This window comes from Botryllus schlosseri, chromosome 1 (assembly GCF_051294905.1).
Source record: "Botryllus schlosseri isolate E-star chromosome 1, Bs_hap1, whole genome shotgun sequence".
Lineage (NCBI taxonomy): Eukaryota > Metazoa > Chordata > Ascidiacea > Stolidobranchia > Styelidae > Botryllus > Botryllus schlosseri.
In genome coordinates this window covers 17,716,068-17,787,926 of record NC_137236.1, presented here as the reverse complement: position 1 = coordinate 17,787,926, position 71,859 = coordinate 17,716,068, and the positions used below count along the sequence as shown (strand labels likewise).

Sequence of the window (71,859 nt, the reverse complement as noted above, 5' to 3'; positions counted from 1 at the left end):
GACATTAAGGAATTAGGATTGGGAAATGGGATGACTATACACGTTCAAAAAGCGGTAAGGTTAAAATTGGGGGTTAGCTAGACTTATGCTTATCTGTAGTGACAAGATTATCATTAGCCTATATCCTACGGCTACAGATCTGGGATACATTTCGAGATTGTGATCACAAAACCATGCATTCATACGGTCGTTAGCACCGTCGTGTACTTTACTTTTCAGCTCACTTCACTTGAATATATCTTCATTCCTTCCATTTAACATCTCCTGGTTGACATAAATCATTAGCATAGGTTACCTGACACGTTATAATCTGACCTTACACGGTGTGAGTATTTGCATAACTTGCTATGATTTATAACTAGTTTCACTTCGACTTAACAGTTTCAAGGCAAAACCACAGAACTTTTGCTCTTTGGATTTTGTGAACCAAGTTTGCGTAGCCTTCATAAGTGAATTATTTGACCAACTGGTCAAAACAGTTGCTATGCCAAAACAACTGAATTCATTTTCGAAAATTGCGCCCATTCATCATTTTGCATCAGTCGCGCAGATGATTTTAGTCACGTGTGGTCAATTGCTAAAAGTATATACCACCCCTCGACTAAATATAATTGTTAAAAACCACTTACTCGGTAGTTTCAACTAGTCTAGGAAACCGTTGTTCCTATACTTTTATACTATGGAGTAGAAATTTTAGACGTTACCTCTACCTCAACTCAAATACCAACGACGACAACTTTCCACGTGATAAATAGCTCGCTGAACCGACGCTATTTTGATTACTGAAGACTCACGCCATCAAGTAGCAGGGAGATCTGTATTGCGTCAAATCCACAAGATCAATTTGCAACGAACCGGTTAAAAAAAGTTATCATGCATCATCACGCATCAGTTTATCAAGTGTTCGAACATATCACGCAGCATTACCGAGTCGGGCTCAAATCAGAATTCATCATTCATATCATTTCCCGGACTGTGTCGTACAACTTGTGGCAAGTCAGCAGACGCGATATCATGATCACAGTGCAAGCTGTTATCATCTCCGGTCCGTTTTAGTCATTATTCTAACCTCCCTATTCATCATCTTCAAGTACCATGCCGACTTCATACATCCTACACACAGACATTGACCAATCGCTCGACTTTTCTATTGTGGCAATGTTGCGGTCGCAGTCGTCCAACGCGAGAGCGCCGACTTCTTGCTCTGCAGAGATAGAACCCAACTGCTTGTAATTCGACGCGTCGAACGTGCTGATTGCTGACATCAAACCCGGCCGCTCTTCGGTGTCAATCTTCATGGCGTACATAACATTCCGGCTACGATTGAACACTAATTGGAATTGATCGAGTGTGGGTATAGTCCGAATCAGTTCATAGTTTCTCATATCCCAAACTTCAGTGTTGATGATCACTTCAAGACCGTTCGGGTGGAACACTCCGCTAATCGTATCGCTGAACTGATCATATCTGTGGACGGGCAAAGTCTGTGATTTTCGGACATCCCACAAGCACCCGTTGCTTAGAACTAATCGGTCGTCGTACGAAAACGTGGCACGATTCCTTTCGTAGTAACACCCCAGCTTGTCTTCTGAATAGAAGTAATCATCGGCATCTTTTCCATAGGTGTTGATAGCTGTGCCCGTATTGACATCGTAGATAATTGCTTGGGCAACCCTCGAAGCGACAATTTTGTCTTGCACGGACTTGGAAAACTCGACAAAATCGATGCCTTCAAAAGTTAACTTCTTATCGAGCGTATCATCCATGGCAAATAAAGCGCAATTGTGATGCCACCAGCAGTTCGACGACAGGAGAAGCATCACGTCTCCCGCGTATGATGGTTCGATGTAAGTAATGGTGGATTCAAAAACCCCCATCTTGAAACGATCTTCAAACTTCGAGGCCTTGTGAAAGTGAAGATTTCCAGCGCTGTCTCCAAGAATCAACCCGCAGTCGGCGTTGTGATCGAACGCCACAGCCGTGAAATGCGACCCACGATCATTGGTGGGCCTGATCACCCCGGCATTTCTGAAACGACTGTAAATCATTCGCAGGTAGTGCCCCATACCGCCAATACCGCCCCATTTGGGATAAACTCCCTGCTGGTGACAGTGTCGCTTTTGGATGTTGACCGATGCTTCGATTTTGTTCCTGGGCTTGGGGCAATGATGGTGAGTGAATAGAGGAAACGGTGGTACAGCGACAACTGTATTTCCACGTTTGGAGTGTTGGTTCTTGATAAGATGTTCATCGGTGATAGAATTGAGAGTAACTTGATGCGCGGAATAATTGCTTTCACTAAATTTCGAATTTTCTGTCACAAAACCTTTTCCGGTTTCATATTTCCTCACTGAGTTGGACGTGGCGAACAGGTTATTGTCATCATCTGAAAAAATCTCAGATCCCTGCGCCAATCGCCGAGTATTGTCGTCAAATCCCAACGAAACCAGATAGATATAAATCATCAACAGGACATCCTCATTATCATACCGGGCACGAGTCTCTGGGACAACGTCAGTTCTTAGCGCAGTCTTCAAGTCATCCTCGAGTGTAAGGACTTTCACCTTTACAATTCTTTCCAAGAGTAGCGTCAAATTCTTGTAAAACTTGACATTTAGCTCTTTCTTGTCTTTGAGAACGGGCTCTTGGATAACGGGAAGTAATTGGCTGGTTAAGGCGTTAAGCTTTGCTAAGATCTGCCGCACTGGTTGGTGGTATTCGACAAGCCCTAGTAGAGCCTTGCAAGCGAAGTAACGTGTTTCATCTGCGGTCTGTACCGGTTTGGTAACCCATAAGAAAAATATCAGCGTTTTCATTCCGTCTGCCTGTCGAATGAGCTTGCACAATGTTTCTACATCACGTTTCATCTTATTATTCCTTAGCGGATCATGTGCTTTGAAGGATTCATTGTCATGCCAGCTTTTGGGGCAAGTACCTCCAGTGCAATTCGCGATAACGGCGATGGCCGAATTTAGACAAACCCCATCCGTGCAAGTGACTTCAGTAAAGTGGATATGACCTTCAATATAGTTCAAAATAAGATGGATTCCAATGACATGCACTCCCAAATTTGGGTAAGTTTTCGTGAGCGTCATTTGACAAGACCGCGACAATGTGACGGCGCATAAAACATCCAACGCCGCCTGACAGACTTTCACCTGCGCCGGAATGGTGACTGCTAACTCGCCGGTGTCGGTAATGATCTTTAGAAGCAACGGAACTCCGTCCAGTCTTTGAAATAGAGCTATAGGCATCCAGCTTTCCAGACTGAAATTCTCGCATTCATCGGACAACACTCTAAGAATTTCAAAGTATTCATAGTGCAGGTCTCTCGTGTGCGTCGCAAACTCGTATATCGTGACAAACTCAATCGAAGGGTATTTGCGCTTCAGAGAAGGGCAAAATTTCACGAGCTGTCCGACTTTGAATACAACGTGTGCTTCGAAGTACATGCTGAGAGCTACGCACGCAGGCTTGATGATATGCGTGGTCGTGTGAGGCATATCCGGATCTTCCCGCGGATCGTATTCATCATCAGCGGCGCGGATTATGTAGTTGGTCCTGGAAATCATATTTACAAGATATCTCAGACCGTTCATGTCGTCAAATAACGAAAGTACGTTCTGACACGAAAATGCCACAGAAAAAAACTGCGCGATATAGGATTTGCCAGAATCGTGCGAACAGTCTAGAAGCCATAGGCCAAACTTCACGAGTTCTCTCAAAATACAAGCCTGAGAGTGAAAGATCTTCTCCATAGCCTCCTTGTGGCCCGCCAGGTTGTATAAACATAAAGCGACTGCGGCGGAGCACATCGATGGTTTTTGAATATCAATTAATTTTTGAATGCCGTCCGAGTCAATGAAGTTGATGGCGGCATTTGCATGGCGGATAAGCGTGCTTAGAAATTCCAAAACCATGTAAACCACACGATCTTCCGATTCCGTTTTAAGATATCTACAGATCAAAGACAGTGCGTTACATTCATTAAATGTCGATAGAAACTCTTCTGACTCTCCAAAGCATTTTAGCGAGTGAAATGTGTAACACTTGCTTAGGCCGGCGTTAAGGGAGTTTTCCAGTGAACAGCTGACGTCTAGCATCCACGGCATTTGCTCCAGACAGCTGCTATTGTACAAGTTATTCACACAAGATTTTCCCGTTGTATCAACATCTCGAACTACAAATTTGCAGTCTATTTGCGAGATAAAATTCGAAGATTGCTTTCGTTTTCTTGGATTCGATTTATTCCGGTTCTCATCGAAAACAATACGCTCCGCTTCCTTGTAAGTGTCGGGCTCGAGATAATGCCACAGTCGTCTCAGTAAGGTAGTAATAAGTTCGATGCTTTTGTCCTTACCAAATTTTTTCACAACACAATGACCGTTGATAAGACCAGTCGCATATGTTCGTAAAGGCTCGTTTGCATCGATAATCCAGCTTATCAAGACGTTTACGCATTCTTCAGTATCCAATCCAGTTATGCGATACCCTTTCCCGGTCAAGAGAGATAGTTTCGCCGAAGCTATCACTACACGTCCGACATTCTTCGGGCTATCCTTAGTTTTTAGGTACGTAGAAGTCATCGTATCATTGAATTCTTTGCAATTTTCGAGCAGTGTCAATACTTTGCCCAATCTACATTCCGGGATGACAAGTTTCGGGTGGCGCTGGTCGAGTGGGTCTGGATTTCGTAAATGGAAGTCGACTAACGCAGACTCCAAGATCTCACTACATCGTGTCAGGAACGATAGGAGATCATACCCTTCATTCTGGTGGTCGACCTTCCACTTATCCATTAGACGGACGAAGTCAGTTACAGGTTCAATTTCTGAGCTCATGACGAGACCAGTCGGAGAAGAAAGGAATCTAACAAAAATTAGGATAGGCTGAATAATTTGAAATAGAAAGGTATCGATTAAAGCAGTGGTTTTTTAACCTTGGCTCTCAATACCGCCTCGAGTGGACTACTATCAATTCAATTACAAAATAGAGTGGGCCCCATTAACACGCAACAGAAGCACGCCTACATAAATAGATCATAGTTACCAGCGGCGTTTTATCTCTATAACGAGGTATTTGAAAGTCAAAATGGCGATTTACGGACAGTATATAGCCTTTGTGCCATTAATTTTGTACAGCTAAACAAGTTGGTAAATTTGAGTTCTTGAGCGTGTGTCTCATAGGTACCATGGTCATGTGACTTTGAACCCACCGGGTGGGGACCCATGATATGTTCGAGCAACGAATTCTGAATGATTATAAATATATTTTGAAGGAGGCGGATATTTATGTAAATATCCGCCGTAGGTAGAGCTTGGATCAAAGTGTTAAGCCAGCAAAAGACCTGCTATTCTCGACTGAAGATTAAGGGCCAGAGATCATTTTGCAATTTCTGATCCATCGGTACCACATCTCCCCTACTTGAAGGTAGAGAAGTCATTGGAATTTTCGGGGCAGCGACCACAATGGTAGCACATACAACTATAAGATCGGCAGTTAGTCGAGCGCGATTGCGCGCGAAATGTTTCGAATAGTCAAGTCCTAACCCGAAAAGACCGACCGGAATGCGACCTCTATCCCGTCGTCTTTAGTGCGATTCATAAAATACGAGCGGACGCCAGACCATCATGTAAATTTCTGAGAGGAGCGATGGAGGAAACAAGGTTTAGAACCACTGGTATAAACTATTTTCGCCCCAATTACATCATATAAGAGGGTTTGTTAAGGTAATCATTGGGGAAGCTTTTGTTGCACGACAATCGCGAGAAAGTTGCACTTATTTTAACAAAAGTTGAAATAGAAAGTAGCATTCATGCACAATTGTACGAGATACTCGGAAGGTTGCGTCGTATAATCCAACAGCGCACCTGAAACCTGACTGGCACATTTTACGGGTCGAGATTCAAAGTTCGAAATACTGATTGCAGTGAAAATGACTAGCGGGGCCACACTAAATTCTCAGGCGGGCCGCAGGTCGGCCATCCCCGCCTTCCACTGTTATTTCAACAGACATCAAGGTTATCGCTTCTTACTTGCAAAACAACGGATGCACTTTTATAAACACAAAGTTCGACTATAACTAAGCTATCTCAACAAAACTTTGCCTCGAATGACGAAACACGATCTATTTTCGTTTGTGAGGGCTTGGCTAAAAGTCATGTCATACTTTCACTTTTAATTTTACTTCGGACACTGTCGTGCTTGGGTCGGGTTGTTGAAATTCTAGCTTTCAAGCCAACTGTTGCGTAAGAGTTAACATTAAGTTGCAGCTAATTCATCACGTAGCACTTCGCGCAAATCAAAGAGACTAGAGCCATACTATAAATAGTTTCATAGTACGTTTTTTTAGTAACTCCTTTAAATTTGCGCAAATAGACAGAAGTTGGATAGTAAAATTCCTACAACAGATTTAAACATCATATCGCATCAATTATGAGTATTTAGGAAGGTGCCAGAAGCTGTAAAAAAAGTTGCAATAGTTGCAAGAACTTGTACTTGTGATCACTGAGCATTGTGAACATATGCAAAAAGAAGAGATACGTTGCTATTAGATTACTGTACAACTAGTTAAAGACAACGTAAGCTGTAAGCGTAAGCGTAAGCGTAAGCGTAAGCGTAAGCTGTAAGCCCAAATTTATCTCTACCTTCATTGGTGCCTCATCTGTGTCAGTTGTATTACAAAAGCAAATTCATTATGGTTTTATGTGCTGATGCGAAACAGCGTTTCAATCATGAACTTTATAGAGAATCATCAGTGATACTTTCAGCACTGCCTTCGACTCGGTCTCACCACTTTAGAACCAAATCAGAAAAACTAGCATTCAATACAAAATCTCAATACTCTGACTATATAGGCATAGCTGCGACTAACAGAACAGTAAATACATTTCGCTTATTTCTTTTGGCAATACCACTTTATAAGATTTTGTAAATGGTTATCGAGTATTACATTTCTATGATGCCAATTTATTTGATGAGGGTTTTTTGATGATTCTAATGAAATTTGAAGTTTTTGTAACAGGACCTTTTGAAAATAATAGAGCATGCCTGGAACTGAAAACTGAGAAAAACACGCATACCTTGTCTGTCGACATTCTCATTCCAAAGTACCACCGTTACCTTTACACAGTCAAATAGCAGCAAAACAGGATGGTGCTAACCGTTTGTCTTCCGTGGATGTGGGTCTAATCAGCCCTAATAATTACGCACGCGTGTATTGGCTTGACAGCACCGTCGCCGATTGGTTCACGGCAATGGAGGGGTAAAATACACATTTAGTAGTAGTAACGATTTACGATGCTTAAAGCAGGCCCCTAACCCTACAATCCTGTATACATTTGAATTAAAATGCTGTACTCGATTTATACCGCGGTATAGCTTTAAATTAGCTTCTGTTTTCGCGTGTCCTGAGTGTATATTCACACCCGCATATATCAGGGAACGTACATGACTGGAAATAAAGAGTGTGTAATTCAACCCATTTACCATTTTCACCAAGAGTTTACGCCGCTCGGACATCAAGTTTGGGGTATGTCCGCCACTCAGATAACCGTGCGTCACGTGATGCGCATCTATCCATAGGTTAGTAATCTATAACACACGGCATCAATTTTTTTCCTCTTAAAATCATGATATGTGATATCGATTTAGGGGTATATCAGAGGCGCTGAGTCTGGAAATGGCATTACTTTTGCCGAATTGGCCTTTTTTTTAAGATATTGTCTCTCCTTCCATCTGCCAGGAAAGTATAGCATGTTTATGAGTAATATAGGTCAAGTCGCGCTTGAGGAGGTAAATATGGGTTTAGATTAGTTTCTATCATCTCCCATCTAGTACTAACATGTGCGTTGTAGTGCACTGAGAAAGAAATAGTTAGTTTTATCCTGACAATTATCATTTAAAGATTATTTTCTGACAGATTAGGTCAATTACCCCCCCCCCCCCCTCATTTAAGCTACAGAAAGAGTCAAATGACGTTTATATCATCACCGATGATTAGTGAGCTCAAATTTAACACGCTTTCCGGCGTTTTTTATTATTAGAAACTGTTTCTTGTTATCATTTTCAGAAATTTCAATTCATGGGTGTTTTATTAAGTACGTTAAAAATTGAGTGATAGCTAGACAGAGAAAGCGTCGTAATGACTGTTTTGCTATATATGTTACGAGAACACGTTGAACATGTACCGATTCAATATGTGAAATGTCACCAAGTGCACTTACTTTGGTGTGACGTTGATGGATCAAGATAAACGCCGTGCACCGCAGACGGCCTCCTGCATTAGGCTGAAACTTCGCGCTTATGGAATCACGGTAAAGTCTAAATGATGCAATTTGTAATCCCAGTAGTTTTGTGTGAGCCGAAGGGCCACCATGATGATTAATATTTTTACATGAATGAGATGTAGGTTGGAACAAAAATCACAGCACTACCTCAACATTGACTCTGTTTGACAGCCAATTACCCACTCCCCTGAAATTCCAGATGCAGCTTGACGTCCCAGCCACATCTGATTTCGAATGATGCTACGATATAGGATGTAGTGGAAGGTGTAGATGGCAATATTATATGCTGTAGAAAATCCATTAACACCGACTCCTCAACATTATTACGAATACAGAGTGAACCAACGCCTTTTACTCGAGATCAGCTAAACAATGAAGGTCTTGACTTGTGTTGAGACGACAAAAAAAGAAACTATGGGGATAACGAGAAGGTTTTGTTAATGAATGTTCTTAGATCAAGGATAAGCATGAGCATAAAAGTTCAGTATCATCGCTTCCTCAAAAACCCGGGAAATATGAGTTAGGAGCGAGGCGAAAGTTTTTTTCCATAAATCAAATAAATGGAAGAGAAATATCTAGATAATTGGGATGCTTATTGCTTACATTATTACTGATTACTGCCAGCAGCCTATTTCAAATATGTCCCAATCAAAATCGTACAAGAGGACTTTCCTGCAGATGTCGTAAGCTAATTTGAGTTAATACCAGGAGTTTCATCGAAATATTTCACTAATGCACATCCCGATATTAATTTATTTATACGAGAAGATTTGAATACTAATTAGCAAACAAAAATATTGCAAGGTTGTTTATTTCGTCCGTGTTTGCAAATTGTCGTCTTTTTGTTGGTTCAGGCGTATAGGCCTACTTGGTTTGTTATGACCGAATTACTGCTATTTGTTGTTGATTTCAAACACGTTGATCGGTATAGGATGCTTATTATCATAAATTACAATATATTAAGAGAATCCTATGAAAATACGAATGAATAAGGTATCTTTGTGTTCTGTATGCGGAAAAGAATAGATTTATGCAGCACAGTTTCGTTCCGCCGATCTAACTGTGTTTTACACATCTCACATTCTCGTGGTTTCATTACAGACATTTAATATAGACATTTAATAATAAGACATTTAATATAGGCTATTAGGATAAATGTAACCTAGTTTGAATAAACAAAAAAAATTAATAAAAATGTCCAAATTAGGCGATATCTTGAAAAATAGAGTCAATCTGCGGATACCAATGCCATTTTCGAGCTCAGCGCCCCCGATTTTCCCGAAAATCGTTCTCACCTACCATGATGAAATTTTTCTGTTGTCCAGTGTAATAATCGAACCGACTTGCGTAATACAGCTGGGGTGACCCCATTTTAATAGATCAGTGCTTCCCAACCTTTTTTGGGTTCACCACCCACTTCCAATACAAATTTTGTTGTTTGATCCAGAATGAGATATGGGCCAAACGAATGAAAAAACTATGCGGCAGTTACGTTCCCACCTCGAAATGAACGATTCTCACGGACTTGAACTTGCTCGTTGCACAGTTGCACACCCCTAGTTCATCCCAACGGTCTTCGACCATGTTTTCCAGAAATATCAGTCGGACAAATCTTATCATGAATTCAAACCAAAGGTCGGCACATTCTCATGATCAAGTCATATTTTCTGCGTATCTCGCTTATTAGCTATAGTGCCCAACATAGCAGTAACATTGGATATGCAAAAATGATCGCAGTATCAATTTACAATAAATTCAACAAATATTACATAGAGATCAAAAGATCGTTCTTGCACCGTGTCGATCCAAAATTATATCCTTTGCCACCCATATACTTTAATAACTCATAAACGGATAAATATTTGCGTTATAGTAACTTGCAAATGTGAGTCTGTAATGATTGTATATAGGCCTACTACTATCCTCATGACTCGCGCTGCTCGAACTGTTACAACGGAAATATGTTGATTTTTCAGCGAAAGAAAGCAGAAATTCAATTTGACGTCATTTCTTCAGCCTGTCGCCGGGTCAGACGGGCTGATACATTGTATGTCTGCCACTACACCCACTTTCGAACCAGGCTTTTGGTAGCGTAATAGGTATAGTGCGCAAATATTAATTCACTACAGCCTGTGAGAGACAAAGTTATGGTCAAAGGTACGATTAGTGGTACTTCGTAAGTCTAAAAAGTATTTACAATCACGTCACAACTACAAAAGTTAGCAAGACACTGCACTTGAATTTTCTATTAGTTTTTTTTAAATTATTCCCCGTCAGAAAAATAAGCAATTAGTTACGATTTTCATCCGCACTCATCCGGATTTTTATCCGCACAGTTCGCATCACCTCCGTCATCCGTAACGCAAATATTTTCATTCGCACAAGTGTGTATACCATCCCACAGGTTGAAAAGCACTGGTCAATGGTATATTTATTGAGTGTCAGACAAAATTTAGGTATGGATCCGCAGCATTAATAATTTGTCTGAAGGGGTCCGTGACAACGAAAAAGTTGAGAATCACTAAATGAAACTAAAGAAATATGAAACCTGGTCAGTATTCGTGAGCAAATTAGAGCCTGTTTTCAATATCAATAAAATAAGTTGGCTGCGGCCTAACCTTGAATTCCGTTTGGGAACAACAATATCTGTGCCATTTACACAAAACTACATAAACATAGCCAAGATTATTTTAAAAGTTGCGCTTTTGACGACAAAGTATTTTTGACAATACGCCTTGACAATTGGAATATACCATTGGGTTCAAAGCGCTGTTGATCGGTAGCAATCCAGTAGCGGACACCACGTACGCAGTATTTGAAACATCGTACCTGAACAAATGCATAAAGCCAAGGATACATACAGGAACCCAACATACAAAGTCAGTGGCAACCAAGATAAAAATACGAAATTGCATTTTTTGTGTTTCCGAATTTCTTCTGGAAGATGCGTTGCGAGTAGCCTCATTGGAGCTTTGGCATTTCGATTCGGGCATTCGAGAATGTGAGCCAGGTAATATCTTACCTATTTCAGTTAGTATTCTGTTGTCAGTAACACAAGGTTCAGAAGAATTACAGGTAATAACGGTACTTTTCGTCGACAGTCGATATATCACGAGGTAAACACAAAGGATATAAATAAAAGCAGTCAGATTTAGAGATAAAACTGCCACGGTGTGCTACCATGCTGTATCCCCTAAAGAAACAAAGAGTTTCGGAATGCAAACACTGTGTGCGCTATAGAACCCGAAAAATCTCCATTCCGAGTACACAGGAAATAAGTCCAATGGTAACGTTACCAACTCATTCCAAGATAATTCGTGTCCAGAATGAACCAGCACAGTAGCATTTTTGGAAAATGCAATCGACCTGGACCAAATTTTGTTCGCTGCAGTTTGATTAACCACTGACGGACGAAGATGGGGAAACGGCACCCATGCTGCCATGGTGTAGAAATGCTTTGTGATGGGTAAAATCGGTAAAATTGCTATTAGGAATGAGACGACCCAAATGGCGATGCATATCGCTGAGAGAATCTTCACTCTCTTCAAAATCTGCAGTCCGAACGGCTTGATAACGGTACCAAGACGGAGTGTGGTCAAGCCTACCAAGGTTAGCACTGAAGCTTGACTCGATAAAACCACAATAACACCAAGCGATTGGCACAAAAAACCCGTTCTCCAACTTCTGTCATCAAATAGATTGATGTATTAGTCGTGGACACGCCTCCCAGAACCACCAGGTAAATCCCCTTTAGAAAGTAAGCTATCGCCAGATTGAGGATAAACACATTATTCCAAACGCGAACGCCTTTTTTCCCTCCTGTTGGAGGTACTCTCATTTGAGATTTATGCGAGAGATATTTTTTCTTATCGCTTTTTGTATTCTGAGCCCAATGACTCTTTATCGAAGATATCGAAGATAATACACGGACGCGGAATTTGCGCGCAGGATATATGTTGCATAGATTTAGTAGTGAGCGAAGCGATTTAAAGATGACGAGTCCATTTCCTAATATTGCTAATATCCCAACGGTCCACATGATCGCAACAACATACCAATCTTTTACCATTCTATCCTTAGAGGTAAAAGACCACTTCTGCTTTTTCTGCTAGAACCATTCGTCACTTCCGTCGCAACAATCGTCGATACCGTTCCTCATAAGAGACGTATCCACGTAAAGAGGAGTGCCTGATTGACAGTAGAACCGATTCGAACAAACTATTTAATCAACACCGCCTGGACAATCGATACTACCGTCTAGGGTTCTGGTTAATATCAGGCTAATTTAAACCAGTGTGATATAAACCAGGTTTTTTCCTTTGATTTTTGATTTTAATTTCATCGTTCTGATTTAATTGATTTTTTGGTTTTTATTTTTATCCTGAAAATAGGCGTGAATATAGTATCTTTTTGGACAACCAGTGTATCTTGTACACAAACCGGACATATTTTTTCGCCACCGGTACCGTTATAGCTCAGCGAATCGGGGTCAAGGCGGGAAAAGTGCGCTCGCAGTAGGAGGTGATCTTATCACTGATCACGATCAGCCAATTCCTGTGCTTTGCTCATTGCTGCGGATTCGCTGTGTTCGTGGTGCTGTTGTTTAGTGTTTATAAGGCGACGGTGGGAGGACGAAAACGAAACTCAATCTGGAGTCTATATCGGGAGATTCCCGCATCTCTGATGCCAAAGAGACGCAAAAAAGCCGTTTGCATTTATTGCAGTGTTGATATGATGGGTCAAGTAGCTAGAATGAAAAAAGCATACGCAGGTAAGATACCATGTTTATGAGTGAAACCAATTCATGTAATTGGTTGAATACTGCATGGTAATACGTTGACATGGTATGGGCAGATTACATATTTGCATATCTAAAAACCCGAGTGTGATATGATACCGGTAATAATATGCAGCACGTCAACCGAAAGAGACATACTTTCTTATCCACAAAACATGACTATGAACAATTAGTGTTCCCCGCGCGAACATATCAAAGCTTATGGCGTTGATAATTAGTTAGGGTATCATCATGCAATTGGGGTTGGGGCTAGCTAGGGTAAAAGGTTTGGTCATATTGATCTTGTAGGAGAGGTTAATAACTGCTCTTACTATACCGCAGCCATGAATCAATGATAGCATGGGGAACCCGGGTTTGTGATGGTCATGTTGTGGATAAGAAAGTATACGATATAGTCCTTATCTGGGTTCCCTTGACCTCATTTCGTCATGGTGTCTGATTGACTAAGTAGTGACTATGGTATTATACTAGCAAACTATAGATTGCTTGACCAAAACCGATCCTAAAGAGCCGACAGATATTTAATTGTATGCAAAATGTTATGTTAATTTTATCGTTGAAATCAATGATAATAAATCGGTATTCAGAATGAAATGATAGGTGGGTATGTGCAAAATGCGGTGGAATTCTACACATGTATATCCTATAGTCATGTTGTGATATGGTGGAGTCACATCGACACCTGAGTATCATGTGATAGCTGAAGATCGTTGCCTAAAATATAGATGTCATCAGTATCAAGATACTTCTATTTAAATGTGGTACTCGAGTTGATTTGATTTACTTGTTCCACTTATAGAATTAGTTATGCTTGTATTGTCTACCACTTCAACGATCCATTGCTGGGTAATTTCCTGCGAAATGAGCAAATTTATTTTCAGATGAGCACCAAGGTTAATAGATGGCTGTAAAATTTGACACATTGATTCTTCTGTCATTATCATGAAAAAAATCAAAAAAAAATTGTGGTTACCTAGCGAGACAAGATGGTATTCCTTCTCCAAAACATTGAAGCATGTCATAAATGTTCAAACAGCTATTCAAGTAAGTAATTCAAGTAATTCATACATTTCTGTGACATTTGCACGAAGTCGTCTTTTTTGCTGAAAGGTTGTGTTTGTTCAAGAAGCGTCGAAACCGCACTTGAATATGGCGAGTGCATGTACTGTCCGAACAATCATCAGTGACAAGCAATTTTGGGAAGATACTAAAGCGATATATGGTCTACTCAAGCCGTATTATGTCATTACGGGTTAGTTCTTTAAAATATTTATATTTCGACAATTGAAAGAAAATGTAATGTGGCAACTGTTCGACACTACATTCATAACTTCATTCTTACTATATTGCCAATAATTTGCATTCCTTGATGATATGATACCACCCAAAACTATAATACATGATCAATTAGAAGTAGATATTGGTTCTCAACAACAAGGAGTGTAGTTCTTTTAATTCCACAACGTTTAACTCAGAGTTACTGAATTGTAAATCTTGCATTTTTGCAGCCATATCAGAATTGGACAATACTTCCGCTGGGCTAATCCTATCAGGCTGGATGTGGCTCAAGCTTGAGTTAAAAAGACGACCGCTCTTAATGCTGATGAGACGATTCTGGTCCTATCAAAGATGCAGCGAGGAACAGAAAACTATGTCGAGGACCATCATCTACTTGCCTGGGTTTTAGATCCCCGAGTTAGAGGCTGTGGCCTGAACAAGACTGGCAAAAGGCTTGTTCGTGATCTGGCCAAGAAGTTATTTTCAAAGATAGAACCAAACTGCACTGATGGGTCTGCTTTCAACCTCATTAAACACTGGTTCGACCATGATTATGAAGAGGGTGAGTCTACCTGCGTACACCTGACACTGCACGTCTCTGATATTAGCCTGATTGTATTTAGGAATTTCTGATGCAGAATCCAGTATCTGGGTGCCATATCTTACATCAAGACCGGCATTATTCTGGATGGATTTAGCTGATGATTCTCCAGAACTTTCAAAACTCGCCAGGACTGTTCTTTCGTACGTTCCACATGCTGCGTCCTGTGAGAGACTTTGGTCATGAGCGGCAGCAACTGCAACCAAGAGTCGTTACCGCCTAACACAAACAAATCTTGAAGTTATGCTTCGAGTGAAAGATCACTTCATGGATATTGACTTTGGTACTGGCAAAGCAGATAAGGCGATGAGAAAGATCAACGCCTTGCTGGCAGAGACCACTCAAGACACCATCAGCTATGCTCATGATGAAGATGCTGATGTTACGGATGCTTCTGATTTGACGCAACATGTCGGCTTGGTATTAGAACAGATATCGGACGATTCTAGCCACCAACATTTCTCTGCTGGGCTGAACATTTTTCAGCACGTGGATGAAGATTCAGAGCCTCGAATTATTCAGTTGATGAGATTTGCGGCTGTACCTTGATTTACATGATTTTCAATGGGCTAGGGCTCATTGTTGTTGTTGTTTCAGTTGTTATAACTTATAAGTAAAATAAAATAATAAAAACCAAAAAAAAACCATGGTTTTTATTATCGAATCGAATTAATCGATCCGAATCAGAGGCAAATTGATATTTACCGGAACCCTACTACCGTCGCATACCCAGAGTAAAACCAGCGGATTGTCGCTGGACCTTTCGCGTAAATACTGAACCGACTTCGACGAAATCAGAGTCGGGGAAACTCCGTGAAATTGAAGGGGTAGTCGTTTGTCTCGGGATTTCTGTGATTCGAAATCGCGCACAAAGGAGCGTTTGCCGGTTGCGGTCTTGTAGTATCGCGTTCGGAACATTGCAACTGCAATGACGGCGTTTACACCAACTCTTAACGATTCACACGTCAGTGGTACTGCCTTTTCTTTGACTATCTGCGCGCCAAGTTTACGTAGTGTTCGCCATTTCGTCCATATATTGCAATACCTCTCATCTTCTCCATCGCGGCATTGCTGAACGTGATCGCAGATCTGCGCTGGTCTAACGCACATTCCGTACTTGGTGGATGCATTTTCCGATTCCTTCCTCAAATATGGGATTGAAGCAGAGCATATAGTATCTCATTCGCTCTACATATATCACAAGGGAGTATTTGCCCACCGTCAATTAAGGCGACTTAGTCATTTAATTTAGGCAGGCAGGCTCTTCTTATTAAATCAAATGCATCCTCTGGTCTGTTAGAAAATTGCAGGATCAAACGCACGTTCTCTGCTGTTTCAGATCTTATTTTGGTTGGTGATCTCGTCAGCCCGCGTAATAATGTAAACACGTTTCGTTCGTCTTCTGGCTTCTTTCTATGTGATTCGTGATAAGTGAACGCGCAGAGATATTCGTCCTAGAGGTCTCTGCAGTTGACCTCGGCGTTACACACGAGTGTATTGGGTAGTCGAGTCGAGCTGGAAACGCAGTATGCGGGATCTTCTTCTTCAACTTCTAACATTTAACCATCTGGACAAGCTTCTCCGTGCTTGGCGCTGTTAGCTGGTTTAGTACGAATTTCTGTCGATACTGATTCTGCGCAAAGAAAGATTTATGCACCATTTGACCTGGCAGAAATAATGTTAGCTACTTACCAACGGTATTCTGATCCAAATTAAGGATACACCCAGTAAGTATAATCTTGAGAAGTGACAATAGGTTGAGCATCATTCCTCGAGATCGGAGTATTATCAATTTAGCTGTCGGGAAGAGAATGACAATGATACACAGTGATTACTGAATTGGAAGTTTCCCGTCGCCTAATTTTCACTGCAGTTGCGATTTGAAAACGAAGGCTTCTATTGTTTTACTGAAGTTTCAGCTTTTGCGATTGTCCGACCGAAATAAGGGGTCAGTGAATTTGATATCGAAAGTAGAATCAAAACTCATCTCAAACGCCAATAGCATGTGATATAGTTGATTAACATGCGGGATGCAATGGGCTTTGTTTTCCTTACCAAACATAGCAACCAACTAGCACTGTGTTTGCGTGAAAAACCACAAGTTTACAGATTTTATCAGGCATAAGCAGATTGGATGTCTGTTTTTTTTCCTGCGCAGTCAGTATGTCGTTCTGAAAGTGTTGTACTACGAGCCCTGTCGGGCAAGCGAGTGGCGCAGTTGCGCCAGCGTCATGGCACCAATAGCAGTGGTTCGAATCCCGGTTCGGATCAACTTCTATGTGTGACGCTTAGAGTGAACGTTAGTCGGCAGCAATGGCTCGAGATAGAGACGCACGAAAACGATGGTAACCGATGGTGGGAGAGTGCGAGCGTGGAAGTCGTCCGGTAATGAAATTACCGTGCTGGGAGCAAATGAAATTATCGGCGATAAGCGCCAATGTTGTGAATAAAACAAACGAGCCCTGGGACATAAACGAACTAGCTATATTTTCCTGCCAACCATGTTGAGTCGATTAACCGCGGATAAATGAGCAGTGGATTGTGAGCATGTGCTCTTCATGGTGGAACTTCGCATTGTTACCCATTTAAACATTGCGAATTGTCGAAATTCATTGCAGAATATTTTAACGCTGCTTCTGCGCAAGACATATTCCTGAGAGAATTTTGTTTCACACACAAGTCTCCCATCTCGTTGCTATTATTAGCCATAGATAAATACGGGATACGAAATTCGTGGCTATTTAAGTCGCTGTAAATCACCCAACTTTGAAATCAAACAAGTGCCCGGAATCAGCACACGTCGACATTTACAACGTCACGAAAGAGCCAAAGATAAGCACATTGGACAAGATTAAACGTTTAGCTGACACTTGTTGTTAAAACCGTATCTTTCAGACGAACGCGATTGTCTCGGAAAAGGTTAAAAGTCATTCGATATCCACTTAATTTTCCTTCCACGACAGAAATCAAAATAGATTGTTATATCTTAAATTATCCACAGGATTTGGCATGACATCGCACTCATCAGATTTAAGAAGGGATTTAGAGCGGTAATCTCAAGATGTTATTGTGGCGGCCCACGCTCTGTTTTGAAAATGTTCTGTCGCCCAAATCTTAGTCCTGCTCGAAGCATAGAGGCAATTATTTCTCTGGTGTAATCGACTTTGAATATTGCCAGTGAACTGTAATTAGAATAGATCGGAGCCGTTGATTTTCATCTCGATAAAGTAAAGTTGTTGGGTTGGGTCTACCGGCACCTACGATATCCAATTTCAATGTTTTCAAATTCATTTTGAATAACCAAGGCCCCGGATCTGCCATAGTGAGCATAACTGTGACAGCTAAACGATCACCAGTATCTAGACATTCCCAAATACCAAACCCTACTGCGTCATGTTTCAAAGAATTTCTGGAAATGACAGCAGCCATCCATTATGGCAATACCCTAAATCGTTAGAATATATACTGCATCAGACTATCTAGGATACACCATTTACCTGTGACTCCGATAATTCAGGTCAAATCCACGCTGCACAGTGATGCGTAAATGAATTGTGTGCATTTTTATGATAATTCATTAATGTCAAAATTCAATTACCTAATTCAGGGGTTATCAGATACCTTTCGTCGCAACCCTGTTAAATTTAATGGTTAGTCACTACGTGCCCTGATTCGACACTAGCCTACCCCTACGTTAACATATTGCGGGTTGGCCAAATCTCATATTTATCCATTATGGTGATATGTATGCTATACGTTGATAGAATATGAGGCACCAAACACGACGACCGATTCTACACCACATTCGCTGTTTAGGACCTGTTTCTTTGCCTGATGATAGCCTACAATTTAGAACTCCATTGACCGATTCATCCATAATTGCTCGTTTTGACATCATATTCGAGTCGATAGGCTCGATATTACTTAAAAATTTAGCAAGTTCTTCATTGTACTGGTGCGACTCTCATATTCACGATACATCAATCATGTTTCGCTACAATCGTAAGATAGAATTGCGTTGTCTTGAAATAGCGCTCAAACCACTTCATCGAATGCCGTATATGTCTTCCTGAGTTCACAACACTACGTGACAAAATATTTATGTTATGACGGTGCACATGTTGTGGCGTTATTTATAAATTGAAATCCCCATCCAATTTCTGCGAATTGAGATCATTTTGAATTTTGGAATCTCAATTTAAAGTGCTTAAGGCAGTTGAAACCTCAATTTCATTGGTATCGAATTAATGTAGGCAATCAGATTGCTCGTCACGTGATCACTGTAAATAGGCCCATCAAATTATTCAAAACATTTTTCCCAGCCGTTGTTGATGACACCGATATTTTTCGATTTTCGTATATAGTCATATCGTGATATTAAATTCCAATTATCGCGATCTGCCTGTGATAGTACCCGCGAATTTAATATGATGTTGACATTCCTAATTATATGATATCTCGAGATATTCGTATTAGCACTTATTCCGTGTGTAATACAGTGGTTCAGAGACGTCACTTAGGAATAAATACACACGAACAGATATTAGACTGGTAGCAATTGTGTCGCCGGTATTGTGGCAAATTTCCGGAAACCGCATATTAATACGGAGAATGTTGCGCATATATTTAATCTGACCTTTTTCTGCAACAGCGTCGACGTTCTTACAGCGTCTTTACGAATTTTCCCAACTTGAACACTGTCATATCGGGCATTCGGCGCGGGGGGTGATAGACCGCATTGGTCATTTCGACACCCGCAAATCTGTACCCTATATCGATTTGTGTCTTGTGTATCGCACTGTTGTGAGCGAGAAAATAATTTGAAAATCGTTGCTTATCGAGATACAAAAACTATAATACCGGGAAGGGCGTTTTAAAAATATTGGGTCTTCAATTTAACCAATCGTCGTTGTCGTTGGTTATCAATATGATTTTGTGGACAGTGCAACAGCAGCACTCCAAAATCGCACTGTTTTACGTCTTTTCATATAATTGCAGAGCTGCGAAACTGCCTAATCTGTCCAATAATGTATTGAGGTCGTGTTGCACTCATTTCCGGTACCCCTTGGCGAGTTTTATGCTGCAACGCTCAGGCGCCAGTATTGTTCGTGACTTGTCCATCACGAATCCCAACTTCATGGGATTTTAAATGCATGAAGTTTGCATCTATAATGAGTTCGAGCTAAACAAAAATAATCGGCTGTTGTTATTTCGCTGTACCCTTGAAAAATCCAAATGACAATCCGTATGACAGCAATAATTTACAGACCCTAACGTTATTAGGGTCAAAATTACGGAGTTTGATTAGTTAAGCAGAGTTTATAAAATGTAAGGCCTAAAAAACATGAAAAACATTGGAAAAAGGTAGACATAGGTGAATGTATCAAATATTGCCAATAACATCCAACGTTAGCGTGGCTCTGGCTAATATTTCGTGCTGCTCAGTAATTCGTATGCTCCGCCTTCTTCGACTCGAAATGTAAATATTCTCCTACTATACGAGATTTATCGGAAATATTTCTCAAAAAATCTACTGGGATAATATATTTGGATACTGTCGATTAAGTTTTAGGACTAATCTGTGTCTGAACAGGTTTAGTTGAACTGCTGCCACGGAAGTCTGGATATTATATGGCGGCGTGCCGACATGCAACAATTAGAAAATATACGGCGTCGAACGACAAACTTAATAATCCGACTTATGAAGTATGATGAAAAGTAAAGCAGAAGGCATGAGGTGGCATGTGGCGGACGGCGAGATTGATATGTTAGGTCGTGGTCCGGTAATCTTGTATAGGCTGACTATAGTATTCATTTAGAAGAAATTGCTGGTATTTCGACTTGAAGAATGCAGCCATGCTTGACGACTGTCGGATAGCCGACGAGCTAAACTGATACTGATAGCCGGCGAGATGCTGTTCCACAATTGGGGTCCGGCATAGGCCTACTTGATAAAGCAATGCGTTTTCTTGTATTCCGCCCTGGCTCGAAGAGTCCGCATTGAGATACAAAGGTCGTGGCATTAGAAATAAATAATTATTATTTTTAAAATGGTCGAACAATGGCCAGTCGCCACACAATTTTTAGTCGTCCATCGCGCATATCGGAGATCAGTATGTTGTTTATGACCATGAGATAGCGTAATGGTGAAGCGTCCAGCATCTTGATCGGTAGGTCGTTGGTTCGATCCCCGGACGGGTCAGACCAAAGACCCGATTAGTAACACTGCATATGGTATCCATGACTTCCATGCTTGGCGTTCATGCATTACTGGGATAGTATGGAGGAGTGGTGCAAGACTAAGAAAGCCGTAAAAAGGCTATAGCCTATCTGCACCTTCCTTGTCCCGTGGCACATGCACATCATGCAGTCATGATATGCATGTGCGCATATCGTGTGTATGTATATCATGAGTCGGTGTATATGCCGCAAAAAACACCAAGGACAAAAATAAACTACGTTCTTTTACTTATCTTTATCCTTATCCTTATGATCACGATCACCAGCGTCGCCAGGTAGAGCGAAAGGACCTTTGTCTCCAAATAAATTTTGAACATAAATATCATAACGCAACTTGTGTTAACTATAAAGCGCAAGTCATCCGTTATTTCATGTATAGTAGCTGTTGAAAATCATTTTATCCCATTCCAATCCCACGGTTCTTTTTATTTTTGCCCCGAAGTTGTCGTCTTGTGTTACCAAGTCTATGATCCAAGTCGGAGATGGTTGGAAAGGTCCATTAGCCAGCTGTGGCTTACCGTGGAATTAATATGTACTGTGACAGATTTTAACGCGTCAATACCCAATGCTTTACCTTTTTATGGTTTTGTGGGTGACAGTAGCCGATGCGAAATCAACATAGGCCGGCAAATTACGAGACCTGTGCTCTATAACCTCTTAGTTATAGCGATGCCCCAAATCAATTTACCATTATTCTCACAGAATCAGTCCCTATTTGTTAAATTGAATTCATCAAGCTGTCAAGAATTTCCCTATCTCATATAGGTGTGAAATCTTGGAACAGCGTACCATCTATTTACCGTACTCTTCGTCATCATAAGTTTAGAGCTCGCTATTGCAAATTTATCTTATCCAAGTACTAGAAAGAACATATCTCATGACCACAGTGATGTTGTTTTGTTTCATTTTATATGCAACAATAATATTACCACTGTGTACAACTGCACATTAGGGCTGTTCAAAAATAACTTTTTTCTCCCGATTCAAGCCGGTCACCTCTTAAATCGTCAGGTTGCAGTAGAAAACCCTGCTCACCAAATTTCACTCGATTCCAACCAGTAAAGGCCTCCGCAGATCCAATTAAAATTTTTAATTTATTATGGAAAATTTTAAAAAAAAATTTCCAAAATTTTCTGCCAACCCCATGAAATTGTTGAGCTGTCTTCAAAGACGTTGCAAAACAAATTGGAGTCAATTCCGACCGGTAGAAGCGGAGTTATGTGAGTTTTTCGATGATATTTCTCGGATTATCCCTGATTGGTGGATAATCCGCGATTTATCAACGAAAAACTCACATAACTCCGCTTCTACTGGTCGGAATTGACTCAAATTTGTTTTGCAACGTCTTTGAAGACAGCTCAACAATTTCATGGGGTTGGCAGAAAAATTTGGAATTTTTTTTTTTAAATTTTCCATAATAAATTAAAAATTTTAATTGGATCTGCGGAGGCCTTTACTGGTTGGAATCGAGTGAAATTTGGTGAGCAAGGTTTTCTACTGCAACCTGACGATTTAAGAGGTGACCGGCTTGAATCGGGAGAAAAAAGTTATTTTTGAACAGCCCTACTGCACATGGGTGAAATTGTTATTTTCTGATCACACTGTTAACAATGATAACCGTCCTTCACTAGTGTTGACACTGTCTTATATTTACTTTTGTTTATTTCGTTACTCTTTGCTGTGCTACTCGACTGAGAGAATAGAAATTGATTCATATTATTATTATTAATACTGACAATATGCTTGGGTGACTCCCGGCCTAGAAGACTTCGGTCGTATCTGGTCTCCCAGTCTATTGAGTGTAAAATATAGTTTAGGAAAATATTTTTAAAAAAAGTATACTATTGGACGTGAATGTCTGTGGACATTGCCTATACTATATTTCATGGTTGACGAATAAAAGAATTCTCTCTTTCTCTCTGCCAGCAACATAGGCCTGTGCAGGCGACATTTTCTCATCTTCTTCATTTAAAATTTAGTGTTGTGCGAAGCAAAGCATGGTAGTTCAAGGGGGTGGAAAAGACACCACCGAACCACCGTCCTCAATTAATATAATGGATTTCTACCTAGGGGTCCGTGAACCCTTGAGTGTAGCCTACGAAACAACAAAGCAATGGTATGTTATTAAAGCCCATATGGAGGATGGAGGCCAAAATACCGGGGTTTGGTGGCGGCCAGACAATGGACGGAATGGTACGAAAAATATAATGAAACGTCAAGTGATATGAACTCGAAATAGGTCAAGAAAGACATCAACAACGTTTACTCATTTATCAACATTCGACCCTCAAGCTGGGGGATTGTTCTTATAACCACAACTTGTCATTTCCTTTTTATGCCCCGCTTGTAAATGGGTATAGCCTATTTGTTTTCGTTCACGGTTCAACGAGGAATTCGACAATATACATACAGTGCTGTTTCATACATTGACGGCGAGTGTTATTTTCCATTTGAGGCAGACACTAATAATAATAATAATCAATAATGGTCAGATTATATTTTCATCTGAACAAGACACTCACAATGCATAATGCGATAAGACACAATGCGATTTAATGAACAGATATGAGGATGCCGAACGAGCAGTTGCAGTTGCAGTTGCGGTCTCTTAAAACTGGCACCCACCTCGGCCTAATGCCCGATGTCACAGAAGTTTCTTTTTCGATGTTAGTCTCTATTCCGCGTCTCTTTCTTGCTCCTTCCATTATTTGTGGGTGCGCTCTTTGATTGTGTCTTTTCTGGGCTTTTTATTCGCCGTAAGAACAAGGACGCGGGGAAAAGGAGCCCAGAATAACCTCGGACGCGGAATCGAACCCGGGCCTCCTCGGGGATAGGCGCTTATATCGCTCATGCCATGTATTCAGCATATTTTCACAAAGCATATAGAATAATACATTCGCTTTATTTCTAACTCACATGCAAGTAATCGAATAATATAATCTTCATCATACGATAAATGGACATATTGAATGGTTATTGTCTACGTGGCGAGATAGCATAGTGGTTAGGGTTAGCCTACCATACGATTTAGAGCTAAGATGATGGACAGATTCGAGTGAAAATGAGCATAAATGACACTAAAGAGGACGTGTGTGGCTCGAACGTAATCGTCAAACAATGGAAAATATAAAGGAAAACTAGATTTCGGGAGTCGAGCGGGAAATTGACCTTTTTTTATTCAACTAACCACAATATCATGGTAAATTTACCATTTTCCGGATTTTACTCCAGCACTGCAAGTTTGAAAATTTTGAAAAAGTGTCCTTCTTTTCCTATTGCAAAATATGGTAACCCTAGTTGTGGAACGCTCCACAGTGCGACACCAATGGGTTGCGGGTTCGAGTCCGACCGAGGTCCACTCATAGGCTCCTCCTCGCCGGCACGTGATCCGGGTATAAGCGACTGTCTTAAAAAAGCCTAGAAGTGGGCCGTGCTACAAGTCGGTAGATACGGAAACAAAGTAAAGAGTATCGGCCTTGTGTAAAATGGCCAAAGTAGTCGAAAGGCCATGAATATGAAACAACAACAACCAGATTGTAAATTTTGTGCAGGTTGACTGTCTCGGATCGAGTTGCATTGACTTGTACAAGTTGGCCTAAATATCACATAGGGCTACATTCTGTGAATATACACCTCTTCTTCGCTTAGCCGAACATAATATTATTATGCGTCATTTCAGTGACTGATTGACAGAAAAATATTAAAGGTTTGCTTCTATTCACCAAGTCTGCGATCGGTGCAACTTGATCTGTGATGATGTGCCTATTATGTTGAGAAGTGCGCGTGTGTTATTTTTGTGCTCTCAGTTTCGCTATGAAACAAGCCTAGTTTCAGGCTGTAGCTGACTTGATGATTTCCCCATCCCTTCGCTAATGCCTGGCTGTACATTGAATCATATTTCGCTTTATATCAACATCGAAAAGAACTGTGACATCGGGCACACTAGGCCGAGATGGATGTTAGAATAAAGGATCGCTACTGGTGCGTGTCGTTCGACATCCTCCTATCTGTTCGTTACATCGCATTGTGTCTTATCGCATTGTACATTGTGTGTAACTTGTTCAAATGAAAATCATAACCCAACGATTATTGATATATTGTATTCATATATTTTGAACCGAATAAATTCTTTCATTCTCTCTCTCTCTCTCTCTTTCACCATAACGCTGATTCGCTTGATTGCTGCTAAGATGTTGACTAACTAGAAACTATATTGTTGATGCGGTATAGAAGCTTCAGAGATACAGGGAGGGATACATATATACCGCAAATTGCAATAGTCCAGTCAAGTGTCAAGAAGTACCATTCGAACCATTGCGGTTAAGGGTATGTCACTTCATGGAGGCAACACGTCAACGACTTCTCGCGACAAAGACTCGAATGTTTCGGAGGCTTCCGCGGACACAGTTCACTTCAAAGTGGCTCGCTTCATATTCGTAAGCTGCACCAAATTGAAGCTGAATTCCACAACTCTCGCCAGCGCTTGCGTCCTCTACCACCGTTTCTACCAGGAATGCAGCATTCAAGATTACCATCCGCACACGATAGCGGCAACTGCAATTTTTCTCGCCACCAAAGTGGAAGAGCAGCACACAAGGCTGAGAGACGTTGTAAATGTCTGCCACAGGACACTGAATCCTGACAAGCGTCTGGAAATCGGTCGAGAACTCTACGATCTGAAAGACACAATATCATGCTGTGAACTACTGCTCTTACGTATGCTGCGATTTCGTGTCACCTGCGATCACCCGCACAAGTATCTGGCTCATTATTTGCATTCGTTATCGCAACTATTCAATTCGAAAGAATGGGGTAGATACACCATTGCGCAGACGGCCTGGTCTATACTCCGTGATACATATCACGGCACTGTATGCCTTGATCACAGGCCTCCTCTGGTAGCGGTTAGCTGTATTGCGTTAGCTTTGAAAATGTGTCAGGCTACTGTGCCGATGTCGCAAGCCTGTAAGACGCCTTGGTGGAAGGTTTTTCATGCGTCGATCGCGGCTAAGGAGATAACGAAAGTGATTGATGAGATTGTGGACTTGTATAGTTTGGAAGAAAGATGCTTTCCTAAATGAACATCGGCAATCATTTGACTTTCCAGCCAGACTTGATACGGTGTTTTTCAACACAGTAAGGTTGTTTTGTAGTCATACTTTTGCAAAATACTGGATTTTCAATCTCTACGTTGGGCTGTTCAAAAAACATATGTTTTCTTCAGATTTCACTGGCTACATGATAAAATTGTTAGGTTGGTAAAAAAAAAATCGCACACCAACTTTATCTCAATTCCAACCACTGTAAGCGTAATTATTGCAGTAGAAAGTTTTGAATTGATCATTAAAACCAAAAATATCAAATTTTTTCTGTCAACCCAATAAAATTGTTAGGCTGTCAGTAGAGATGCACACCAAATTTGGCTCAATTCCAACCACTAGATGCGAAGTTATTGCAGTAGAAAAATTTGGATTTCAATAAAATAGTAGGCCTATCAACGGTGACTAAGTCCTTAATTATTCACTATATAATAATGGAATTAAGAAATTTTTCTACTGCAATAACTTCGCTTCTAAAAATGGAGACAAATTTGGTGTGCATCATCTCCACTGACAGCCTAACAATTTTATGGGGTCGACAGAAAGTTTTGAAATATTTTATATTTTAATGATAAATTCGAAACTTTCCACTGCAAGAATCTCGCTTCTACTGGTTGGAATTCAGCCAAAGTTGGTGTGCAGCGTTTTTTTAACCAACCTGACAATTTTATCATGTAGCCAGTGAAATCTGAAGGAGAAGTTCTTTTTAACAGCCCTAAGTGTAGGCCTACATCTACATGTACAACTAGAACTACTCACTTAACTAAATTCTGCAACTTACTATCTAGATTCACTTTCGAAAAATCTAAGAGGCCTATTTATTACTGAATTGTAATCAGCATTTTGAAAAAAATTGGTTTCCAGTTTGAAATGGCAGGGGTTTTGACCCCCAAAACCTGACTGACTATGCCACTGTGATTATAGTGATGACTCTCATTCTGAGCTAGCAGTGTGTGAAAGAGCAGTAGCCTACACAACAGCGGACCCAGGATGGTAAGCCGATTCACACCAAACGACAGCACGTGTTCTTCAACTGTGCAACTAGAAATAAAACTACTCAGTTTTCAAAATTCGTAACTAGAACTAGGACTAGTCAAGAGAAAAAACACTAGTTAGTTGACTGTCAAGTAACTTCAATCTAGGGTTGCCATATTTTGGGAATCTTGAAAGAGGACACTTTTCAAAATTTTCAGACTTGGAATACTGGAGTAAAATCCTGAGAAAATAGTAAATTTTTCCCGACTTCGTGGTCGGTTGACTGAAAATGAAGGTCATCTTTCCGGCTCAAATCAAAAAACGGTAATTTTTCTGACTCAAGTCCCGAAAAACCTGTCAGACAGTTACTTGGCCGCTGATTTCGCGTATCTTAACCAAAATTATCAAAAAAGAGGACAAATTCTCCATAAAGAGGACATTTAGGTGTCCTCCAAGAATTCTTTCAAAAGAGGACAAATCCTCTTGAAAGGGGACATATGGTATACCTACTATAATTGGTTTATATTTGCATGCTGCGGAATCCCGAATATTTCAAGTATTTGTGCTACTCGCCAGACTTGTTCAACTGTTAGGCTGTGTTGATCTGAAGCTGTGTGTTTCTGGATGCCAACCTGAATTTCTCACCTTCATACCTTGGAATTCACGTAGTGTACCGTATTTATTACAATGCCTACAGTGACAAAATGTGTTTCTTCCACTATTTCTCATGTGATTGAAAGTTTTTTCTAAGTACTTATGGTGATTTTCGTGCATAATCGAGTAGTGTGCGACTGAAGACGATAATGTTTTTATAAAAAAGACAATCATAAGACTCGCTTTGTTAAATTCATGTGTTATAGAAGAAAGTTTTCATGCAGGTTGGTGTTGATAATCATTTGTTTATTTACTCGCTCACATTTATACTGATTTGTCTCTTTTTATTAGTCCTACAGTCGAGATGGGTTTAAACAAGTGTCAAATAGCTAGCATTTGTATATCTGCGGTTCTCCTGGTGACCGCTGCGGTGCTGCTAATCGGAAATTATCACATGAAGCTTTTGGACAAGGAAATAAGCGGTCAACTCACCATAAGTATTGATTCTCCGCAGTATGACCAATGGGTGGACCCGCCTCCGCCTATATACATGGAGTATTGGATGTTCAACTTGACAAACCCTGTTGAGTTCTTGAAAGGGGAAAAGGCGAATTTATCGCAAATCGGACCGTTCGCTTACCAACTGCATCAGCCGCGATACGACGTAGAGTTTTACAGCAACGACACAGTTGCGTATCGTTACAATCATACTTATGTGTACAATGCGGCCATGTCCGTCAAACACCCGTCTGAAGTCAGCATCACCACTGTTAACATTCCGTTGCTGTTGGTTATCGATTTATTGGAAAGCCTCGGGTGGAGCAAAGGGTGGATTAAATCTCTTATAAAATTCATAACTAAAGAATCACCTATCATCACTCACACGGCAGAGGAGATATTGTTCGGTTACAATGATACTATTTTCAAGTGGGCACATAAGATTTCTCCGACACTACCTGACAAATTCGGACTATTTTACGGGATGAACAACACAGACGATGGCGTCTACCTTGTAGATACCGGGAAGAGGCACATCCGTGACGTGAATTCGATACAGAAGTGGAATTACAACAAGTCTCTCGACTATTGGTCGACCAAATACGGGAATATGATCAACGGCACGGACGGCGTGTTCTTCCATCCGAAGATGAGTACGGACGAGACGATATACACGTATTCGACGGACATTTGTCGCTCGCTACCGCTGGGTTTTGAGGAGCAGTCCAAGATCAAGGGTCTCCGCGCTTACAAGTGAGACTTTGACGACTTGATCATTCTAGTAATCTATTTGCCTGATTAGTTTAGCGATATTTTTGGACATGTCAAAAAAATCAATATTAGGTCAAAATTGTAGCGTCAAGTCAAATAATGGCAAAATTAATTACAAAGTTGAAACTTTTTTTGCAACCTTCATTTCGTTTGTATGGTAGGTTTTGCACTGTCGATGAGCTTATCATTTGACATTTTACAGCTTGTAGCCTACTTAATAGGCCTACCCTTGCAGACGGTCCGCTGTTTGCTCGTTGTGAATCATAAACATTCAAATGAAACAAATAGGTGGACATGGTATTATGCTCAACTTACCGCAATGTCCCTGCGAGGACATTGCATTGTTCTTACATCAAGAAGCGCACGATGAAACATTGTGATGTAGACACCATTGCCAGAATGAAGCAACAAAGTTTATCACCAGCGGTGTACGCATAACTTCAGTGTTGTCAGCCATTAACTGCTGCTGTCGAACGTCCTTTCTCCATTCTTGGCAAGTTACTAGTTTATAAGGACAAACACTTTCTACCCGAGAATGCTATTAATTTGTTTAATCATTTCCACCATAATGCGTAATGTAGGCCTAGCTACTGGAAATCTTCATAGGGACAGATTTTGTTAAAATAATTTTTTTTCACGTCAAATTTGTCAGTTTTTGAGGCAAAAAAGTTTTTTTTCAGGCCAAACTACTTTGTAAGGACAGACATTTCCAACCAGAAATGAAGATAAGTAGTAGGCTACAATTCTAGCATTATGTGGGAAAACACCTAATTTGCATAAGTTATGTCAAATTTGGTCAAAAGTAGGATTTTTGAAGTCAAAATCTTCCGTTTTTTGGTAAAAAAAAATCGCCCTACTGATTAGATTAATTTAGAGCGAAATACTTGTAATCTTTTTCTAATGTAACTTGTGAAATGTGTTACGCTCTAATTTTTGTTCAAATCTAATTTCTGGTCTTCCTGAAACTGCTGCATGAGAACCGTACCGTGCGAAACGTGCCAAGCTTGATGTACAGGCATTTTCCATTTTCATGTTTATAATTATCCTACGTAATGATTCGAGTACCCAAAACGGAATTGAGTACGGTACGGTAGTGATAATTCTGATGGTAGGACTCGAGCAGTGAGGAATCATTCTTTCAAGTACTGAAATTAGGCGCTCCTAGCCGATAAGAGTTAACAGGCGCGTAGCCAGAGGGGGGGTTTCGGGGGTCGAAACCCACTCCTTTAGAAACGCGAAACCCCCTCCTTTAACGCGAAACCTCGCCCTATTTAAATGACCGCTCTGACGCTAATACTCGGTTGCAATTCAATAAGTCGTATTATCAGTATTGCGCGCGGCTAATTAACGAAAGGCGTGTTGCTAATTAGCACTGCACAATGTAACGCGACACGATCTCCCGCTGAGATGATTGCGAAATCAGGTTATTCATTGTCGCGCATTCGGCAATCATTACTAGCCTGATTTACTGCGTCTCCAACAAGCCTAATTCCGCTGGCTTGAATAATCACATCTGCAAAGGCCCTGTGCGCACGATATCGTCACTGGCCTTCACAATCACATCTGCATTGGCTTGGAGTGCGCGATATCTTCCATGGCCTACACAATCGCATCTGCAATAGACCTAGTACTAAAGATATCGCTAGCCTAACTACCGCTTCTTGGGCATACCATGCTTTGGCTCCTATTTCTCGATGGCTTGGATAAAATGCTATTAAGTATATGCTGATTAGCGATTGTGATTAAAGAGTGACATCTCGTAACCGAATGACATCGAATGTCCGCAATCATGTTCGACGCGTGCGCACATGCGTAATTGATTTCCACTAGTCTTCAGTTATAGTCAGGCCGTGTTATTTTTGGCATTTCAGGAGCCAGATGCCAAAACTGCCAAAAATAAAAATTTGAAAATGCCAAAAATAAGCAATTTTTGGCATATGCCAAAAATAACACGGGCTGCCAAATAGTGTATTTCGTTCATAGTGTTGTGTCAACAGGACCGCGTTACAAGCGAGAAGAGCGTTTGTGAAAGGCAGGTTTCTTAATCTGGGTCCAGCCCACCCATTAGGGGTGAAAGCATGGTGACCTAAATGGTGTGGGCACAGCGAGATTGAACGTCTGACTGCATTTGGTTTACGTCATACTTTCCATTCGTCCAAAGGCAAGTTTACGACCATTTTTGACCGGCTTGTCGAGCGCTAAGTTTGATAAAACGGGTATCAATGAGAAGCTGCCGCAGTACTGATTATTAAAATATTAACTATATTCTCCTCATGGAACTGGAACCCCCAAAATCAACCACGATTTTTGCATTGTGATCGAGTTGAACATTGTGACGCAACAAACTGTCTGGCTATTTCTGAGCTGCATAGTCTCGTTTTGCCAGACAGTCTTGTTGCGTCAATGTTCTTAAACAAGCTAACCTTCCCAGGACTCTTCCATGCGAGTTGGTAATATTAAAGCCACCTGAAGTGACAAAAGTCCTCCGAAAATATATCGGTAGACTGAAGAAGAAATGATAGTCGGGCTACTAAATAGAATGTGTTGAGAGACAATTACACAGGAAACTCCTGGAAAAGGATCGGGAAGAAAATTCTTTCCGCGATGAGATCGATGGTACTGGCGAAGTGATCGTTTTTCATGATGCATGGATGCCGGTTCGGCCCTCCAACGATTTTGAAGCTCTGAAAACCTTTTGTTGATGACTGGCAACATTCATCTTTCCCTCAACGGCTACTGTTGAAGCCGATATTTCCCAGATTCGCTGGGCGAGAAATGAATTTAGAAGAAACTTACCTGACCTGAGTTTGGAAGCACTGTTACAGTGCAAATGATTTCAGTCTATTCAACAACTGTAGCAATCAGCTGTTGAGCGTGTTTGTTAGGCTTTTCTTTCATTTTTTGCTAATAGGCACCGATTCCGATGGATACCGCACATTTTGTGGTTTCGTTTGATATTATCAACCTATGAAATCGTTAGGTTTTTTCTTATTATTGTTTGTTGGCTCTGATTATACGTGGATGCTGCACATTTTGTGGCGTCTTTTGACAAACTAGCCCAAACAAAGCGTTTTTGTGACTAATTCGAGGCTGGAACTATCTATTTAGAGGACGATGCCAAAACTGCCAAAAATAAAAATCGAAAAATGCCAAAAATAAGTTATTTTTGGCAGTTTTGGCATATGCCAAAAATAACACGGCCTGGTTATAGTCCTGTAGGCTTGAGTTATAACAGAGGTAAGGTTTGAACCACCTGAAATCGGCGTCATTGTAGCGCGGATAAAGACTCGTACATTTTTACTTGCGCAAATCTCGATGCTACGTAAGACGCAAGACGCATTGACGAGCGGGCGTATTTAACTGTTGAACGCGCGCGAATTTAATTGTTCGACGCGTTGATAAGCGCGCGCGTCTTCAAATGTACGACGCGTGCGTATTTCATTGTTCACGACAGATCAGGGAGTCGCTAATTAACGGCACTTCCGGACTCGTCGACAAGATTATCATACGCCTATAATCGCGAACACGGGGATGTTGTATAATCGTTATTTACGCATTGCATGTACTTAACCCTAATGAATCGATGCTACGTTACTAAATTCGAAAAAAATCGAACCCCCCCTCTTTTATTTCAAACCCCTCCCTTATTTTTCGGCTGGCTACGCGCCTGAGAGTTAATTTATCATCGAAAACTATAGTTTCGACAGTATTGGCAACCTTGACTGGTCGAATTGCAGCATACCAAATAACCAAACATATCATGTAGCACGTGAAGCTACGTACACTAGTGGAAATGACACGGCACTGGTAGCGAAGTCGTGACCAACTACACCATTGTCAGAAAGTGAAACAAAATAGGTACCGTATGATTGAAAACAGACCAAATTTTCTTTATGATAGCGCAAAAGGTAGGCCCACACTAGATATTAAAACTTTCTACACCATTCATAGTCTTATGATGTCATAGTGACTATTAATTTAAATGCTCGGCTTAAAGCTTAGGCTAATACTCGAAATGAATCGCACTCGATCTTCAGAGATGATTTGATATGACTGAACTAGAGATTTTTGTTGCATTTCTTTCCAATTTCGGAATTTTCATTTCAATTTCCCAGCTCTTGAAAATTCAGTGAGTTGAATTCGGAATTTAATTTGGAAAAAAACTGCTGCTCTGTAATTCTAATTTTAATCTAATTTGGAAAAATAACTAGCTATACCAGTACCGTAATTCTAATTCTAATCTAATTTGGAAACTAGCTATAATTCTAATCTGATTTAGAAAAAAAACTAACTATAATTCCCAATTGGAATCTAATTTGGATAAAAAACTAGCTATAATTCTAATTATAATCTAAATTGAAAAACAAACTGTAGCCTAGATAGGCTATAATTCTAATCTGATTTGAAAAAAAAACCGTAGCTATATTTCTAATCTAATTTGGAAAAAAACTAGCTAGGCCTATAATTCTTCTAATTATAGCCCAATCTAATTTCGAAAAAAAAAACTGTAGCCTAGATATCTAACTTTAATTCTAATTAAAATCTGATTAGGAAAAACACTGTGTAGCTATAATTTGAATCTAATTTGGACGACAAACTGTGGATATAATTCTAATTGTGATCTAATCCGGTGTGCAAAACAAACTGCAGCCTAGATATAATTTTAATTCTAATCTGATTTAAAAAAAAACTGTAGATATAATTCTAATTCCAATCTTATTTGGAAAAAACACTTTGTAGCTATCGTTCTAATTCTAATCTCATTTGGAAACAAAGTGTAGATATAATTCCAATGCCAATCTAATTTCGTAAAAACACCATCTATGTATAATTCTAATTTTGATCTAGTTTGGAAAAATTCAAAATCTTGTAGCTGTACAATTATGGTACAGGTATCACACGACCGAGATGGCCTTTGCTAACACCACGGTGAACCCCGACAACGCGGCGTTCTGCGTGCCAGCCGGCAACTGCATGGGCACCGGAGTGCTCAACATCAGCGTTTGCAAGCAGGGCGCTCCCGTCGTGTTATCGAGCCCGCACTTTTATCTGGCCGACGACAAATATGTTAACGGTGTGATCGGGATGCATCCGTCGAAAGAGGAACACGAAACTTACATCGCCGTCGAGCCCTCTACCGGCGTGGTGTTGAACGCGCAGAAAAGGATTCAGGTTTGGATGTGTTTTTACTTCAATTCTAGTAAAATGTTCCTATTATTAATAGCCTACTGCATACTGCATAGCATTGGTGTTTCTTTAACCCGCTGATATCATTGTCGCTTGCATACAAAGGAGTTCGTTAGGCTAATGAAGTACTTCTACTTCTTTGAAGTACACAAGTGGGTGTCGAGTAACTGCATGACTTACTCCACTTCAGTGGTTCTCAACCTGTTTCCCACAGAACACCGAGGGTACCAAGAGCCAGTTTCAAGGGCTCCGCTAGACGTCAAGACACACAAAACAGGGTTGTAACCAAGTCACAAGGCTTCGAGTCATAAGTCAATCTCAGTTTTATAGTTTTGACTCGAGTCGAGTCATTTTCAAATCACCACCGAGTCAAGTCCGAGTTCAAGTCAGCGAGCAGAGGGTCGAGTCCGAGTCATGGTATTATGACTCGAGTCTGAGTCCAAGTCATTGTGTTGACTGCTTAGTTTCCTGTTGAACCCACATTTTATAACTCTGTTTGGTGATTTCAAATGGCTCGCATTTATAATATACCAATTTTCCTCACTTTTCACAGTTTCAGGTCGAACTTTCAAGTACCAGTACCAATAGACGAAATCCTAATAGTGCGTCTGCTTTACTATTCTTCGAAATTACAATGAAATGTCGGTCTTGGCCGTCTGAGTCTCGAGTCATATGACTTGGTTCGAGTGACTCGAGTCCAAGTCGAGTCAATACACAGATTGACTCAAGTCGAGTATAGTCATTTCCATATTTTGAAAAAATGACTCGAGTCATGGCGAGTCTTCTGAAAATCGTAACTCGAGTCATTACAAGCCTGCACAAAACTTGAACATATGATTTGAGACTATATGCTGTTATTGGTTGCAGGCAATTAGGTGCGATCAGTAGCCGAATTGTGAATGGCGTTGGTGTCACGTCATTTGTGTTGCCGCAACAGGATTTTGGTTCAAAATCAGGGTGGTAATGACTGGAGTCGCATTTTTTATTGACTCGACTTGACTCGAGTCATTTTCTTAAAAATGGTAAATGACTCGGCTTGTACTCGAGTCATTGCGCATGACTCGTCAAATCATCTGTAAATGACTTATCAAAGCCATGTATATCTGGACTGGAAATTGATAAATAGACACCTAAAATCTGTCATTTATCTGTTTGAAAAAACATTTTTAGAACAGGGTTGTTACCAAGTCGCAAGGTTCCGAGTCGCAAGTCAATCTCTCTTTTATAGTTTTGAGTCGAGTCAATTCAGAGTCATATTTTCAATTCGTCACCGAGTCAAGTCCTATTCCAAGTTGGCAAGCAGAGGGTTGAGTTCGAATCATTGTGGAGTCAGAGTCCAAGTCATTGTGTTGACTACCAGTATCCAGTTTCTTGTTGAAGGCACTTTTTACAACTCTGCTCAGTAATATCAAATCCTTAGCATGCATAATAAAATATTATTCCTCACTTTTCACAGTTTCTGGTCACATTTTCAAGTACCAGTACCAATAGACGAAATACCAATAGTGTGGTAACTTCACTGTTTTTCGGAATTAAAAATGAAATGTCGGTCTTGGCCGTCCAAGTCTCAAGTCGTATGACTTGGTGCGAGTCACGCACAAAGACTCGAGCACAAGTCGAGTCGATACACAGATTGATAGAAGACAAGTCTAGTCATTAAAAATCGCGAATCGAGTTGAATCATGACTCGAGTCATTACAACCCTGGTCGACTTTATCATCGATTTTCATAGGCTCGTTTCCGATCCCAGCAATGAGCACCTTTCTGTTTCGTTTCGACCAAACAAAAACATGACATTTTTTCGGATCTTTCTTTCGTTTGCTTCGTCATAAAGTCTGAACACGTTGCGATTGCAGTATTATTATTTATCTCACTGATAACTGGTATCAGTCACACTAATCTGCAGTAATGTTCACTGAAATCTTTTCGTCTTCTGTGACAATCATGTTTTAATGGTTTTGGTTTTACACAATGTTGTTGATGCACAGCACAATTTAGGCGAGTATTCCTAAGTAATGTAATATCGCGTAACGTGGTAAATTCATGTTTTTGTGACTCAGCAAAAATTTGGGGCTCCTCGAAGGCTTGTAGATTAGCGCAAGTGTTCCATGGATTAGTAAAGGTTCAGAACCACTGCTCTGGTTATGTTTAATGCTGGGCACAATGAATTGAATAGCCTACTCCAACCCAAATCGAGTATTACATAGTAGAAGTGTCACAGTACTTGAAACTATAAGGACAAAAAATATTCAATCAATAGCTCGGTGTATGCCATCATTCTTATGCCCACTCCTGTGGTACTGCTTATTTGACGTTTTGCGATTGCTGGAGTCTCAGTTGGATAGCTTCACCAGCATGTCTCCTGTTTCTGCCTGGAAGTGCTATTGATACTTTGTCTTCATTGCGGTTGAGGTCAATGTCTATTTTTTTCTGCAACACTGTCATTACATTTACAACATGACTCACTTTCTATGTTGCCACATGATTTGTAGATCAGCGGCATATGTTTTGATCGAAAAAGTGGTCAAAATGAAGTTTGGTAACCAGCTAAACATTGTCGTGACCCATTTTAGAAGGCTGCGTGTCCCACGATTGGGACAATTACTAAAAACTGCCTGTGTAAATGATATAAGATCGTAGCCGAATATCGCTGTGGTAAAAGATCCTAGCACAAACTATTTTTTCTTTCCCTGTACAATGTCTTGGTGCGTTTCACGAAACTGCATGATTTCGTGCAGCATTAGTTGTGTGTCACAGCTAGTAGTAATCAGATTAAATCTTTTTTGGTAGACCATGCTGGCATAGTTTGCAACATTTGAAAGCAGTTTTCATTACCTACGGTTGTTGCGAATTCATTGAATGAAAGAAATTGCTCGCACTCAAGCTTGGAAAATTTTGGTCGAATGGTACAATTCCGCCATCCAAGAACCTAATTTGTAAACTTAGGCTAGCACAAAGGCATAGCATTAATTCACGCTACTTGAGTAGATATGGCACCACTGTTTTGGAAATTTTACTTCAGCACAAGCGGAAGTAGGGATTTATTATTCTGAAAAACCGGTGATGGAAATGAAAAGGGTCAAGTCTGATATATACTCGGATAGTTTTCGACATTGAATGCCACAGGCTTATTGCTTCTTTGAATAGGCCTACCTCAGGAACAACTTTGCAAATTAATGACTCCCGTAGAGCAAAAATTACACGGCTAGACTTGACATTGGATACCCTGATCCTGATACTCTGATTCAGTAGCATGGTGACTTGCTGATATAATGAAGCAAGTCTATTTTAACCTGATGCTGATGGTGCTTTTGTAATGGCATGGTTCACATTGAGCATTCGAAGTGTTTCAAATGCGGGACGCAGCAACGTCAGCTGATCGGAATCCTTTGTTTGATGCAAAGTTCATTTGCAGTCGCCTTAGTCGTATTAAATGAAGATAGGTTCACAGTGCAAGCTTTGCTTGTAGAGTTTGATCAGTGGACTGGTTATTATGATTGGTGCGACCTATATGTTTGTCAAAGAGAATTGTTTGCATTGGTAATGTCATGTCACCTGCACTCTGTCCCTACTCAATGTTTCATAATATTTATTCCACATAACCAAACCGCCTGATGGTCGTAAATGTGTGTTTATAGTTTTAAATCTCACTTATGGCAGTCTGAAGAATGCCAGCTCACCCAATAAAATTATTAAGCATTAAATTGATACTGGTACCAATTTTAAAATACGGGTCCAAGAACTACATTTCTATTCTGGCCCTGTCGGGTTTAAGTATAACCACTTCTCAAATAAACTTCATGATCCAACAAAGTGTTGATATTGTCTGCAGTAGCATAAATGAAAACTCTGAATGAAATTCTTCTGAAATTTCTGTGAGTCCTATATGTGAGTAATATCCATATTCCATAGTCACTGATTTAGTAACGAGGGAAGCTGTACCATTCTGCTCGACTGTTGGTAATTGGGTAGGACGCAAATAACAACCAGAGTGTCCAGCCTAAGATTTTGTTACCTACAAAGTGATACGATGCACATTTTGTAATCTGCTGACTAACACAAAGGTCTCAATTTATGCCCTGCGTGGATCATGTAGACCTATTATTATTGGAGCTCATATATCCCGTGTACTAGCTGTTGGATTTGTAAACAAGGATGTCAATCAAATCGATTCAAATACTAGGACAAATCTTAGAATGAAACAGAATGATTTTTATAAGACTCTTCAAAATGGAGGAAAATCTTCAAATGATGGTATGGCAGCTCTGGCTTTCTCTGTGATCAGTTAATTTCAAAGGAGATTTTGCACAGATTGCATCGGGAAAGGTTCGCAATCGTGTTTAATGGTGATTTATCACATAACCTTAATCAACATTGTGGAAAGGACAGGCCTATTACCGGTATGTTGTCAACAGTTGTTGTAATGTCGGAGATTAAAATGCTCTCTAATTAAGTGACATACAAACTACTAAGATTGCAATTGCGAAATTACCTAGACAGTCACAAGTGAAATGACGAAATATTTCCCATGCTTATCATGAGGCATTGACGATCGAAAATTTGCGATTACAAAGCGTAGTATCATGTATCCTTATTAGTTGGACATGTTATCAGAAAAGTTTTGATCATACCTCATGAGTAGAGCCCGATTGATATCGGAATTTCAAGCGGATACTATTATAGGATATTTTCTGCGGATATCAAGTTTTGGCAGTTATGTGAAGCTACATCCCTTGTAAACTAAATTCATTTACAACTAAACTCTAACTTATTTTGGTACTTCCGTTGCAACAGTCCTAGTTGTAGTTCAGGATAAACAACTTTACAGCTGGTGCAAATGGTCCTTATCAATCCAGCAGTGTTTAAGACCTCTTACTTAAAACTGTTGCAGTGCATTGGATGTGCTGATATTTGCAGATGCAGACGTCTTCCACGTATTTATATATTTGTGTGGATCTAACCATCATTAATTCCAGACTTTTCCAACAACACACTAACCTTCATATTTGTTAATCCGTTACTCAAATTGCTGTGTATTGTATCTCCTCACTATCACTGCTTCATCCAGTGATGTTTCTCACTTTACTTTAGTACTGGTACTACTCAGAGCTCGTGCCTTCATATCAACAAAGCACTGCATTCTGCACACAAACATTTTGCTTGACTCAGTATATATATCGAGGATATTGTGTCTTCAACTGTGACATCTTCATCGCCAATCAGTTCTTATTAAAATTAATAAATACCCCGCATTAGTGCTTGTATTCTTCTTATCTCTTCACTTGTTATATTGGATTGATTGGTAGGCGTTAGGGTGGAGTGAAAAATGGAAAATTTTGAATTTCAAAACGGACACTTGATATGTGGTGCCAAATTTGAAAAAAATAATTTCCATAATAATTTTGGGCTTGTGCACCCTCTAGTGGTCGTGCAATTGCACCGAACGAGCCAAAAATAGCAAATTTCGCTCTATATTGATGACCGCTTCCGCTAGAAAGCTGATTTTGGGCTCAAAAGATGCGGAAGCAACAAGTTTCTATCTCCCTTCCACAGAACTTTGTCTTAAAAATGCACAGAAGAAAGTTACGAGCAAATTATTGATTTTTAGACCATTTTTCTGTAAAATTAGGCACTGTAGCAGTGGTACGAGGCCAAAAGCGTGTAGTGATCGATCTTATGACTGACAACTCCATATTGGAAACACATAAATTGCTAATCGATATTGAAAACACAAAAACATCAATTCTATATTGAAAAAAGATATATTTCGAAGATTGTTTCACTACCAGAGTACCAGAGTATTAGTATGCACAAACTTTGAAATCTTGTTTCGTATTAAAGGATTTCATCTGTTTTCGAGACTTCAGTTTTTCGTCTGATTAAGCCATCTCTACGTTTAAATCCCGACACATGGGCAGATGCTTTGGTCACCACTTTAACGTCTCTTTCCACTGCCTGGTTGTGCCAAGGATGTTTGAGGTGATGACCTTAGATTTTCCACCTCGAGATATGACGAGATTTTGATTTCTGGTGGCTGTTCCATATCTTTTGATTCAAGTTGACAATATAGTGGTATGATTTGGCTTTGATGTTTATAATTGGGATTTTAAACAATCTGATTCTAGTGTCAACGTTGTTTTTAGGTTTTATTTCATTAACATATCCTCCTTAAAAGTCGCTAATTGGAATCTGGTATTCTGTTTGATCTGCTGATAGCTGTAATCTTGCAAGTCTTCCAAGGCCTTCATCATCATCACTGAGCATTCCCAAAAAACATTATCCGGATGTGCAAAATATGCTTTTCGTTGTAGCAAAGGTAGTGCAAGGTTGCGAATTCGTGTATCAGAAAGCTTTGTAGTATGGGAAACTATTTTGCACAAGTTTTTAGCACCATCAACAATGGAATTGTGCCTTTTTATTGCAAACCATGACGGAAAATGAAACTCCATGCAGAATTGAGCAAGATAATTCAGATTGCTCTGTCGTACATAGAAACTCAAAATTTGGCATGTTCTATGTTCGACAGAGTCATCCATCCGGCAATCTGAACTATCTTACTCAATTCTGCATGGAGGTTTATTTTCCGTCATGGTTTGAAATAAAAAGGCGCGATTCCATTGTTGATGGTGCCAGAAACTTCTGCAACATAGTTTCCCAGGTTACAAAAGCTTTCTGATACACGAATTCGTAACCTTGCACTATCTTTGCTACAACGAAAGGCATGTTTTGCACATCTGGGAATGCTCAGTGATGATGATGAAGGCCTCAGAAGACTTGCAAGACTACAACTATGAGCAGATCAAACAGAATACCAGATTCCAATTGGCGACTTTGAAGGAGGATATGTTAATGAACCGAAACCTAAAAACAACGTTGACACTAGAATCAGATTGTTCAAAATCCCAATTATAAACATCAAAGCCAAATCATACCACCAAACTGTCAACTTGCATCTAAAAGATGTGGAACATCCACCAGCAATCAAAAACTTTTCATATCTCGAGCTGGAAAATCTAAGGTCATCGCCATTAAGGATCAATCATCCTTGGCACAACCAGGCAGTGGAAAGAGACGGTAAAGTGGTGACCGAAGCATATGCCCGTTGCCCATGTATGGCAATTTGAACGTAGAGATGGCCTGATCAGACAAAAACTGAAATCTCGAAAGCAGATGAAATCTTTTAATACGAAACAAGATTTTAAAGTTTGCGCATATTAATACTCTGGTAGTGAAACCATCTTCGAAATATATCTTTTTTCAATATAGAATTGATGTTTTTGTGCTTTCAATATAGATTTGCAATTTATGTGCTTTCAATATGGAGTTGTCAGTCATAAGATCAATCACTACAAGCTTTTGGCATCATATCCACTGCTTCAGTGCCTAATTTTACCTAAAACAGCCTAAAAATCAATAATTTGCTTGTAACTTTTTTTCTGTTCATTTTTAAGACTAAGTTCTGTGGAAGTGAGATAGAAACTTGTTGCTTCCGCATCTTTTAAGCCCAAAACCAGCTTTCTAGCATAAGCGGTCATCAATATATAGCGAAATTAGCTATTTTTGGCTCATTCGGTGCAATTGCACGACCACTAGAGGGTGCACGAGCCCAAAATTATTATAGAAATTATTTTTTTTGAATTTGGCACCACATATCAAGTGTCCGTTTTGAAATTCAAAATTTTCCATTTTTCACTCCACCCTAGTAGGCGTAGGCCTATGGCTATATTGATGTTGCAATGAATCCGAATATCTTCGGATGACCCTCGTCAGGGGTAATCGTCAGCAACTAGTAGAGAATTGGAAAGAACATTGTATACCTATCATAAAATATGACGTCACCGGCATGAGCAATATTTTTACATTATTATTGAGTAGTACCTTACACTATATAGGCCATTTCGATTTTAATTCAATTATGACTTATTTGTCTCCTGTAGTAGGGTGGATGTTGATATGATGGTTTCGTCTCCCTGCAGATCTATCACCAATTTTCGAATGATTCTGTTATTTATGAAGCATTTATTGTCGATTGATTGATTCGGTGTGGTAGGCTAGGTGTGGAAACTTAATAATATCTGTGGTGGTCTAACAGCAATGATTTCGTTTTACAGCTGAACGCGCAAGTAAAGCCTACCAACCTGCACGCGAGCTTGCAAGGCTTCACGGAAACGACTCTGCCTCTGCTTTGGCTCAACGAAAGCGCGCTTATCGACGACGGCTCCGCCAAACACCTCAAACAAGTTGAAGTCTTGGAAGGGCTGGTGTATTCTTTGCCGTTTGTATTGATCGGGATTTGCGTTATTCTCGTGGTTTACATTGTGGTGTCTGTGGTGATGTCGCGAAAAAAGCACAAGCTTCTTGTGAATGCGGATAGCGACCCTGACAGTGAGCCTGATGAGTAGAAATTAGATTCATTATTCATCCATGGCTTGTAGGTAGGGCTGGGGAAATGTAGTATTTGGGTACTTGGATTTCAAGTGGTGTATTAGGGTTGTTCAAAAAGGACCTCTTTCAGATTTTTTGGGCTATTAGCTAACATTGTTACGTTTACTAGAAAAAGCACGCTGTACACCAAAAATGGCTCAATTCCAACCAGTAGAGGTGAAGCTACAGCCTACAGTAGTTTGAAATTTTTTAATTCAATATTTAATATTGGAAAAAATTTATTCAAATTGTACTGGCTACCCCATGAAATGGTTGCGTTGTTTCCGAAAACGATGCAAAACTAATTTGACTCGATTGCAACCCGTAGAAGCGAAGTTATTTGAGTTTTTTTGTTCATGATTCTGGAATTTACCCACCATCAATGCTGTATATATTCAGATCCAAAACTTTCAACTACAATAACTTCGCTTCTACCGTTTGGAATACAGCCAAAATTGGTATACACCATTTTTAGGCAGCTTGATAATTTCATGGGGTAGCCAGTGAAATTTGAAAGAAAAAATATCAATATTTTATCTTAAATTCAAAATTTTCAAACTCATGTAACTTCATTTCCACTGGTTGGAGTTGGGCCGAATTTTGCGCACAACGTTTTATTAGCCAACGTGACTATTTTAGCTAATAGCCGCAAAAATCTGAATAGTATTTTTTCATTTTCAATCAACCGTAGTGCGTATCATATCAATTTGGTGGCCACAAGCAGCATATTCACAGGTTACATGTCGCCAAAATTGCTTTTGTAACTCTTGACCATGACTATTTCATGTTGCTACGCAGCCACACTGTGGCTGATCAATAGACTCTGAAATATTGTTATAGTAGAAGCATTTTAAGTCCAGCCTGGCGCATAAATGTGTTACTTGAATAAATCAACTCTGACTTATTTACTTGAATTTGTACACTCGATACCCAGCCCTGCTTGTAGGCCTCATATTGACAGACTTATTTTCTTTCTTGTGTCCACATTACTTTTTGTATTGTATTCCTAGAGTGGTAGATGTGTTTAAACAGGAATATTTTTTTCTAGTGTAATACGTTACCATTCGAATCGTCAGATGTTTCTCTTCGATAGTTCCCATGTTTATTCTCGCGGCTGTAATTATGTGACGCCTTGATGAAAGAAGTTTGCCATCCTGTGTTCATCAGAAGTCTGTACTACTTCGTGAGCGTGTAGATCAGGGGTTCTCAACTTCCCTTGTATAACGGGCCGCATTTTAACAGCAAAAGACGCCGCGGGCCGCAGAACATTATTACCGTGGATTTGTGGCCTACAATTAAATTTAGGCTACTGTAGCCTATTTACCAGTCGTATACGGGCATTTAGTAAATGTTTTTGCATTCTAAATCATTAATGGACAGCGTTCGTAAGTTTGCAGTTGCTGTTTTTTGCGAGAATATGTATCTTCCAGCATTCGTTGCCAATTCGGTATATGGACTTTCAAACCCTTCCACCAGAGAACCGAACTGTGTATGCTTCGATGCGTGAGCGAGCAAGTATAAAATTACGGTAAACTTTCAGCACTTTGGGCCGAGATACAAGTCGGTAAATACGGAATCAAAATGAAGAATATCGGGTTGGTGTAAATGACAAATGCATAGTCGAAACACCATGAATATCAAACAAACTTTGAGCTCTCAGTGATATGAGAAGATTTCTTGATTTTAGCGATATTCCATGCAATTTTGAACGATACCTCTGTAACGTCGTCGGCATTTACCAATGCTTCGGAATATGGATTGCTGGGCTTGACACCTAGCTAGCAACGTTTTTTTCTAAAATCGGTTGATATGTATAACTCCAGAAGTAACTGTCGTGATATCATTTTAAGATACTACGCTTCGTTACGACAACTGTTCTTCGCATATATGACACATCGGTTTTCGATTTATATCCGAGAAAGCAAATTCATTGTTCCACGCAGAGTTACAATTATAAACCCAGTTTCCACCGTCTGATTTCCCATTACTTGCGTTACTTACGTTTAAAACACTCGTCTTTAAAGACTAACACGCAACGGGAATCTCTTTAACCCGAGTCTAGCCCAGTGGTTCCAAACCTTTTTCGACTCATCTCCCCTTATCAATCTCGAAACAAATTTTCACCCCCCCCCCACATATTTATGGATCCGAGAAATAGGACATATTATCGGGGAATAATTTTTTAAAAAGGCCATTTTTACGAGGTGATAGTTGCTTGGAAACCCGGTTTCCGCGTCTACTTTCCGTCGAGTTGACTTTTTTCGCGTGATATGCGGAATAAGCCGTCTTCATGTGTATTTTTGACCGTTTCAATGAAATATCTCTCACTGGACGTTCTACGATTTTCGCCCCCTATCTCTCTCCTTTCACCCCTTGTTTCTCAAAATCGCCCACGTTTGGAACCACTGGTCTAGCCGAATACCGATTCAAAGCAATAACAACATAAACTCGAGCATATATCAAGAAACCATACCACATCAAAGAATGAGTAATTAAACGAAACAGAGACGGTGCGATAAGAGAGCTAAGTAGCTAAATTAACATGTAACAATACCGCGCCAGTAGTAATTGCGCTAATGAGGAAAGATGTCGCGGGCCGCAAAATAAACGTCTGCGGGCCGCATGCGGCCCGCGGGCCGCGGGTTGAGAACCCCTGGTGTAGATTATGCAGTTTTTATATTACTACTATCTTTGCAGCATTCTATACTATACTATCATCATGATATGATCGCAATTCAATAGTGTATTCATATTGAAATGAAGCGGAATATTTTTGTCTGTCACTTGTCAGGGGTAATTTTGAACAGATATGGATTACTCCTGACGAGTGTCAGCCGAAAGTATTCGGGTTCATTTCAATATAAATGTGCTGCACCATTCAATTGTATATTGTAGTTCTATACCTCCAAGAAGCTTTTCTGATATGGTTGCGTTATCCCTTGCAAATAGCGTACCTGCCTTTTAACGCGAACAGTCGGCCTGCCATACCTTGATGCTGGAGAATATTATATGGCTTTTTCGTTGCTCATTTGTTTTGAGATAGAGTATATCTTGTTTCTTTATCTATGAATGTTGAAATTCGTTTTGTTTACTTACGCTTCAGTTCCATCATTCATGTAGTGGGTTCAAATAATTTCTCTGTCAATGCTCTATTTTGAAACTTACCATAGGTCTTCATATTCTAATGAGTAGGGCGATTTTTTTGAACTAAAAATGGATGATTTTTATATAAAAAATCCAAAGTTTGATATTTTTTTTACCTTAAGAAACCAAATTACCAAATTTTGACCTAATGCATGCAAATTATATAGGTGTTTGCCCACATAATGGTAAAATTGCACTATTCATCTTGAATTCTGGTTGGAACTGTCTGTCCTTACGAAGTAGTCTGGCCTGAAAAACTTTTTTGACTCGAAAACTGACAAATTTTTACATGAAAAAACTTAAGTTTAACGAAATCTGGACCTATGAAGAATTCCAGTAGTTACATCACGCCTTGTAGTAGAAATAATTGAAATTTGTTGTAGTACAACGAAAGAGACTTCCCTACATTCTCGGGTAGAAAGTGTCTGTCCTCTACTAAGTAGCTTGTGAAGTATGGAGAAAGAGCTTTCAACAGCAACAGTTGTTGGCTGGTAACACTGAAGCTGTATAATGTCAAACGATAAGTTCATCCAAAGCCTTTATATAGGCTTTGGTTCATCAACAGTGCATAGGCCTATATGTACATTGTACAATACAAACTAAATGCAGTCTGCAAAAAAAATTCGACTTTGATAACAATTTTGGAAATTTTATCACGTAACGCTACAATTTTGACGAAATATTGACTTATTTTGACATGTCAAAAAAAATCGCCCTGCTAATGAGTGTTAGCTGCTAAATTCTGGTGCAGTTATCAATGACTTTAATACAACTTGGAGCGGGGCTACCAGTAATGTCTCGAGTGCTGGTAATGCGTGTCTTCAAGTTGAAACCATGCATAGTACATCCATGGATCTTGAAGCCAAACTTCATTAGAAATACCGTAGTCGTTTGGCCTAAAAACTGATCAAGTAGCAGTGGACATTGTAAGTTGGCAAAACCAACTTGATTACTCCGGAAAAGTACTGATACTTCGGTACTGAACAGCGACGACCTCTGATTATATGGCGAAATGAAAACGTTTACTTGTGACTGACTTTGGACTTGACTCTGTTATAGTTATTTATAACAAAAGAGTCATGCTGAGTGCAGTGGACCCATTCTGCTTCAAGGCATTTGCTAAATCGAAACTTCGGAGATGCAAGTCATAATGTTACAGTGCCTTCTCGCTCAGATCAGGTCACTGTCACTTGATATAATTTACCAACGAATGTTGAGTAAGCTATTGCTGCCTCTGGTGTTATTTGCAGGACAGCAAATTGTTTGTATGTACTGCGAGTTGTTGTTGTTAGTGCCATATCTCTAGTTTAGATTATTGTTTATTATGATTGGTTCTTTTGCGCATTTCTTTCATGACGGGCTCTGTGTTAGAATTAGCTCGATTTGGTTGACAAGCAGTTTCAGATCTATGCAAGCTGATTCTTTGTTGGCGTATTTCCATCACGGGCATTCCTGCACTGTGTCATTATACCGACTCCCTTTACGTGAACTATGCTCGAATAGAACTTTGGAATTGAGAATGCATGTGTTATCTCTTCTGCATTGCGTCACGTTTATGCCATACTTTGCTGTTGTTTTATTGACAGTCAGAGTTGGGTTATCTACAGGGCCGTATCTGCCTCACCTCAAACCCCCCAATTTGAAGGAGGCGAGCTCGCAGGGAGACCAAAATTATTTCGCAAAGCAACAATTATAGAGAATTTTGTGGGAAATTTCCTAAAACTTCAAAATTTTCTTCGCTCGATTTAACGTAATTGAATGTCTGCTTTTTAGTATGGGTACCCTCAGCACCAAAGATTTTTTCAAACAAAAATAGACGTTTCAGCACCGTCCGTTACCGCTCCACGACAGACCAATACTTCTGAAGTATCGGCCAACATGCGACTTCGCGACGTGCGTTAATAAATAAAACCTTGGCCGAAAATGACCGAAACCATCAATATTTATACCGGTATTGCCAATTGTCTATCGATGTGGAATAGTTCTACGCTTGCTACCTGAAGTCCCCGCCTCCCTCAGCTTAGCCGTAGATCTGATCACATGAGCTGATTGAGGATCTAAAATTAATAGCAGTATATGCAACTATCAATATTACTGACAAAATTCTATCCTGGATATGATTTTTTACGTCCCCCTCCGCGGTTACCACACGTATACCGAGACTCCCTATACCAGGGAGACGTGCTTTACTGTTAGCCATGAAGGGGTTCTAGTGGCAAAGCACCCCAAAATATTGGTTCATGAACTTATGTGGCGCCCAAGACCAGCGTATTGGGGTGCTGACGAAGTACCGTTTCGGTGATTATTATATGGCTGACATGTTCGGGTTTAGTATATGCTAAGATGCTGGTATAAAATCGTTTTAGACCATATCATTAGAGGTGGCCAAACTAGTCCCAGTTGCTCTTTGGTACCCATAAAGAAGTGAAGTTGTAGATTTGTATTCGAGAAGAAATAGCGATCTCGCAGTAGATAAAAGCTAGGTAGGCCTATTCTATACCTACTTTTACCTAAAGCTCTGTTTAGTAGTATAGTCTAAAATCAAAACAAATTGAAGAATGGCCGCAGAGAGGGCCATTAATTAGCCTACCACTCCGGTATATAAGCGATTCCCGAGTCAGTAAAATGTACAGGCCTAGATTTGCCTTAAAACTGTGAAGTAGAAGTAGCCAAATCTCATAACCATCCTTAATCACTAGTGTAAAACCTATTTAAGTACTTCTCATCATTAGGCTCAGCCTACTGATCACCCGTGGTTAAATCGAATGAATAGGTGCTAATCATTATGCAAGCACTGACCAATCTATGCAGGAAAGGGTGAGGCACAATGGGCAAAAAATACATTTTTAGCAATAAATATGTGTCGAATCCCGAAATACACTAATGAACTTTAGCATTGGGTTAGCATACGTTGACGAGGATTTGTGCTTTATTTTCAATAAATTGAAAACGTCCTCGGAGGACGCCTAAATGTCCTCTTATTTGGGAATTTGTCTTCTTTTTGTCCTCTAAAATGCGATGAAAAACTCGACTCCGACGCAGCGAACGTCAGAGCTCATGGTTTGCGATTGCGCATGTTTTTACTATCTTTTATTTGATAACGTTTTTAGAGAGAGGAATCAGTTCGTCCCTTGTGCTTTGGTATTCCATGTTTCTACTAATTGTATTTGTACGATTTTAGTGATTTGATTGTTTGATTGCTGTTTTAAATTGTCTTTGTTCGCTAGTATAAATTGCCCTCGCTACTAGTGCGGGGCGGATCGACAAATTCTCTGGTCCGGCTCCGATCCGGTTGTTCAATTCTCTGGTCCGGCTCCGGCCGTATCCGAAAAAGTACTGATCCGGCTCCAATCCGGTCCGGCCAAAAATGAAAAAGTCCGGCCAGAAATCCGGCCCTACTCGGTACGGAGGCTCCGTGAATAGGCCTTTTGCAGGACTTCGATCACGTGACTAGATACGCATAGCAACAACAAATTGGGTAGCAAGCTACTTTTTCGTGCACCTGACTCAATGCTAAATATCGTGTAGTATATTGTTGATTTCTAGTTGTAAACGTTTCGGAAATTAGTCTTGGAAGTGCGCAGGGATTCAGATGTGTCGAATGTCAATGCTACGCAAAGGATTTAGAATAATTCCGTTAAAATAATTGATATTTTAATCGTTGTTTGGTACGTACCCAACATTGATTTGATGACACAAAATTCGGCATTGAAGGAGACTGAGTGATATTTTTGCAGCAGTAAGATAGTTGTAGATAGTAGTTGTTGTTGTTGTAGTAGTAGTTGTTAATTTTTGCAATATTTCGATTGACATCGATCGTGAGCTATGGCGGTTGCATCAGCTTCAACCGGTAGAGGTAAGTACCAGTTTCTTATTCAGTTATATTTTTCAAAAATAATAATTTCATGCACCTAACAAGCTCAGTGCTTAGCCCAAGCTCAGTGGTCATTGCAATACTTCCTGGTTTTTGATTATCATCAATATTGCAGTATCACATGATGTTGACTCCGCCATTGTCACTGCTAAGTGTCACCACTCGATGAAGAAAAACGAGCATCCTCATCAGCTGCAAGTGATGGTGCAACGAACTGGCCCGACAAAATCTATTTCTGGCAACTGCTCGTGCGCTGCAGGCCTAGGAGGCTACTGCAATCACGTAGTTGGATTGCTCTATTACCTGGCACATTGCAAACAACTTGGGCTGCATAGCGTACCAGACTCCGCCACATGTACTGGAATGAAGGAGCGATGGAGTATTCCAAGGGAGCGGAAGATAGGCAATCAAGAAATTGGGGACGTACTAGTTAAGAAAATTCAACCTGGAGCCAACTACGATCGGTATATTAAATCAACTCTGTATTCGCCAGCCACCTATTATCCAATTTTCAGTCAAAATCAATATGGCGATTTAAGTCCCAAGCCTCTTGCTGCAACACTAGCACCTGGATTAAATGATTCAATGGAAATGAAGCCTACTAAATTTGGTCATGCGGTGAAGGGCAGCGTGATTTCGTACCAACAAAAAATGTCAGCCGAATATCTGATTAATGACTACTCATGCACTGTCTTCCCAAATTTGCCCCTTCCCGATGCCGGTATCCGCTTCAACAATGCAATATCATTATGTCTTCAGCAGGATAAGCTCGCCGACTTATATGCAATGAGTCTATCTAGAGAAGTGGCCATAGATGTGGAGACAAAGACAAGAGCACAAAGTCATAGCAGTTATTGGACTCAGCTTCGCAAGTCGAGAATTACTGCCAGTAAATTTGGACTAGTTGCAAAGCGTCAAAGTAACTTTGAGACTCTTATCACGTACCTTAATCCATCACGCAGAGTTATTACAGGACCAATGCAGAGGGGGCTGAATTTAGAATCACGGGCTGCATTTATATATGCTTCTAAAGCAAAAAAAGACAAAGTGAATCTTTACCCATCCGGCTTAATTATCAATCCAAAATGTCCCTGGTTGGGCTGCACACCTGACCGCAAGGTTTTTGATGGCACCGTTGAGCTACAAGGACTGAGTCCATTTGGTCTCTTGGAGATCAAAGTTGTTAAAGAAGGCGCTACCGACTTCAGGAATGTAGCTTACATTTTAAAAGATGTAGATTCCAATCCGATCAGACTCAAAAGGACCCATGACTATTATTATCAAGTTCAGTGCCAATTAGCATTGAGTGGTCTTGACTGGTGCGAATTTTTTAGCTATGTGAGTGACGAAACTTTTTTCATTGAGAGGATTATGTTTGATCCTGCATTTTTTCAAATTGCCAAGGATAATGTTGACAAATTTTTCTTCGACTATTTCTTGTGAGCTGCATAATAGGCCTACCCAATGAATACAGAACAAAACTTAATAAATTCCATTTCTTTCCATGTTTATTCAAAAATTCAACGAATATAAGTACAATATTAAGCTCAACGCAAATGAAAGTAATTGTGAACAAAGCTAGTCATCCTGATGAATATTGTCGGCAGTGACAGCATCATCTATCTCTTTAATTAATGGGCCTTGAAAATTGGTAAGCAAACAAGCCACTGTATAAAGTTGATTAACTGAACCAAGGGTGTTTAATGGTATATCTGAATCAAAAATGTGAAATTCCTTGATCCTTCTTATTGCTCGCTCAACGTGAATTCTAATTTTAGCAATGGCCTTTGTTTTCAAGATGTCATCTGGTGAAAACTGGTTCTGATGGCAGAGATAAGGAGGTAAATTCAGTGAAACATTCCTTTTGTTAAGCATAGATTGAATGTCAAACCCCTTATCTGCCATGACACTGTCATGAGGCTCAAGAAGCTCTAAAATTCCACTGCATCGTGTAATTTCCCTGTCTGATATGGAACCAGTATAAAGGCTCGATACGAATGTTATAGCTCCGTGGGGAGCAATCCCAATCAAACCCTTCAGGGTTGTGTTCGACTTATAGGATGAATACATCTGTGATTGCAGTAACATTGATGAAGGGACCTGAACGTATAGCTCAGTGCAATCAATAATGACTCTAGTTGATGGATAGAGCTCTTGGAAACTATGTGGCATAAGTTCATTAATGCGATCTCTTGTTGGTCAAATTGGCTGATTGCCTAACAAGTAATATAGAAAGTTGGCCCAAGTTACGATTTTTCTACTAACAGTAGACGTGTGGATGTTAAACCGCTGGGACAGGTCAAGTTCAAAAAGTCCAAGCCTTATCCGAACACAAAATAAAAATAGCTCATCTATCAACTGCAGCTTGCGCACGACTGGTCTAGATTTGCCTACTCCAGAAGCATACACATATGTCATAGTGTCCGCTGTAGGTTTTACAAGCTCGAAAAATAGTGTAAAGTGCTCATATGTAGGGAAGCCTGTATAAAATTTGATCAAATGATTGTCTTTCGAGAAACGTTCCAAACTAAAACGACTAATTCTAAGACTAGTTTCGAGCTCTTGTATTTTTTCACTGGTTATAGTGGCTGCGTCTTTAAGATCACTAATCTCAGATTCCCTTTTCTCAACATCCCGCTGAGCAAGTTTAAGTTGCTGCAGTAAAGCAGTGTTCTCTTCCTTTACAGCCTCAAAATCTCTCTGCAGTTGAGACGACTGTTCTATCGCTGCATTAGACTGCTCTGTTCGTATCCCATTGGAAGAGCTGTAGACACGAAAAAAATCGGTCAATGTCACTAATAATGTTTAGAGCTGAATTCTAATCTAGCAATAGTATACTCTTTGACGTTTGAAGCTTCTACTTGCTTGAGATAATGCTAATATGTTTATTGTGCTTATTGCTCGCCTTGCTCACCTACAACCTAATTAGACCCACCTCGGCCTGCCTCTAACAATCTTTCTCCTCGGATTAACTGGGGTTGACCATTTGAAGATAGATGGAACAGATTGCCTTTTTAGCCAGCGTCGGCCAGCTCGATCAGGTGGTGCAAAATCTTCTTTAGAAAAATGGGCCGAGCAAACTCTAGTCCCATCTGTAATCTTAAAAATCGACGTTAAAAATAAACACTGTGAATAATAAAGGTAAACAATGTTATGTATATTTACCATTAAGTTTGCGCCAACATCTCGTCTTATTTTCCAAATCCACTTGGATCGAAGTTGCGGATCCTTTGGAAAACGATGAAACGTAAGTGAGGCACTGGAACGACCATCATTGCAACATTGCGGAACGCAACAGTGTCGTGCACTGGTTCGTTTAGACTTGGTAGCAGGTTCTGGCCAAACAATATTTTCGATGTGATCAGCCACATTGTTTCAAGATTTTGGCATTAAGCAAATCATCAGATCCAGTAGAATATGTTTACGTAGTCACTATACTCACCAAGGCTAGTTCCAGCTGCTTCAGTCATTCTATCCAAAATCAGGCGTTACAGCAGCCAAATAGTATTCGTTAAGCTTGATAACACTCTTACGATACAATGTATACCAATTACTCTGCTTCATGTGCATGAATGTAGGTACATATGAATGATGCAATCATAGTTATGTTCTGTAATACGACTACGTTACCGAGGGAGTTCTGCGGTGTTTTGGCGGAATCACTCTAACTAAATCCTTTGTTGATTATTGACATCTAACACATCTAAACCCCTGCGCACTTACACGACTAATTTCTGAAACGATTACAACTAGAAATCAACAATATACTACACGATATTTAGCATTGAGTCAGGTGCACGAAAAAGTAGCTTGCTACCCAATTTGTTGTTGCTATGCGTATCTAGTCACGTGATCGAAGTCCTGCAAAAGGCCTATTGATAAATATGCCTCGTTTATGTTCACACTGGCTTGGAGGTTACTTACGTGTGGTTGGTTGGTAGTTATATAGGTATAAAAGTCATGCTTATCCATATAAAAGTCATGCTTATCCATAAAAATTCTGGCCGGATCAAAAAAGTAGTGATCCAGCTCCGATCCGGCTCCGGCCGTAAGAGAAAAAGTAGTGATCCGGCTCCAATCCGGTCCGGCCAAAATTGTAAAAATCCGGCCGGATATCCAATCCGGCTCCGGTCCATGCTCCGCACTACTCGCTACCGTTGTCTCGTCCTCCATTCCATCGAGCAACGGACGAGCGAGCACTAAATTGCGAATCACTTATACTTCTATAAACATCTTAGTATTTTCAAAGCAATTCCGAAGTTCACATTGTTTAATCTTTGATTTGGGTTGCTTGATTCTGTTGAAATGCAAGACTGATACGCAAGGTTAGCGAGTCCAAGAGCAGATTCAGCTGAGCAAACAGGATTCGACGCCTGCTAAATCGTCACTCATCGGAGTGCCGCATCGAAACAATTCGCAATAGTGCTCGCTCGTCCGTTGCTCGATGGAATGGTCGGCTAAACAGTCTAACAGGCTAAAAAGGCTAAACTAAATAGTCGGCTAAAACCTGCGTCGAAACAAAGTGATGACCTTTTTTCCAGTTTTCACAATTTTTTAAAAGTGTCCTCTTTTTCGAATCTCAAAATATGGTTACCCTATTTTTGCAATATGATGAACAAACATAAAATACATATCTCCGAATAAAAATGATTTGTAAACACGAAGAAATGACCAAAAGACAACCATTTTTTCCGTTTTGACCCATAGGCGGGGCTCAATGGGACAGCGATTGGGGAATGGGATATATACACAGTACTAAATATTATACACAGCATCAGTTAGCAAGAAACTGAGAGCCGTTGGAAAAAAGGATGTACCAGCAGGTGTCCAAGACCATAGTCATGGTTTTCACATCATAAAGTTTGGAATCGTAATGAAACTTGCATGAAAATCGCTGCCGTGGCTTGTCGCGTGCCGTGAATATTAACGTCACCGCACCGTCCTGCATTTATTGTGTGACAGGGGGTATTTTTAAGGGAGTGTTGGTGACGATCTTGCTTTTACGCACGCTCCTGCCGATATTCATATATTTTGTAAATTCCGCCTTTGGATATCATTGGACCATGATTGTGCCCCAGCCAAATGTCCCAATAAGTTCTCCACCCACTTATTCTTCAGATAAAAAAATCGCAACTCGCTGCGCCTAAAATATAATGCAGGGCAACTTATAACTGCTCTGACTAAGCTGTATACCAATTTCAAGCACAGCGGAGGCGATATAGCCTACATACCTACACAACGATGGAATAGCAATAAGCGATGTAAGTTTACGCAATTTAGCAAGAGACAGCGACCCTGGCGAAATCATAAAGCATATTAGGATTACATCTAATATGACACTACTAAATCATCAAAGCGAGGCCTATATTCTTTATTTCAGGTTTTAAAATATTCACGATTTACCATTGTGCCCCAGCTTCCCCTACTATACCCTTAAACCAGTGGTTCTCAACCGGTGTGCCGCGGCACACTAGTGTGCCAATTGGACTGCTCAGGTGTGCCGCGAGCAAACTATGTCGAAGTATAACAAAAATCCAAATTTTGAGTGTGTCAATGTTGGTTTTCCTATTGAATTTTCAGATCAAAACACGCGATGCACAATCGGATGCAGTGAACAGATATAAGGATGTCTAGGCGACCGTAGTTAAAGTAGCTCAATCTAGTACAGGGGCGGGCAACTTCTACGGTCGGCGGGCCAGATATGGGAAAATGAAGCACTTGGCGGGCCGGATTACAGCATGTATACCTTATACATTATACCTCAATCGCGTATTTATCCACCTATACAAGGAATCCGTTGTATTTAATGTAAACTTCAAGTTTAAAGCACAGATGTCTAAAAACAGTATTTATTCTATTTATTTACAGCAACTATTGAAGTCAATCAGAGATCTGTGATCGTTCAATATTGTCAACTAGTTTTTTAAACTCTGGGTACATGTCGTATGCGGAAACCCTTACTAAAGACTGCACGCGATTAGCAGTTATATTGGAACGCGGCGTTCCTCGTTAATGTTCGTGGCAGTGTTGGGATCAAGTCACTACCTTCGAGTCACAAGTCATCTCGAGTCATTGTACATTTTGACTCGAGTCAAGTCAAGTCAAGTCACTTGATTCTCAAAGGTGACTCGGGTCAAGTCAAGTCACTCGATTTTTGAAGGCGACTCTAGTCAAGTCAAGTCAAGTCAAGTCAAGTCGAGTCAAGTCACGAGTCAAGTCACGAGTCAAGTCACTAGTCAGGTCAGGTTGAAATTTCAAAGTACCAGACATGATTCAAAGTCATTACATTTTGCTTACTGTTTTAAACACAGATGAAGTACCCATTTATTCGGAATCGACGAATAAACAAACAGTTTGTTTGTTTGTTTTGAGATATTCATGGTGTTTGTCGACTACTACGGTTATTTACAGCAGGCCAATATTCTTCATATTTATTTCTTAACTGCCGACTTATAGCATGCCCACTTATAGTCTTTGTGTAAGACACCGCATACGCGGATTAAGTGGCGGGGAGTAATGGAATGAAGAGTTGATTTTACTCGCAAAAGGCGCTGTATCGCTCACGCATGCGCAAAACTGCTCAACTACGCAAGTATAGCGGTGTAGCCCCAGTCTTTAAATATCAGCCAAAATACAGGATAACATACGAAACCTCAGAAAGTTTAAAAATTATATAGTTCAATACCCTACCCACCTACTTATCAACGATATACAATTATAAACGTATGAGCGATATTCGTTTCATTTAAATTATATACAAGAGGGCTGGTGGAGGTGAGCAAGTTTACGACAACAAGTTGTTGTATCAGCTCCGACCTCCGATCACTGCGTTTGCGATCAATTTATTTGTGATATAACAATGAAGGTTTGGCGAACTTATACAAGATACAGCGATTTAGTCAACATCAATTACTTGATGGCTTAAAATTGACTCTTGAATTTTGATTCGAGTCACGAGTCTATCTACATTTCTGAAGCGTCGAGTCAAGTCAAGTCATTTTTCCAAGGTGACTCAAGTCAAGTCATACGAAAAAGGTGACTCGAGTCATCCCAACACTGACTCATGGTAGAAAATGTAAGTAGACCCGAACCGAGCAAGTAGTTTAATGTCCATCTTTCTCAGGTTCACAAACTTGGATTCATTCTGTGACGCATAAAATTTGTCAATACATGTCATTACATTTCACTTTCAGAGTAAAAATTCTCGGCGGGCCGGATCCGGCCCGCGGGCCGTATGTTGCCCGCCCCTGATCTAGTACCTCAGTCTGACATCCCCATTAGGTCATGAATTGGGTCTTTCTCTGGGCTTTATATTGTAAATACGCTCTGAGCACAGCAACGTGTAGGGGAGGAGAATCTAATAAATCTGCGACGCTTCGTAACTTGCTACTACACTACCATGAGTCAAACTGGGGCTTCCACCGCCAATGAGTGTGATATACGCTAGTTTGGCCACGCATAGTAGCATTTAGGACGGTGATAACTAAAATTAGGCAATTGTACCGTGATATTGAGTTGTGGCCGAAGCGTTCACCTTTTACTTTTGTCACCCTCCACAGAACCGGAGGCAGAATAAGGACATCACGCAGGTTGGTGACCTTTTCTGTTTCTATTTGTAGTCGTATTGGTGACATGTCTTTGTCATCGATGATCACTTTACAGTTTACACCATACCGATATTACTTATTTTGATTCCTGAGATGCCAACTTGTAGCACGGAGCATTTTTCATAACACACTACTTTTGCAGATCGGAGGACGAGTAGGAGCCTACATAAACCTCCAACACATAGGAAGGCATCCTCACCATCGAGAAATGAACTCATTTGGAAGTGATGTTTACGTTTACAAATTAGAATTTACGAACATAGCCATTCACATTGCTATTGTTAGGTAGCGTGCCAGCACTGTAGGTAAAATGTAGGCTCAGGGCGCAACGTTATGTTGCATGTGACAAATTCGAGTATTAAGGGGTAAATGTAATATAATTATGTCAGTTACAAATTTCCACGCCGCTGAGGTTTATTATTCCGGTTTGTTGGAACTACAATTGAACTGCGGGTGGATGCCAGTAACACTATTGAGATATACAGGGCCGTAACAGCACTTCGTCAGGCCCCCCCAAAACGTTGGCCGTGGGCCCCCCATAGGGTGATAAACCTAACTTCTGGGGGGCTTCGCCCCCCAGACCCCTCTTTGGCAGTCCGCTTTTTGACGCTATTTCACATCTGCATTGGGGGACCGTTTGGTGAATCAGCTTTTCCCGCCTAGACGCGCGAAGCGCGAAAAATTTCAGTAAATCATGATTGAATCAGGCAATATGATCGGGAATTACATATATATTGCTATCAATTTTGATCCTCTCCCTGCTCACGTAATCAGATTTACCGGTAGAGCTGAGCGAGGTATGTTTTAAAACGTAGGACCGCCTAATAATAATTAGACAACTTCGGGCGTATACCCATTGGCAGGAACGAAACAGCACTTCGTCAGCCTCGACCCCCACAAAAACTTGGGTTTGGGGGTCTCATAGGGTGATAAACCGACCCCCTCATCACAGTGTTCGCTTTTGCCACGAAATTAGCTGCACTGCTTAGTGAGCCAGCTCGAAGCGCGAAAATTTTCGATAATTCATGATACAATCGGTCAATAAGATCGGGAATTGCTAATATATTGCTATCAATATCTTGTCCTCTCTGCTCACGTTATCAGATTTACCTGAAACTGTAGGGCCCGTTAATAATAATTAAACATCTTCGGACGGACCCGTTGGTATGACTTCGTTACATGATTTTATTTCGTGACCTCCTGTCTGCTATATCAAAAATATACACTGTAAAAAATAAAAACCTCGATTTACCGCGAAATGTTTGGAAGCACGGTAGCCAGACATTTCGTGGTAATCTAACATTACCGTTAGTCAATGCAAATTCAACTTACACTCGTCCGGTAATCTCACTTTACACGCCAGACTGTAATGTTACAGTCCCCTCCGGTATATCCAATCTACATGTTCTCCTGTACATTTGAGACCGAGACCGCCTACCTACCTACCTACCTACCTACCTAAATCAGGATTACATACCAGCTTGTAAATTCACGTACATCCATACCTATCGCAAAGCAACCCGATGCTAAAATATCGCAAAATTTTCTTCACACTCCCAAAACGACATTGGAACAAACTGTATATTCATTCATGATATCACGATGAAGTGGTAATCGATGGAAAAGTATTGCTGCTGGAGGTCTAATTCATCTTTAGGAGACATGCAGTAACACGAGTGGTCGCAAGAAAAGGTGAATTAATTCCACCACCGGCCAAACTTCCAATTGTTTCTTTTCCTCGTCCTCAATCCTTCTGTGTAACTAGTATCTTGCAGTTCCACTAAAAAGAATTCATGAGTAAGTCGCTATATACAGCAAATTTCCTAACCTAGACATGACATTATAAAGACTATTAAGACAAATAGGCTAACAAAAATACACGGTAACATGTTTTGAAGTACCGGTACTGGTACATTGTGTAATGAAGGCTCCGCCTTGTACATGATATAGCAGAGATTCATGACTTACTTCATCTAACGTATTGAAGCAAAAGGTTCCTCATTTGAGATGACATGCGTGCCAAACAAATCCAACAGTGGATGAAAACATCTCCATGCTATGGCCCGAAAATGACATAAACAAGTCAACAGATTCAACTCCTTCGCGGCGGAGTATGTGGTGTCACAGGTCACTATATAAGTCGACTAGTATCCCAAAATAGAACAGAGAATGCGGAGAATGAAATATTTCAATCATGAAATCAAAGTGGTGTGCACATTGCACAGTCGCAGATATTCACGGTAACAAATACTATGTAATACTGTACCTTTTACGATGCGTATCCCATTCAGCGTTCCTAGGAATCTTCCACGATCGTGTCCACTTTCTTCAAGCACAAGCTTCGCTCCACCCTTTGCTCCAATCTCAATAATGGCCAGACAACGATACGACACTCGAACGATTTCGAAATAAGTGGTATTCATCCGCTGACATGCCACCAATAATATTTGCTGGCCACGTTATAATGTTTGACTTAGGTTATTTCTCTTTCATACAGAAACATTTATCACTACATATAGTTCCTTTCTTTTCCATCTAATTTCGTATAAATTGATATTTATCCCAAGTGTTGTTCACTACTTACTGTACTTACTTAACGAGACGCTGCTTGTGATGTCACAGTTGTGCGTTGGCTGTTTACCACGAATCTCAGAAAACCAGTAACGCGTAACGGTAACCTATTGTAACCTAGTACAGGTCGCCTTGTCCGCCATTAGCAAATGGTCAACTGAGCATGCGGTGCTGATATTTCTAGTTTCCCGAACAATATAATACATCCTAAACTGATTTTCTAACTTATCAGCCCTATCCGTAACAGCGAATGTAACCAGCGAGAACGCGGCCGTATAGCCATAGCCTTATAATATAATTAATGGCTATGGTGTAACCACATTAGCTACGATTGTCAGTTGTTTCTTGTACCCTACTATGTAGTATACTGAAATTGGTACTAGGGCCAACAATTTCCGTACGACAGACCCCAGTTTCGCAAACGAAGTTGAATCAAGTCAAATCACCACGAGAATGATATATCAGTAACATTCATATCCACGTATATATTGGCTGCAGCGATTATGAAGCTAATCAATCTTCCCAATAGCCTGGTAAACTGCAGTTACGAGTAACTGTCAGTAATTTTGCGAAGAAATTCTGGTAACTTGACTTCACAGCTCAACTAAGGTAATATTACATATCAAAATGTCAAATTACAAGCTACGCACAGTTATTGGCTGCGACTGGTAATTCGTTGTAAAATTTACAGAGATTTCCCAGTAAATCTACCAGATTTTTTACAGTGTAGAATCGCTCAAACGTACTAAACTAAAAGACGCACACGATTTCAAATTGGTATTTCTTCACAGGCATATATTTTTTTTTCCTGCTGGATGGTATTTGTCTTCTGAGGTTCAGATTGCCAAGACAGGAAGCAACATATGGCGCCAGTCATTTAGGCGCCTATGGACAATTAAACCTATTATTTTGTATATATAACGAAGTTTTCGGTCTGCGTAAGGGCAGTCTGTTTCGGCCAAGCTTTTCGTGCTGCCGATCGTTCTGGCACACTTCTTGGAGTCGCATGTAATAAGTCCTAAATCGTTATATATCTTGGTGCGTAGTGGCGTATTAATGGCCAACGCCGATATGGCGATTTCTATCAATCTTGCGTGTTTTTTCTTGGGGGAAGAGTACCAAATAATCAAGATATTTGGCAACTTTAAATCGCGCACAGCGCGAAAAATTTTGGAAAATATTGCATAAATTTTCAAAAAATACTCTATAATTTATGCTAATTCACGAAATAATTTGGGGCCCCCTTCGAGCTCGGGCCCCCCCCAATTGGGGGGTTTGGGGTGCGGCAGTTACGGTGCTGGAGATATACATACTAGCATCACAGGTGACACAATCTGAGTGGAAATGCGTTTGGCATCCATGTATAATACACCTCTACGCCTCTGTATTTGTTAGTGGCGATCAGTGATTGGACTCTCCGATGCGATGGTCAATTACATCGACAATGCGGTGGGGTCAGACTCTATTATCAAGCCAATCTTATAACAGTAAGCTCAGCCTGAAGTTTAAACGAGATCTCAGCAGGCCAGGTATGTGGTAACAGCGGTAATAGCTGATAATTCAAAACCTGACATGGAAGCATAGAAAGTTCCTCTTCCGTCCTGCAATAAAATTATAAAGAAATGCTTGGGAAGAATTGAAAACGATTCCCATGTCTAATGATACCATTCGCAGCCGTATTTGTGAGATATCCGCAGAGATAAAAAAAAAACTCGAGCAGAGAAAACCCTACTTGAGTGCTCCGAAAAGGTAGAAGTACTTCGTCAGTGACCACCTCTGTAAGACTATGGTTGCTGTTATACGCATTTCGGTAGTTTGCCTGTGCCGTAAGCCAAAAGAGTTCAGAACCACTGTGCTAGTGTGCAGCGAACTATTTTTCATTTTCAAAGTGTGCCGCGATGTCAAAAAGGTTGAGAACCACTGCCTTAAACTGTGGCGACCTCCCGAGCACGTAGATCACGCCCGGAATGTCTTTATAATAGCATTGTTTTATCGGATATTTATTGCAATCGATGTATATCATCATTTGAAAGATATCTTCCACTCAAATGTCTATTTGGCATAGAGCCGCGAAAGCTCCGATCGACGATTGCCTGTTTTTCATTCCAGTGTACTCAGACCCTTCTGGATACACTTGAAGGAGCAGAGTGGTATCGTCAGAGGCTGCCTGAGGAAATCCTTGTTGCCAGTGCACGAACGGCGCCTTGGTTCCATCGGAGAGGTAAACGATTTGAGACTGAAAAATGATAGTAAACGTGACGAATTCATTGTATGGATTCGAAATTTAGAATCTAGAATAGGGGTCGGCCACCTCTTTTAATCTGGTGGCCAGATTCACATCTTAACTTGTTTTCGCGGGCTGTTCTTTTAAAACACAAATGTGTAACGTTGAAAACTTTTCTAATTGTCCTGTTGTATTATTCACACCATGAATTTTACCCCATTCGTGTCAATTGCGTTCATAGCGGGTTCCTGCAGATCGGGATCAATTCCGCTTGTCATCTCCCGTTTTTCCACCAATTTGCTATCTGCAAATCGTCTGCTGAGATAGTGTCGAAATTATGTTCTGTTGGGATGGCGAATATCAATAAACCTTTGATCGTGTGTCTTACGATCATCAATAACTGTAGGATGTAGCCAGCCCCGCTATGACTCGCAATTGAATAAGCATTCCTCAAAGCTAGATATTGTATTCGGTAAAAGAGGTATAGGCCTAGCTGATAGTGACTACACAGCAACAACAAACATAGCAACATATTAACGCGGTTAGTTTTGAAATTTTCTCAGTGAGCTTTACTACGATAATTCTGAACCTTCACTTATTGTAGTTTTTGCGAGGATAGGGTACCCATATTAATATCAATAGATGTAACAATAAATCGCGTGTAGCGCGAAGAAAAATTTCAAGGTGCATAAATCTTTCCCAAAATAATACATTGGTCATGTTGATTTACGAAAAATTATTCAGCTCCGCTCAAGCTTCGAAAATTCCGTACATTCAAGCATATTTGAGCATTTCCTCCCAGACGAAGTTTGAACAGTGAAATTCAGGACATGTCCGGGAAATTCCGGACGGATGGCAACCCTATATGTTTTGTTTTATAACGGAACAGTAATCACTATACCTTAGGATCATAAGTCATACCGGTCCTAAATCCTATCTGTGGACTCCCGTCATTTCTTGCTGCGATATATGGTCTCATATAGTCCATGACATAATTGTATTGCTCCTCCGCATAAATGTTGCCAACCTCGGCACCTCGTTTTTCGCACGCTAATCTGGCGGCCTCCTGATTGACCTCACCAGGATGATAGAATAAGACGAAGAAGCAGGTACCATTCCACTGAATTGCACACTTATCTGGACAAAAATCAACGGGCTAGTAAAACTTTGCTCAAGGACGACTATTAGATCAATATCTCCATCTATACGTGTGACGTTACGACAAAATGTGTGCGATTGCTGAATAAATGTAGGCCTACTGAATAGTTTTTACGTTACTAATTGAAAATAATATTTCACATGGATCAGATTTTGCTGAACTTAGATGATAAATAATATCAGGGTTGTGTTTTAAACAAAAACCAGTTTAAAACAAACATGTTTAAAACAAGGCCTGGATAAAACATATTTTTTTTATTTTTTCATGTTTAAAGCAATGACGCCACGGATATTCAATTGTGACGTCATGGTGGATTGAAATTGACAATTAAAAATAGAAGGTATAAAGATAGCTTCTTTGACGAAATAGGCTTCCAACCCCTGTCATATACTGACCAAAAATATCTCTAACCAGGACCACATCGTCATGCAGCATTTTGACGGTCGGTGGTCATCATCATAAGAACATGCATTCTCTACCAATGATCCATATCAACGTACCGTAGTGGTTGAACTGACTATTTCGCGGGTTCCAACTATCCCATATCGTACACGTCGGCTATATGGGGTGGTAATCGTCCGTAGGCTCATAGAACATGTTTTATGGAAATTATTTATAAACTTATGGCATGACAACTTGAAAAAAATATTTTTTTAGAAATGCCTTTGTTTAAAACAGCATTTAAAATATGTTTTAAACAAAATGTTTCAAACAATCATTGGTTTTAGGTGCAACCCTAATTAACACCATAGAACGCATGCCTGGTTGTTCAATTGTTATGTTCGTGCCAGCGCTTACCTGTGATCTGTAGTATTTCCAAGTGGGAAAGTTTCTGTGTGATCTCGTCGGTGTTCAGAAATTGATTACTATCGCACGGTAACGCGATAATCGAATTCACGAGAATCACAGCTCCAGTAATAAAACACATCAATCGGTTCATCGTAGTGGCTATTCGTTGGTATCTTCTCAACTTAAATATGCAACCTCGTTTCCTCTTGTGAAAAGCGGGAATAGATATGAATTATAAAATACATCCGTATTATTCAGAAGAAAATGTTCGATATAATCGTCGATCACAATGGAGACCGCGGCCACAAATTTTTTATATAGATAGACCTAACTGACTTCACTAAACCCAGTTACAATTTCGAAATGTTCTCGAAAGTCTCCCTCATTTTCCGGATTGATGGTGTCATAGCGACTCATAGCATTTGAAAATATACAACAAACGAAAATTCAATTTCGAGTGATATTCTATATCGTACCGCCAATCACCAGAAACAGCACTTCTGCACAAGTGGTGGCACTTCTCCAATAAGGGATTCTTAACTCATTATCAGACTTAAGACTCTTCTTTGCTATATCTATATTTTGATAGTTTCACATAGGAAACGAACAACTTGCAAACATTTTTACTCATAATTGGAATAGGAAGGAACAGATGTCGGAGTGTAAATGTTTGGTGTTCAATATCACAACCTGTAGCAAACACACTACAAATATTGTTTTTGTGTATCAAGGAAGATGGAAGATAATGATAATATGACACCACATTTATGCGCGTATTTAATCTTATTACGCGATATTCCGGAAGCTACTCTTCATTATAGACTACACGACAGTCACGTCCTGGGATCTAAAAAGTGATATACACATGTATATTGTATTCCACAAATATTTGTAATGTGATTAAATGTTCTTCTTATACCTCAAGTGAGCCAAAAAATTTATCAAGATCAATATACACAGACCTATTAACATATTATCCCAAAACTGATGTTCCTGATATCGCAGGCGGAAGCGGAAGCGGGTATCTTCGAAAGCTATTGATCGAATGCTGGTATGGAACAATTCTTTCTCATACATCTTTTCTCCGCCAAGTACCTTTATTGAACCATTGCTCAATATGTTGTTGACCTACTGCAGTTGTTCCCAATGTGAGCGCCAGCGAACCAGTAGCCGCATTGCTACAGGAGAAGAAAGTTTCTATTTATTATATAAAAATAAATACCCCAAAATTCGAAAATTTTCTGTTCATCCCATCAAAGTGTTAGGTTGTCTATAGAAACGATGTTCACCAAATTTGGTTGAATTTCGACCATTAGAAGCGGAGTTATTGCCGTCGAAAAATTTGGACTTGCATAAAATAATATTTACGGTGGGCACCACTATAATAAATAATTATTAGAATTGGTCACCGTAAATACTATTTTATTCATAATGTTTTATGGTACTTTACAAAATTTATGAAAACCCTTATCAGCTATTAGGGGTCTAATACACATACCCCCTGGTTACATGTATTTATATAAATGTGCATTTACACTTCAGTAATTCGTATTATCGGGTGTCATAGTTGTGTTTAGGTTAGTTTATCGCTAAATTTGAAGGGTTCATTAGTTTTATTTTAAATTCTAATTCTAGTCACACATTCCGAAAATCCAGTAGTTTGTGCAAGTCTGGTAACTTGAAATATGTGTATCAAGTTGGTCGTAGAGAAAAGGTTCACTGCTGTTCATTGCTCAACTATACGAGAGGCATTGTTAATTACAACGGAATTTATGTCCACTTATTTTTCTTTCCTCCTATGTAATCACAATCGATTACCAGTTTATGGTGCAAAAGACTTTCATTGTATAAGCAGCTAAACACGATTTTTATCAATTAATAATAATAATAAGCACCAGTTTATATCGTCTACTTCAGTTGTGCACCCACTTTACCACTCCGCACTAGGTGGCGGTAATGAGTAAAGATATTCATTTAAACGTATAGCACACAGTGGGGGTCCTTATGTATCGCGTTCAACACTGTATTGACGGGCACCACACCCCAATACCTACATACGCTGTCATGTGACGTTGAAATGATAACGAAAGGGCACGTTACCGCTGCGTTTTCTCAGGTCATCGGGTTACGTATGAGGAAAAACTACGTTTATCATATAGAAGGGACGGTAAACGATCGGTTACGGCCCCGGAATAGGATGTGTTTCACGCGCATTTTGTTGAACGCATCCAGGTCAAAATCAGTTGTTCCCCATGTCTATTTATGATCACCCTCGATGATAACGAAAATATTAAAGCATGAAAGCACGTACCAACGAATATCAACGCTAACAAGAGAACGAACATCAATCAATTTAATATCCAACTTGACAGTGGCTTCCCGCTTTAGTAAGCTTGCCAGAACCATGAGATCGTTCAAATAATCCAGGCGTCAATTTCTGCTTTCTACACATAAGCAAGTGATCATTATGGTGACTGTGCGACATTAGCACTCCAAACAGTGAGATTGACTTAACTTACGCTCGCAGTGGCCTTGGGAGGACACCTCAATGCCTGCTTTCATGCTACGTGGAGAGAATAACAAAATGCATTTCTCGCAGGTCGTCGGTTTACCTCCGTGTAAAAACGACGTTTATCGTATAGAAAGTGTGGTAAACGATCTGTTACGACCCGGAATAAGATGGGTTACACGCGTATTGGGTTGAACGCATCAGTAACGAGGTCATAATTTCCTTAAAAATTGGTTAGGGAGCCTATAATTGAATACACAGACAGATTTACCGAAGGCTAGTAACACGAAGCACTAGTATACGGGTATGGTGATCATGATCACGGACTGTTAAACTCACAAAACAACAAGAAAGGACTAAAATGCATCATCAATATTTGTTGATGTTATTAAAGAACTGCAAAGTCTACTGCGATACGAGCATGGCCACGTAAGTTCTACATTGATCTACACGTAATTCGTTACTCTGCCATGTGTCGTTTAGTAAATCATACTTCTCAATTGGATCAGAAGACATAGACTTAAACACTGGTACGGAAAATATCCAGCTGCCAACGCGCATGGCAGTATTCCAACCATGACAATTATTCATATGCGACAGTGAAGTCCACTGAGACGACGTGACATCATAACACTCTACATTTGTCAATTTCTTCCGCAATGTGCAGCCGCCGATCGCGAATATCTTCTGGCCAGACGCGAGAACACCACTGCCCCACTTCGGATATCTCATTGGCTTGAGGTCAACCCACTCTGACGAGGACGGAGTAAATTTGCAGAATGAGGAAGTTGCGACGCAAGTAGTATATAGGATCGGTCGTGATGCGCCATGGGGTTCTTATGGGCCCCGCTGGTGACTCGTATTGAAAACTCGTGTTGGTGACTCGTACTTTCAGACCCCCCTCTCGCTCGTGACTCGTAATGGGTTCTTATGGGCGCGGCGGTGACTCGTACTTTCGGGTATAGGCTGCGGCGATGACTCGTATTGAAAACTCGTGTTGGTGACTCGTATTTTCAGGTATAGGCGGTGTTGGTGAGTCGTATTTCATGTATTCTTACAGGGTCTCTGCTGATTCACCATGTGTTCTTATGGGTGCGGTCGCATGCGGCTATTGCGTCTTATGGGTGCGGTCGTGATTCGTACTTTCAGGCATCTCTCGCGCGGTGTTGAATAGTCACCAACAATAACCGCGCAAACGGAAACGTGGCTTGCAAGAGGATTTACGCAGTGCGTGCGACAGACGGCGATTCGAATATCAACAATAACTGCGTTCGCAAACTAACACTTCAAAAAGATGTGAAATATTTGTAAAATCCTACGATCGCTCACAAGATACCACTTCCGGCATATCGATCTATCACTCAATACACAACCGAAGTTGAATTATAATTGAATGCGTAAATTTATCACCTCGGCATCAAAATTCGAAAACAACAACTTGATGCTTTATGTTCTCACTCTAATTTCATGGTAAGTGTAATAAGTGTCGAATAACAGATACACCACCGGCGAGACTTGGATACCAACAAATTGTCACTTATTTCTATTCTAGCCGTAATCCTTTGTGAAGTTAACGCTTATTCAAAAAGGTGTGAAATATTTGCAAAACCCCGCGATCACTGACAAGATAATATCTCGGACATAACCATCTTTCACGACTTGGTGTCATAACCATACCGATCGCTCACGCGGTGAAATTTTAGTAATCAGTTTGTCACAGAACTTGATTTCGCTGGTAAGATTTAACAAGTAACGAATAACAGACCGCGGTAACTTGAATAGCGACAAATTGTCACTTATTTCCGCTCTAACCCTAATCCTCTGTGAAGTGAACGCTTATTCAAAAGGGTGTGATATAATTTTAAAATCCAACAACCACTCACCGGATAATGCTTCAGACATAACAATCCCTCATGTCCGCTCACAAGGTAATATTTCGGTAATTAGTTTGTCCCAGAGCCGTCGCAGACAGTGATTCGAAAACCAACAATTTGTCACTTGCCCGCGATCGCTATATGTTTCACACCTCTCGAATAGTCGCTGACTTTAGTTGCGTGATAAGATCCATGAAAATATTCAATCAATGTGTTAGTTTGTCAATTCGAAATGAAACTTACTACACAAACCAAGTTGATTCGTATCTGAATGTGTTAATTCGGTACAACTCTAAATATTTTGAGAAATCTTTTCGTGATCTTTTGATTCGACCATTACTGACACCGACTTTCAGCCACATCGAATTATTCGCACATTCCACGCCGCTGTTTTCACACTTATAGAATCAATACCAACTATAATTCTACAAGAATCAAGAATCACAAGTATGTGCATTATACAGTTATTGTCTTTATCAACACGAAATCAAACTCTTAACAAAAACACACATCTTAACACTCGTCAACTCTATCATGAAAATCATCGAGTCCTTATCATCAAAAATGTTATAGTGCGGCGTCGGAATCCATTCGCGGGGTGTACTAAAGTTAAATCCAGATAATCCAAAACGAAATATTTGGACTTTACCATAGTGTGAATTGAAATAGGATTGACAAACATGACTACCAACTTTGATCCAGCCACATTTCAAGATTATACTTTGAAACTAGTAATGTAACATTACAACTCTATTCATGACCCCGCTTTCCGTTTGTCAAAGAGATATTTTAACATCTTACCATACTCAAAAGAATTATTCACAACATTAACAATTGTTAAAAATCTAGCTTCACTTACTTGATTATATCACTACAACTCACAAATTTGAATTAATTCATCCTGGATGTATTCGTATGATCGGTCTTTTTTTTATTCGATTGTAAAGGTTGTTACTATTCTGAAGACAAAGTATTTACTAATCGGTGCATATACGATTTGACTTGGACATATTATATTTTGAGTATACGAGATTTGAATGTCTGAACAATAACTGAGAATTAATTTATCACAATTAAATCCGTATATTACAGCGTAAAAGATATTGGGGTGTCAGCAACTCTGTACGGTCGTAGTTACAACCACATTAACTAATCTACCCAGGCAACTCGTCATGATCATTCCTGAAATCAACACAAACACGACTACTGACTTGAGTTAACCGCGAAACAGCATCAAGTTTTAAATCCGCTTGCAGCTGACGGATTATTCGAATGCATCGATGGAGAATATTATTGAACTCGTCGGTATTGTCACTTCAACAAATTACACCGACTGCGAAAGTTAATATCGAATGGTAAGACTTGATCACATATTTGTTGATCACAGACATGACAAAAAAAAACATTACCGAGATTTTATAAACTAGTCATATTACTCTACACATCTATCAATATCAAAATGCGAGTCATCCAATTTTTCTACTAAAGTAACATTGAGATTTCGGATTCGGATTCGGTATAGTCATACAAATAGTATTAAATCCAGCATCAAAACAAAAGGAATTTTTTTTTTTTAGTTTATTGAAATCAAATCATTCGTCTTCGACTTGTGCTTTTCTAGATTACCCGCGACAATTCGTTTCGAGCGAGTTGTAACCAAAGTCAAGATATCTTTGTGTCCACAGATATGGAAGATGAATATAGCTAACACAATCACGAATCGACGTTTCAGAGTATTTCACGGGTGTAATAAACTTGTTAGTGTCGCCTATCTAAAAGTACCCACGCGTTCGATTTCCATGCCGACTGTTGCGATGTTTAGGATTCACTTACAATAACCACGGGTGAGGATTTAACATCAATGTCGTTACTGTCGGAATTTGCGACAGAGAATTGAAACATATGCACTTTACAGAGTGTGAAAATATCACTTTGAGTATCGAGTACCGTTCGAAGCTAGCGATCAATTCTTAATCATTTCAGTAACTCCCCATTGTGCATGCTAAATGTAAAATATCGCGAGGTTATACACTCTAAGACTTTGATTATTGTAAAAGTAAATTGTGATATGTTTGTTAGATGCATCCAATTCAATTAGAAGTGTCTAGTACCCAACACTCGTAATATCAAAAAAGTACTTGCTACACTGTAATTCACTTAACGTGTTTTACATTGTTGTTCATTTGTAGTATTGATTGTTTTTGAACCTCCAAATAATAATTCCCGACATGAAACCAAACCACTGAAAGTCGTTACCATCACAACGAAACAATTTGTACGATGTTTACCAAATGTATCCCATAGTTAGGTGTACTAGAATCACTGGTCCAACACATACACCGACAATGCAATCGAAATTTTCCCCATTGTCATTCGTCAAAGTAAAGGTCGTCACAATACTCAACCCATAAAAGATCTTACTTGTATGTGATTGAATCGCAGGTAATTAACCCACTAAATCAAACCATAAGGAAATTTCACTCACTCATCGGATATGAAACAGCGTCACTTAATCGGCGTGGATCGTTTTACTAAATGCAAATCATACCTGACCAACAGAAAACAATTTTCACTCACCTTGTAATGAAACCAAGTGGTGGGCCTTCGTTCAATATTTTGTCTGTGTCAAATACTTTGTAATATACACAATGGAGTGGTTGAGCTTTACATCATCAAGCTGTCATTAATAAATCAAGATTTCGGTAAACTTGTAAATGTATCGTTTAACTAACCGAGTTGTATGCACAGTTTGATATTTTTGTCATTTAGTGATTGCTGAACATACCACTTCGAAATACTGCGTTGATCTCAATTCCCTTTGTCCTGATAATCGAAGTACTTTTGTTTTGAATTCATAACAATCGGCTTTTCTATGACATGATAAATTAGAAGATTTAGAAGATTGGTTGCATATCACTAAAAATAAGATACCACACATATTATTACTGTTACTCCATTCATCGGTATTTTTTCCGTTGTCGATTTTCAAACGAGTAAAATTTATTACTTGAGTTGCTCTGCTTACTATATTTAAATGTAAACTCACCCGTCTTTCAACAACAAACAATGTTAAAAAAGTATGCAATCAAACACAACAAGTTTTACGATACTAATTATTATCCCACATAACCCATTTCTTACCGAAGACATATGAAATATATTCATGTTACACGAAAATATTCGCTCATGCTACAAACCTGTACAATGATTGGTGGTGCTTTCAAACTGTTTCGATACCTCAAGAACTTTATTGTCTGAATGGTTGTTCATGTATCGTAATAATCAAGTAGTTCAACACAGAACTAGTATTAACAGAAACACCAGAGTTGTTTACACAAAAGTTTGTATGTGTACA

General features: G+C 40.0%; 6 protein-coding genes, 1 long non-coding RNA gene and 1 pseudogene across 7 annotated transcripts; 3 read left to right on the top strand and 5 right to left on the bottom strand.

Moving 5' to 3' along the window:
* Window positions 1-800: 800 nt before the first annotated feature.
* On the bottom strand, window positions 801-5,029 carry LOC145443571 (DDB1- and CUL4-associated factor 1-like). Its single transcript, XM_080321521.1, has 2 exons — window positions 4,095-5,029; window positions 801-4,049 (listed from the first exon to the last, which is right to left on the bottom strand). Exons 1-2 carry the CDS (start codon window positions 4,839-4,841, stop codon window positions 1,074-1,076), a joined length of 3,723 nt encoding a protein of 1,240 aa, XP_080177647.1. The 5' UTR covers window positions 4,842-5,029; the 3' UTR covers window positions 801-1,073.
* A 2,887-nt stretch (window positions 5,030-7,916) lies between these two features.
* LOC145439136 (G-protein coupled receptor GRL101-like) lies at window positions 7,917-11,983 on the bottom strand (annotated as a pseudogene).
* A 628-nt stretch (window positions 11,984-12,611) lies between these two features.
* Window positions 12,612-14,921, top strand: LOC145443563 (uncharacterized). The gene is made up of 3 exons (XM_080321509.1): window positions 12,612-14,130; window positions 14,197-14,338; window positions 14,595-14,921. Exons 1-3 carry the CDS (start codon window positions 14,029-14,031, stop codon window positions 14,771-14,773), a joined length of 423 nt encoding a protein of 140 aa, XP_080177635.1. The 5' UTR covers window positions 12,612-14,028; the 3' UTR covers window positions 14,774-14,921.
* Window positions 14,922-25,378: 10,457 nt separating this feature from the next.
* LOC145443688 (cyclin-Q-like) lies at window positions 25,379-28,224 on the top strand. Its single transcript, XM_080321629.1, has one exon. The coding sequence runs from the start codon at window positions 25,534-25,536 to the stop codon at window positions 26,284-26,286; it is 753 nt and encodes a 250-aa protein (XP_080177755.1). The 5' UTR covers window positions 25,379-25,533; the 3' UTR covers window positions 26,287-28,224.
* A 13-nt stretch (window positions 28,225-28,237) lies between these two features.
* On the top strand, window positions 28,238-47,417 carry LOC145443608 (lysosome membrane protein 2-like). The gene is made up of 3 exons (XM_080321550.1): window positions 28,238-29,124; window positions 34,035-34,314; window positions 42,441-47,417. Exons 1-3 carry the CDS (start codon window positions 28,238-28,240, stop codon window positions 42,729-42,731), a joined length of 1,458 nt encoding a protein of 485 aa, XP_080177676.1. The 3' UTR covers window positions 42,732-47,417.
* Window positions 47,418-51,025: 3,608 nt separating this feature from the next.
* On the bottom strand, window positions 51,026-53,431 carry LOC145443551 (uncharacterized). Its single transcript, XM_080321498.1, has 3 exons — window positions 53,214-53,431; window positions 52,707-53,106; window positions 51,026-52,535 (listed from the first exon to the last, which is right to left on the bottom strand). The coding sequence occupies exons 1-3, from the start codon at window positions 53,239-53,241 to the stop codon at window positions 51,971-51,973; spliced, it is 993 nt and encodes a 330-aa protein (XP_080177624.1). The 5' UTR covers window positions 53,242-53,431; the 3' UTR covers window positions 51,026-51,970.
* A 5,474-nt stretch (window positions 53,432-58,905) lies between these two features.
* LOC145443544 (uncharacterized) lies at window positions 58,906-60,205 on the bottom strand. Its single transcript, XR_013916464.1, has 2 exons — window positions 59,645-60,205; window positions 58,906-59,158 (listed from the first exon to the last, which is right to left on the bottom strand). It is a non-coding gene; the product is annotated as an uncharacterized LOC145443544 (long non-coding RNA).
* Window positions 60,206-61,919: 1,714 nt separating this feature from the next.
* On the bottom strand, window positions 61,920-64,423 carry LOC145443759 (uncharacterized). The gene is made up of 3 exons (XM_080321715.1): window positions 64,131-64,423; window positions 63,075-63,310; window positions 61,920-62,185 (listed from the first exon to the last, which is right to left on the bottom strand). The coding sequence occupies exons 1-3, from the start codon at window positions 64,270-64,272 to the stop codon at window positions 61,994-61,996; spliced, it is 570 nt and encodes a 189-aa protein (XP_080177841.1). The 5' UTR covers window positions 64,273-64,423; the 3' UTR covers window positions 61,920-61,993.
* Between the last annotated feature and the right edge of the window lie 7,436 nt (window positions 64,424-71,859).

Coding starts and splice junctions, on each gene's coding strand:
- LOC145443608 (XM_080321550.1), top strand. CDS start 28,238: ATGGGTTTAAACAAGTGTCAAATAGCTAGCATTTGTATATCTGCGGTT. Junction 29,125..34,034: donor AAGGGTCTCCGCGCTTACAA/GTGAGACTTTGA, acceptor ATTATGGTACAG/GTATCACACGACCGAGATGG. Junction 34,315..42,440: donor ACGCGCAGAAAAGGATTCAG/GTTTGGATGTGT, acceptor TTCGTTTTACAG/CTGAACGCGCAAGTAAAGCC.
- LOC145443563 (XM_080321509.1), top strand. CDS start 14,029: ATGAAAAAAATCAAAAAAAAATTGTGGTTACCTAGCGAGACAAGATGG. Junction 14,131..14,196: donor ATGTTCAAACAGCTATTCAA/GTAAGTAATTCA, acceptor TTTTGCTGAAAG/GTTGTGTTTGTTCAAGAAGC. Junction 14,339..14,594: donor GCCGTATTATGTCATTACGG/GTTAGTTCTTTA, acceptor GCATTTTTGCAG/CCATATCAGAATTGGACAAT.
- LOC145443759 (XM_080321715.1), bottom strand. CDS start 64,272: ATGAACCGATTGATGTGTTTTATTACTGGAGCTGTGATTCTCGTGAAT. Junction 63,311..64,130: donor GGAAATACTACAGATCACAG/GTAAGCGCTGGC, acceptor ATTTTTGTCCAG/ATAAGTGTGCAATTCAGTGG. Junction 62,186..63,074: donor GTATGACTTATGATCCTAAG/GTATAGTGATTA, acceptor ATCATTTTTCAG/TCTCAAATCGTTTACCTCTC.
- LOC145443571 (XM_080321521.1), bottom strand. CDS start 4,841: ATGAGCTCAGAAATTGAACCTGTAACTGACTTCGTCCGTCTAATGGAT. Junction 4,050..4,094: donor AAATGCCGTGGATGCTAGAC/GTCAGCTGTTCA, acceptor GGCCTAAGCAAG/TGTTACACATTTCACTCGCT.
- LOC145443551 (XM_080321498.1), bottom strand. CDS start 53,241: ATGACTGAAGCAGCTGGAACTAGCCTTG. Junction 53,107..53,213: donor AGCAGCTGGAACTAGCCTTG/GTGAGTATAGTG, acceptor TTGTTTGGCCAG/AACCTGCTACCAAGTCTAAA. Junction 52,536..52,706: donor ATTGTTAGAGGCAGGCCGAG/GTGGGTCTAATT, acceptor TCGTGTCTACAG/CTCTTCCAATGGGATACGAA.
- LOC145443688 (XM_080321629.1), top strand. CDS start 25,534: ATGTCACTTCATGGAGGCAACACGTCAACGACTTCTCGCGACAAAGAC.